Genomic DNA, 72089 nt, shown 5'->3' on the forward strand with positions numbered 1-72089 from the left:
TAAATGGATCCTAGTAACTATTGCCTTTGCTTATATTAACTACTTATTTAATTCTCATATTTGTTTCTAAGGCTCATTAGGTTATAGTACTGACCCTAGCTCCTACTTGATCCACCCCTTAATCTCTTGACTATGTAGACTGCTATACAAATAATACTTCACTTTGTGTAAAAGAGGTCTAAGGATGTGAGCTACACTTTCCAACTGCAGCTTCGAAGATTCAGCTAGGAGAAGACACAATTGTATCTCTGTGCAGCTGGGTATCTGGGCTGTTCAGGAGCATGGTGAGGACATGGCAAGTGACTGGCTGGCCTCCCAGGGATTCTGAGGCTATGGATACCATGATTAGGTGGGCTGGCTGCTGCCTGGCTTCCCCGTTACCTCATCCCACCACAGAGTGAAGGCACTGTGGGATCATACACAGTACAGAATAAACATACATGTGGTTCAGCCACCAGCACAGAATATGCCAACCTCTCTCTGTCCCCTGCAAGAAAGAAAATTTTGGAAAGAGTTTGATATTTCAACCAAAGCATTGAAATAGTCATCATTGGAGGAAACTAACTCATGGGACTATCTTAAGCTTATTTTGTGATTTAGTAATTATTTTACTTAAAATTACTTGGAGCTTTAAGACCCTTACATATCTTTATTGGGACACACATGAAGGAAACACAGGGTTAAGACTAAAGTAGTCAACTGGTTAACCTATCAATAAGTTTTTAGTGTGTCCCATGATAGGTGTCATGATACAAAAAGAATGTAAACTCTGTCCCCAAGTACGTTACTAGTTGAGGTCTGTAGGTTATTTGGATGGGGGGAGGGGAGCTTTTGAAAACCTGGGCCGAGCCCGTGGCGCACTCGGTAGAGTGCTGCGCTGGGAGCGCGGCGACGCTCCCGCCGCGGGTTCGGATCCTATATAGGAATGACCGGTGCACTCACTGGCTGAGTGCCGGTCACGAAAAAAAGACAAAAAAAAAAGAAAACCTATACAAAGCATGAGAAATAATCTTGAGAAATGGATAATAAGAACAAAAGCAGGCATGAAAGAAACCAGAGAACATGGAAAAGCTGGACCAAAGTAAAGAGGGGCTCACTGTAGATGTCATCACCAACAAGATAACTCCAGGTATGTGCCAGACCCAAGTTCAATTGTGGACACACAGTGAAAAAACACCACAATCCTTCTGGGGTTTACATTCAATGGTTTGATGGTTAATTTTATGTGTCAGCCTGGCTAGGTTTTGGTGCCGAGTTGTTTGGTCAAAAACCAGTCTAGATATTGCTGTGAAGGTAATTTTCAGATGTAATTAACACTTAAATCAGTAGACTTCGAGTAAAGCAGATTACCCTTTATAATCGGCTTGGATGGTGGCCTTGTCCAATCATTTGAAAGCATTAAGAGAAAAGACTGATTTCCTGAGAAGAAAGGAATTCCACCTCCAGCCTGCCTTTGAACTCAGGGCGTAACATCGACTCTTCCCTGGGTCTCTGGCCTGCCCTGCAGGTTTGGACTTGCCAGTTCCCACAACTGCAGGAGCCAATTCCTTAAAATAAATCTTGTTCTCACTATATATTGGTTTTCTCTGGAGAGCCCTAACTAATAAAGTGGGGGAGGTGGGCATTGAACAAATGGGGTGGGATAATAATTCTGAAATATTTACCAATGTTTTAGTTTTCTGTTATCTCTTCTTTTTGCCCAGCACTCAAGCCAGTGCCCGTTGCTTTAAGGCAGATGTAACAGAAAGAAATGAATTTTTCTGGCTCTGTTTTCCAAAAGCCTAAAAATGCTTAGGGGACTGTAGAAGACTCTAGTCAGAGCCAAAGTATGTGGGAGATGTGGATATTGAGGAGAGCAGGATCTCCCTTGGAGTAGAAAACATACCCAAGGAAGGCCTGTGGAAGCGGGGGGTGGAGGGGCAGTGGTGAAAAGGACGTGAAGTGACCAGAGATGTTGTCAGTCCTCAAGATCCAGTGGGGGGGTGGAAGTGGAGGTCAAGAAGAAGCAAAGCCCTACCTAGGGAACGGCTGTGCAGGGAGTCTGGACAAACAGTTCTTACACAGCCAGGCAGAGAGCCCAGGCTCCCTAGTGAGGTGTGAAAGCCACAAGGAGACCAACCTCTGAAGGAGCAAAGAGACCAGGAACTCATCCTGGCAGAGATCTACGTGCCTCAGTGACCTACAATTAGAATCAAAAAGGATATCTCAGTGGACATCCTTGTGGACAGGTGACTCAAGACCAATCAGCCTTCACCAACCCAATGACCCGGTAAACTTAACTGTCCAGGAAGTTAGACAACACCAAAGAAGGAAGGAAATGCCAAGTTGGCTGAGACAAGTGTCCACCACTCCATGGAACGGGAAGTCAACACTTTAAGAGAAAAATATGAGGGTACTTCAAAACAATCATGGAAAGATTAGTATGATCTTTTAATTCCATTTTTCCATGAAGTTTTTGAAGGAGCCTCATATATGACTTACTCACCTGAATTGTAACAAGCAACATAAAAGAGTGGGATGCGGTGTGGAGCCCAGTGGGTGAGAGGAAGAGAGCCCAACGTGAGGCGAGGATGGGCAGGGGCAGGATCGCACAGGGCGTGCAGTGCAGGTCGGATGATTCGTATTTTATGGGAAGCTTTTGAAGGATTTTAATCAGTTCCCATTTTTCAGAGGTCACTTTATTTGTTGCATAGAGAATGGATGGGGGTTGACCTGTGTGGAGGTTAGGAGAGTTGAGAGGCTCTGCAGTCTTCCAGGTGAGACCAGGCTGGCGGCAGCGGAGCCCGTGGATGGATTCTTCATATATTTTAATCGTAAAATGAACAGGTCTTGGCATCGGGTTTGGATGTGGAGAGTGAAGGAAGGTGACGGATCAGCACGATCTCTCAGGTTTCTGTTTGAGCAACTGGTGGAAAAATGAAGCTATTTACTAAGTGGAAGGGAAGTCTGGGGAGGAAACAAGCACACGTGAGGAAATCCAAACTTTTTGAGATACTGAGTGATACCCAAATGGAAATGTTCGGGAGGTGGTTAGGGGTAAGTAGTCCAGAGCACAAGAAGAGGTCTGGGTTGAGGTGGGAACAGGCTGTCGTCAGCATCAGCCTTTACTGCTTTGTTTTGATTTCTTTGCTTTTATTTCTGCTCTTGTCGCTGCAACTGAGTAATTCCCCTCCCCTTCAGGTCTCAGTTTAAATGTCACTGCCTCAGCGAGGCCTCCCGCCCCTCCCCCAGTTTGCATTAGTACGAATTAGGTTCCCTCCAGTCTCTCTGTTTCGATTTTTCCTTCAAAGCACTCATCATGGTTTAAAATTAAAGATTTATGTTTGCTTGTTCTTTAGTGATAAGTCTCAGTCCACACTGAGACGTGCTAGAAAAAAATACTTCTTTTCTGTAATGAAATCATGTAGGACCTAAATTTTAGGAAAAGAAGGCAGGGAGAAAAGAAAAGAAAGCCCAGAGCTGAGTGCAGATAAATTACAACAGTTATGGATTGAACAGAACAGGAGCAGCTGCCAAAAGCAACCAAGAAGGAGCTAGGAAGAAAAGAGGGAGTCTGTGTATCTATGTGTGGATGGGACAGCGGATTGAGGAGGTGGGTCTGGGAGAAATGACAACAGAAGGAATGAGAGATGAACAAAGAAAGGAGAGGCTGGCAGAGAGCAGGTATGAAAGTGTTGACACACGATCGAGCAAAGGTGGCTTTGAAGCCCATCCGCAGAGCAGCCCCCAGCCATGCCCAGCTCACGATGAGCCAGGAGGCTCCTTTGCTGCCCAAGGGACAGGGCAGGGAATTCCAGCTGCTGCTCGTGGAGGGAGAAGCTATCTATGGTCGGCAGCCAGAGCCTGGCCCAGGCTGGCCACATACTGGGAGCAGAGTAGCGAGTCTTCTGGCAGCATTGCTGAAAAGGAAGGACAGTGTGGGTAGCCCTGAGCTGCGGGAAGGAAGCCAGGACCAACTTCAGAGCCGAGCAAACTCAGCGGGAGCCTGAAGGGAAAGGGCTAAGACATGCCACTCCCGCTTCCCCTTTGTTTCACTCGCCGGCATTGTCTGCAACTAAAGGGGTGCGGTGCAGTTAACTCATTTCTCTTACCGCCTCTCAGTTCTGCCACTCCGGGTGACCGCCCCTTGCAACCGCCTAGGAGAACCTGCCTTCCCCTCGATGGGCACAGCTGTGGGCTGCTCAGGAAGGAGAGCCAGGGACATGCTGCTGCTGAGGGACCTCTTCAGCCCACTGCTTCACACTGGCCTTGCCTCTGTGGTGCAGAGCCCCAAGCAAGGGGCAAGGGACAGCCCTGGCTGCCCTGTGGGAGGCCTGGGCAAGTTGGGCCACAGAGCCACACAGAGGGGCAGTCCTGGGCTTCTGGAGCTGTAAAAGCCCAGAGAGGGCCTCCCATTCATTTTCCTGCTGACACACACACAAACAATTATTCAGTGTCCTTAGCTGAATGGGGAATTGGTGAATTTGAACCTTTCCTTATCTATGCTTTTTTCTCCTCCAGGACCTTTTTTCCCTTTCTTCCCTCTGTCCTTATCTCCATCCCACTTCCCCTAGACCAGTGCTTTTCAAATTGTAATGTGCAAGAGAATCACTAGGAGATTGTGTTAAAATGAAAATTCTGAGTCAGGGGATCTGGGGTGGGGCCTGAGACTCAGCATTTCTAACAAGTTTCACTTCTAACCAATGATGCTGATACTGCTCTCGCTCTGACCGTGCTCTGAACAGCAGGGCTTTAGAGAACTCGGTGGAGGTTAAGACTTCTCTTCCCTGAAAAATACACATAAGCTCATACACACAAATCCCAGGGTAGCAAGCCCTGCCCCAGATGTCTATTGTCAAATTGTTGCCCTACCCCTAACCCCACTCCAGAGGTTCTCAGACTTCTGAGGATATCAGCATTACCTGGGACATGTGTTAAAACTACAGATACCCTACCCCTATCTCATTCCCACAGGATCTGATTCAATCGGCCTGGGAAAGGGTCCAGGAATACAAATTTTATCAAGTTCTGCAGGTGATCCTGGCTCAGGTATGTTCATTGAAAAACCTCAGAAACACTAAATAGAAACAGTAACTTAGGCTCATGGTTTCCCAGGAATATATGTATTGAAATCTGAAAAGCTGAAGACTTGGAAGACTAAAGCTGTGATGGAGGAGAGTTAGATACTGAGGCTGATATTTCTGGTCAGGGGACTCTACCAAGCATTCCTTTGAATCACCCTAGTGATTACTCTGACCATATGGTTGACTGATCCTACCTTTCAGCAGACCAGTGCTGCTCTCCAGGGAGGTGGCAGCTATCTTTCCAGCACTGGTGATGAATTGCAATAGCTGAGCAGGTCCTCCTGGAGACTGACATCCCCCTACTAGCTGCTCTGTTCTCTCCTTTGTGGGAGGTGGTTGGGTCTTTCTCGCATCTCCAAGAGGAACATCCAAACCTTTCTCCTGATAATGTAGAAGGTAGGAACCTTATCCCATTATCTTGGGTATGTGGGAAATGTCACATTAATTTGCTTTATTGACATCGATTCTAAGTCTCCAACCCAATAGGCTGGTGGGAAATTTGGGCGGTCATTACTGGGGATCTCAATGATCTCAATACCTCCAGGGTGGTGTGAAGGTCCCATGTATCATATGTAGAACAAAGACCCGCAGGTCTTTAGCTCACACTGGTCCCTTTTCAATTGGCCATTATCCAAGCTCACGTGGCCCCTTCAATCCAGTGACTCTAATCAGAGCTGCTGCTCTGCACTTCGATCTTTGTGGAAGCTGGGAACACCATGCTTTGGATACAGCCTCCAAGGTACCCCATTCAGCCATTCTTCTCTGGAAGTCCTGCTACTTTCTGAGGACTCTGTGGCCCCATCACCTTCCCAGGCCTGGGGAATCTCCCTCACTTTGTTTTCTACTTCTGCTTTCTTTTCCTCCCCACTTAGCATAAACCTGTCAGGAAGCTCAGCCTTTTGAAAAGCAAAAGCCAGAAAGAGAGATTGTCTGTAACATAAACCATTTTTGAAAGTTCAAAAGCATGACTCTCATGTAAATATAACATGAACAAACGTCAAAGATTGCATTCAACTCCAATGAATGAGGGAACCAGGAAGACATTAAAACTGATCCAAAGAGCATTTGAGAATCTAGTATATATACACAACTTAGTAGATTGTTGGGTTAGATACAAAACTGGTTAATGTCCAACAGGGCCATAAACTGTAACTTTTGGGGCTATCTATTATACTGGTTAGAAATTATTTGCATTTCTACCCCACAAAAATCCGTAAGTTAACCTCACCTATATAGAGCTGTAAAATAGCCTTAGAAAATAAAAGTCAACACTAGCACTGCACTAAAGTAACATCTAGTACTCATTTTCTTTTGCCTGTTTCCAAGTTTTGGATAATTTTTCTGGCAGAAGGAATCTCAAGGGGCCCAGCTGCCTTTTTGGAATGTAGAAAGAAAAAAATATATAGTAAAAACAAACCTCAAAATAATATCTCAATTATCCTATCTCAGGAACCCCTATCTCTATGACCCCCCTTAATGAGACCATTATTATGCTAAGAAAGTATCTAAATCTTTACTCTGCCTCACCAAAGGACCCCTCCTTCCTACTGGGGAGGGGAATGATAAGGACATAAAAGTTCTTTCTGTCCCATATAAAACATCCAAGAGCAGTCTCAGCTCTCTGAGAAGCCTGAAGCACATTCACAGATGCTTCTGAACACCACTTGAAAATCCAAAAAAAAAAAAAGAGGACAGAGGGAAAGCCCAGCCTTGATCTCATTTGTATGAGATGCTAGCCCCTCTTTCTATTGCCACAATATGCACCCTTATTACAGCTTGCCCAGTGCCAGGCTAAGTCACAAGCCGGAGGAAAAAAGAGTTGGGTACACTGGGGGCAAATCACAATGGTGGCTGCACTTTGTTACATAGAGGGGGCAGTCAGAGAAATGCACCCTGGGGAGAATTCTTCCTTAAGTCAACTGCAGCGGCCTCTCCTACTTCCCCAGGTCTTGCTCTGTGCTTCTGAGCCACCAAGACGCACTTCCTGTGAGCAGATAGTGTTCGCTGGCATCGTTCTCTTCAGGTTGCGCATCTGCAGCTGTGTGCTAACCCCCTTCCCTGCTCTTTCTGCCCATCTGCTCTCTATTTCATATGAAATGCATCTGGAAGTCAGGCTTTGGGCAGGAGTCAATGTATCCTCTGGCAGCAATCCCACCAGCGGGGGAGATCAGAGAGAACATCAGAAAAACGTCCAGTCTCTGCTCTGACCGGATGTGTCCCAAGATGGGAGGAAGGTGGGCCTCACAGCCGAGAAACTGTGTTTCATCCTCAATCTTTTTGACTGGAAGCCAGTTATACATGAGATTGGGGAAGTGCTTTAACCCCTGAGCTTCTAAAATACTCAGCCAGCCAGATTCCTTAGTGGATTCTCAATCAGAATTTGCTTTTTACCTCTGGAATTATGTTTCTGAAACTTTAGCATGCACCGGAATCACCTGGATGGTCCCATCCCCAAGAGTTTCTGATTCAGTGGCCCATAAATTTGCAATTCTAACAAGTTCCCAGGTGATGCTGCTGCTGCTGCTGCTGCTGCTGCTGCTAGTCCAGGGAACACACATTGAGAATCACTGCCCAAGAACAATGCTTCTCAAACTTTAATGTACATGGGAATCCTGTCAAAATTCTGATTCAGCAGGTCTAGCGTGGAGCTTGAGAGCCTGCATTTCTAACAAGTTCCCAGATGTTGTCTATATTGCTTGCTGGCCCACAGACCACACTCTGAGTAGCAAGTCTCCTTGAGTAGCTTTAGCAGTGGTTGTCAGCTCTGGCTGCACATTAGAAACATCTGGAAGAGCTCTGAAACATCCCCATGCACAGGCCACACTTGACCAGTTAAATCAGAATATCTGGGAGTGAAGTCCAGGCATTAATAGTTTTTAAAGCTCCCTAGGTGGATGCAACGTGTAGCCAGGATTAAAGACTATCATTTTAGAACAGTGGTTCCCAACCCTACTGCATATTTTAAATGCATGGGATGCTTTCGCAAAACACCCATTACTTTTTTTTTTTTTTTTTTTGAGAAAAAGTTGGCTATTGATTTTGGGGGCGGGGGGCTCAGGAGCTCTTGGTGGGGTGTTTTTACTTCCTATTCACCATCACAGACTTCTAGACGTGCAGGATGGCCCTGGCTCTGTGGATGGTGGCCATGTGCAGATCAGAGCGGTACTTCTTATGGATCATGTGCCTGATGCTGCCGAGGGTGGCCCAGGTGTTACTGTTGATGGTGGTCCGTACGTAGGAGGTAGCTGGCTTTTGCTGGTGGAGCCACACTTCATGACCACCACGATACCTCTGCAGTTGGCTGCTGGCTCCACGGCCACAGTCTTGCAGTGAATCAGCCCGTTGTAGTGGAAGGAGCTGCGGGCCCTTAGGTTATTGGACTCAGTGCTATACGTCTGCTTATTCCTCTTAATCAGGAAACTGGAGCAGTTCCACATGACCACCCATTGCAGATGTGTGGGCGTGGCGGCAGCACCTTTTGGAGATGGAAAGAACACAAAATACTCATTCTTAAGTCACATGCCTAACACTCTCCTAACTGACCTCCCCAATCTGTTGTCCACACAAACATCATCATCATCATCATCATCATACACACACACACACACATATGCACACCCTCCTTAAAACTGTCAATAGCTTCTCCTTGCCTTTAGAATAAAAACAGAAGTCAGAATTTCTGGACATGGCGCCCAGGTCCTTTGCATTTTAAAAAATTCCCACAGTGATTCAAATGTCCAGCCAGGATTAAGAACCACTGCTCTGGATGGTCTCAGAATCACACCTACCTGTTCTTTAATCTTAGTCCATTAAATGTGGTCTGCCTACAACAGGCATATAGAAACCTGCCTTGGCAGCAGCCTCTGGGGCCTGCCTGGGCACAGACCCCTCACACTTCCCTGCCAAGCCTGCCACTCCCCACTGTCATCTCTGTCATTTTTTGGCCCCCTGCAGTTGTTGTCTCCCCAGAGTTGCCTTGGAGCTCCTCCCTGTTAGACTAAATGTTGGCACCCTTCTCTGGGTGCTGACCCTGCCCCGCATTCTCCCACACCCTGACTTGACTTTTGGCTCTGCTCCCACTTTCAGCTTCAGCCTCTTCCCCACCCCTCAATACTGGCTGCCTGCTGAGGCATCCATCTTCCAGGTCACATGTGTAGACTTTCTGCAAATATTTTCTGAGGGCCTCCCAGGTGCCAGGCACTGTGCTGGTCATGGGAAGCCATGTGAGCCCAAATTGACATGGTCATTGCCCTTGGGGAATTTTATGGTCTGGGGTGGGGTACAGACAGTGATCAAACAAATGTAAAATTGCTACAGTGTGGTGTGCTGGGAAGGAGAGGGGTGCTGTGCCATGGTGTCTATCAGACAGAAGCCTTACCTGAGGAGAGATATTTAAGCTAAAATCTAAGAGATCAGTAGGAGTTACCCAGGTGAAGATAGGAAGAAAGGGGGAGCAAAGGATGTCATGTATGAAGGCTGGGTTGTGGGAGGGAACATGACATCTTGGGGACTAAAGGCCTGGGTGGCTGTAAGGGGGAGGGGATTTGAAATAGCATTAGACATTCTGTAGCTTATATGGCACCCGTTCCCTAGCCAAGGTTCAGCAGGCAGCAGCCACCTGTCCTGGCATGGCAGTCACTTGGTAACCAGCTCTGGTTTGCACATCTGAGCAGGTTGTATGCCCTGGTTTTGTGTGAGTGAAATAGAAGTTTTCTCTTCACTTTTCCTGGGACTTCACCCCCATCACCTAGAGAATGGGGCAAATCTACTGATTATTTAGAGGGAGTGATGGGTACCACAGTTTATTTTAGCCACACAGTTACATACAGAAATGCATATCCTCTTGGCATCCAGAAGAATGTTCAAGACAGTCCCTTATTTTAGATTCAAGTTGTGCATTTTCTAATCCATATGCTGTCTACAGGGGTCAGAGGTCTGGGAGGGACTTTTTTCGCCCCCATTCAATTGCCCTCCACATTCTCAATCAATGGTAGGAATGTTTCCCTCCAATCTTGGGCTAATCAGCTGACCTCAGTGAAAAAGAAAGGACTGTCCCAAGGGACTCTGTGATTCAGCAGGGAACCCCAGAGATTCTGAACTATGGGGTGTGCTCCCAACAGACACAGGGGAGGTCATCCAGTGACAAGAATGGATGGGACTGGCTTCTGCACTTAACCCAGTGAGAACAGTAAAGGGAGGGAAGATTCTAACAGAAATACCTGTAATTTTAGGTAGAAAAAAGTGATGCATCAAAAAAAAAAAACTATAAATAGTGTTCAATAGTCAACTTAGTATTTAATAAAATATTGTTTTCTATTATTTGTATTCATTACAGGTATCAAAGTCTTTCTTTCTTAACTTGATTATAGGCTCTTTGAAGGCAGGGTCTGTACCTTGCTAAACTCGATTCAACTAAAATGTGTTGAATACCTCTTTGTGTACCTATAGCACGTAACCTACTGCTACAGATGGAGTTCACCCCAATAAATTCTTGCACTAAATTGAATTCCCTTTAGCAAGCAACTATTCACAATGGAAGAGTCTAGTGGTGCCGAGGGAGGAAACAAGATGTCTCAGAAGTAGCCCTGCTCTGGAGAAGCCAGACTGATGTCCAAGGCCTTTGGCTAAGCATCCTTGGTGTTCTAGGCAAGCCTTGGCTTGGGAACCAGGAGACCTCAGATTTCGGGTTTATATCAGGCTCTACAACAAAGAAGCTGTAAAATTTGGGCAAGCCATCAAGGCTTCTAAGCCTCAGTCTCCTCTTGTTCAAGAGAGGAGATTGTGACTAGATGATCTCTACAGACTCTTTCTGTTTTAAAACTTGCATGGGTCTGCAAAGTCTGGATTGCCCAAGATTTTTTCAGATCTTAAAACTTTTGCTATATCTCTTCCAAACAGAGGAGTCAACACAAAGAAGGTACATTTAACTTTTTTCAGTCAATGCTGCCCTGCTACCCATATCTCACTAAGAGAATCCATACCCCACTCACAGTCCATCCTGAAGCAGTGAGTCTAGGCAGCCATATTTGTATCAGGTAACATTCTCCCAGCCACAGCTGATTGGATCAAGGGTGGAAGTTTGACTTAAGCTGGACCAATTAGATTCTCTTGAATACCTGAACTAAGAAACACTAAGCCTTGTGATTCTAGTGGGGTTGACCCTGACCTAATCTCAGAGTAGGCATGTGACACAGACCTGGTTAATTTATGGACTCCATTTTCCCAGCTTCAGTGATCGGTTCAATCATTGGCTCATGACCCAAATTAGGCCAATCACAGTCCCCCAGATCTTAGCCAGAACTACTGGGTGAAACGCTCCTCTTCCTCTGGGATTGTAAGCTGTAAGTAGGAGCAATATAAATCTAGAGCTGCTAGTTGCCATGTTGCCATCAAATTCCCTGAGATCAAAGTCAGTGTAGAGAAAAGTAGGATGATAGTGACAGACACAGAGAGAGATCTGGTATTATTTAAGTACCTGACTATCCAGTTGTGTCTAAAGCTAGATACCTTTAGACTTTTCAATTATGTGATTGAATTATTTTATTTTATTTTTGCTAATGTTAATTTAGTTCAGGTGTATATCAATTATATCCTAGAGAGTATTGACTAATCCAATTATGTGGAGTTGAAGCTAGAATTGGGGCCACGGCAAGCCAGAGCTTCATGCAAGCCCAAGTTTTGGGATAGCCAAAAACAAGAGCCTTGCAGAGAAGTCAGCCTGCAGAGAGAATGGGGAAGATAAGCAGAGAAAAGAGATGAGAAATGTTATGGTATGAGACAGACAGAGAGAGAGAGACAAAGAGAAACAATACCTCTATTTTCTAAACTGCTGCTATGAGATCCACTTTTCTTCCTTATAATTCCCACTTTTATGTGAGTTCCTTTAAGTGCATTTCAGTATCTTGTAACCAGAGTAGTCAACCAAGACAAGTAGGAAATCAAAGCTTCAGAGATCACCACAATGACATAAAGCCCAGAGGAAAACCTAAAGAAGGCTAGGAAGATGAACCATGGTAGAAATCACACTGCAGCAGATTTTGCCCCTCCTTATTGGTGAACTGTTTAAATTATTTGATTTCCAGGAAGTTTTTTTCAGTCCAAGAATTTCAGAGAGTAGCAAACAAGGTCTGGTGAGGAGATGCTGCTTGCCTGGGACTCTGTGTGCAATTCTTAATTACAGCTGAACTGCAGAGGGATTTGATAGACTGAGGTTACAACTGAAGTTAATGACCAAGGTGGGAAAGTTACTCAGGACTAATGGTTCTCAATCCTCACCACCTCTTATTCATGATGTGCCTTCAGATGATTCTTATGCTGTTCAATTATTCTTTCTTTCATGTAGTCATCCATCTACCCATTGATTCTACAAATATTTATTTAGCACCTGCTAAGTAACAGGAGTACCTTGGACTTACCAAGACAAATGAGACACACTCCCTGTCCTCAAAGGCCAGTGAATGCTTTTTATTCACAGAACATTTACAGCTTGTAATTACAGAGGTTCCCTGATTTATGATGATTTAACTTACGATTTTGCAAACATGATATACATTCATTAGAAACCATACTTGGAGTACCCATATGACCATTCTATTTTTCCTTTCAGTATAGAACTCAATAAATTAAATGAATTATTTAACACGTTATTATAAAGTAGGGCTGTGTTGGATGATTTAGCCCAACTGTAGGTTAATGTAAGTATTCTGAGAACATTTAAGATAGGTTAGGCTTATCTATGATGTTTGGTAGATTAGGTGTATTAAATGCACTTTTGACTTAATGATATTTTCAACTTATGATGGTTTTATCAGGACTTAACCCCATTGTAAGTCAAGGAGCATCTGTATATGTATATGTGTGATTCTTTGTTCAATCTCTCTCTCCCACCACATCAACTTTGTAAATGTAGGAACAATGTTGTTTTTTGCTCACTTTTGTGTTCTAGCACGTGGAAGGCTTCCTGGCATTCAACAGGCACTTAGTACATATTTAGTGAGCAAATGATGAATAAAGGGCTTCAGTCTATTCAAGACATAGTTTTTTTTTTCTTCTGTTTATATTCTACCCTCAAAAAGGAGATCCTGATAGGACAATCGGGCAATAATACATTTTTAAAGCTAGGTGACTATGTCCTCTAGAATGGTCCACAGTGCATAAAAATTGTAGGCTCCGTGGCAGGTGCCTGAGGTAACAGAACCCAGTAACCAAGGATCTTCCCTGTGATGTATATCACCAATGTCTAGGGACCCTTCTTTCCTGGTAGCTCTCAGATTAAAACTGCTCAGTAGAGAGAGAAAAGAAAATGCATCTGATTCATTGACCTTGAGGAAACTGAGCATGGAAAGCAGAAGGGGATGTGAAAAATGACCATCTCCACCTGGCAGGAGGAGGTAGACAGAGGACAGGGACTCCATGTACAGCTGTACAGGTTTGCCTTGCACAAGGGTGCCAGCCAGGGGGGCAACTGGGGGCTGAACTGTAGCCAGGCTTCGCTCCCAAGCCATGAACCCTGGCAAGAGGCTGTGTAAAAAATGCCCTAAGGACCAGAGTGGGGAGCCCCTGGGTTCCTAAGGAGACCGACAAAGTGATGAGGGAGAGTGTGGAGGGAACCTACATTTAGTATGATCAGAAGCAATGGGTTGGGGGTTGGCCCACTCTGATGGCCTCACTCTGTGAACCATTGATTGCCCCGCCATACCTCTAAACCCCCCTCAAGCAATTCAGTTCTCAGAGTGACGAGGGCTGTCTTCTAGTAGTATCAGGACAGATTTGTAAGAGGACGCCTAAGACCAAAGCTGCCAGCAAGAAGAAAAGAGTCACCCTGCTTCCCTGAAGATGAAGGGAGGTGGACAGCAGATAACCGGGCTGCTGACCTGCCTGCCCAGGTCTCTTTACTGGATGGCAGAATCAGCCTTCTTTTCCTGAATGTAGATAGCCTCTACTGACACTGGAGAGAGCCCATGCACACAGACTAATAGAAAAACAATTTAGTACCAAATAGCTTTTTTCAAAAAATTATCCACATCTACCCCTATTCTGCTCTTCACAGCACGTGGAGACTCCAGGGCTATTTCTAGCTCAAGATGCAGAGATGCTGATGAGCAGTGGGGTTTCTGCAGCTGATTGCTGATAGGACAGAACTGTTGCCACCCCACAGAGGTGCTAGGGACAGGCAGCTTAACTGCACATGGCCAGCACATGGCAGGTGGGCGGGAGGACATCTGGCTGGTTCAGGGGGAGGCAAGGGAGATGGAAATGGTTCTGAAACGGCATTTTGGAAGCAGTAAGCTGAAGACATCGTGCTCTGTGTGCCTCTAACACCACCGTTCTTCCACAGTTTTAGGCTTAAATGGGAGCAAAGAAAAAAAGGACAACTCTAGGGGGGTCTGTGCAGCTCCTGTACTTACTTCTCCTGCTTCAAATCTGGAATACCATTACAGGGGCCCAGATGCAGTTCTTTCTTGACTGAGAATATGATCAAGAGAATAAATAATCTTAAGAAAAATGACCATAGTATAAGGAAAGCTGTCAAAACATCATGGGGAGGTGGGGGTGGCAGAGGATAGACTTCAACAATAAAATTTTATAGACTTTGAAATCAGATTAATTCCTGCCTCTTTCATTGTCAGCAGCGTGATCTTAGGTATCTGCTTAATCTCTCTGTGCCTCATTTCCTTCATCTGTAAAGTGGGGGTAATCCTAGGGGTTGCATGACTGAAATGTCTTTGGGGTGGGGGCTACCCCCACTTGGTCATGCCTCTGTCCGTGGTTCTGAAGGCTCACTTCTTTTGAGTTGGTCAGTCATTCCAAAACCCAGGATAATGCTGACTCATGTTCAACCTCTTTTAGGAAAATATTAGTTGTTTGCCTTTGTTTTTATATTTTATTTTAATAGGAAGCTTGCAACTCTTACACACTCAAGGGTTGATAACAACATGACTTACATTACATTACTTACATAACAAAATCCATACACTGTATTGTTTCCAACAGTTTAAAACATTTTTGTCTTCTAGGATGTGGGATGTTGGATATTGCACCCTCACAAAGCTATGTCTAAAGCAATAGTAATACATACTTCAGTGGTTTTGGTAAGGATTAAGCATGTAAGTACTTAGATCCATGTCTGGCATATAAGTGCTGTGAAGAAAAAAAAAGTGACTATTGTGGCAGGTATGTGTTTGCAAACACCACACTTGAATACAAAAATTGCCCAATTACTTTCTAAATCAAATTACATCTTAACCTTAGCCTCTGTTTTCTACATATTATTCATTATTGGAGCATGAATATTCCTCTCAAGTTATGAGAAGGTCTTAGGGATCTTATACAGAGCAGAACCTTCCAGAAGTCTCCCTGGGCTTTGGCCCACATTGGTCACCTGCTAATGTGCTCATTGTCCAAGCACTCAGAGAGAAGCTTCTCTGCTGCTTCCACTTTTTGCTTAAGTTCACAGTGTTAGCAGTGGCTGGAAACCCCGGTTTCTTGCACCCAACCTCAACACCTCCCTCTACGCCAGTCTGCTGGTTTACCACTTAACTATTCTTCTCCAAGACTGAGACATCTGCCAAGGAGCAGGTACGCTACTATCTGAGGGTCCATGAGACTCCTGGAGCCCAAACCAACATTTTCTTCTCAGGCTCAAGACTATTTCCTTTTCCTGAGAGGGAGGAAAGGGTGGAGAAGACTGCCTAACCCTCTACCTCTCCAAACAGCAAGTGATCTCCCTTCAATGAGGCCATTTCTCTTATTAATTCACCTTTTTAATCTATAATGGTTACTATTTTTGAACAGGACATGTCATCTTATCACAGGAATTTAGGACCCTTTCTGAGAATCATGAATATTCTCAGTCTCATTCAATCTGACACCAAAAGAAAATCTAAACCTATAGAGCAGAAATTAGCTCAGGTTCATTGAGAAACAGAGCTCCATCTTTTAATTTTTTGTTTTAATTTATTGGCTTCCCACTCCCTTGAAGACAGCACAGTTCTTCAGTTCTCAACTTCACTGCCATTCTCTGTGAAATATTCTCTGCTTACCCTTCTCTGTTAGAGAAGTTTCCTAACTCACCCACAAGCTATTTCACCTGGCCGCACTGTGAACTGGAGAGGAAGTGAACATGGAGGAGTTTGATCCTCTCAAGAAAGGAAATATGTTTGCCTAGGATTTTTCTGCAGAAGGCAGCCAGCAACCCAACCCTGTGGCCTATGTGTAAATCATCTGACTTTCTCACCAATGTGGTTAAATCTTCTGTTTTCTTGCTCAGAAAGAGGTTGCTGTAAACTAACATTGTAGTTGCTGGCTGGGATCACAGCTCTTTAAATTATTTCTAACAGTTATGCAGTTTTTCTAAAAGGAGCCAAGCAAGGTCAGCACAATGGGCATTTGTCTGTAGCCTCTGGGGTTAGCAGGCATTTTTATTTACTTTAAGGAGGAAAAAGAGAGGAAGGGATGAAAGCCATGATCTACAGCCCAGAAAAGTTCTGCTATTGGCTATCACCATAGATGTTTCTGAATTTTTCCATCCATGAAGGAAATGACTAATAAAATGTATGCAAACTTAGTAGTCAAACATTAATAGATTTATTTCTGCTATTATTAAACGTCTCTTGAAAGTCATCAGAGTGTTGATCCATTTAAGAGGTAGTGGTAGCCCTTACTGACAATCTAAATAAATAAGCAAGCTCAAAAGAAGAAGAAAGGAGTTACTCAGGCAGACATGGTTAACTACAGGGAGGAAAATCAAAACATCTTTTCTACCACAAACTTTCTGATGCTCTGGTTAATTTGTAAAATTGGGTTAGATGTTCTACAGAAAGTTAGAGAGGATTTTGGTCAAAAATAAACATGCAAGTGGAAGCTCTGTGCTCACTTCAAACATTTAAGGACTTCTGGATAAAATCTGACAAACACAGTTTTAATATGTAACTAAGCATGAAGTCAAGAAGTAAAATTGTCAAGTTCCAGAAACAAAAAGAGAACTCAAAGTCAGAGGTGAATAAGAGTTGTGCTGAGCATAAGAGAAGATCTAAATTCACATTATCTCTGGAGTTTGATCCCTGTATCAGCCAGAAAAAAAAAAATTACATTATCTGTAGAATGTGGATTCCCAAGCTGTGACACTAATGTTAAAAATTTGTCTCGGCCTTGTTGTAAAAAGTTACTTTATAAGTTCATTGAAAGGTTAAAAAAAAAAGACCCCAAAATGGAAAAAAAAAAAAAAAAAAGTCATGTTCAAGGATAAGAAGACTCAGTATCCTGAAGATCAATTTGCCCCAAGGTTATCTGTAGTTTCAATCAAAATCTCAATAGGAATATTTTGTGGATCTTCTGCAGAAAAATCCCAGCTGCTTATGAAATGTATATATAGAAGAAAAAAGGGCCAGAAAGAGGAGTGATGATCCTGAAGAAGAAGGAGGGAAGGAACTTGCCTTTCCAGATATGAAGAACTTACTGTAAAATCCTAGCAATTATGACATGAGGGAGGGCGGATCGATTAGGGATAAACAGAGAGACTGATGAAATGGAAGAGAGCTTAGGAAAAAACTCACTGTATAAGAAAAGTTTGATTCACAACAGAGCAAGCATTACAGACCAGTAGAAAAGGAATGGGCTACTCAAAAATGGAGCTGGGACCTTTAGTTAATCATGCAGAAAAAAAAAAAGGAGAAATTGGGTTTCTGCCTCATACCATACACAAGAATTAATGCTAAGTAGATTAAACATTCAAATGTTAAAAATGTCAAAACTTTAACATTTTATAAAAAATATAGAATATATTTTTATGACCACTGAATAAGGAAAGTTTTCATAAATACATCACAAAATGTTCAAAGCACATAAAATGAAATGTTTATATATTTGAATACATGAAACTTAAAACTTTTGTTCATCATAACATATCATTCAAAGAGTAAAAACCAGAAGCTATTTGAAACAAACATAATTAACAAAGGATTAGTATTTTGAATATATAAAGAATCTCTCTGAATTGGTAAGAAAAAGACAACACAATAAAGAAAGGGCAAAAAGTCATAGGTATCATTTCATAGCAGGAAAAAATAAATGGCTGATAAGCACATACAAAGAGGATTAGCATTGGAGTCATGAAGGCCATTGGCAAATACTCCAGTCCTTCCTCTGGGCGCATGGTAGGGATTAAACTTCTCTGAGTAAACATGTGACTTGCTTTGACCAATGACATGTGCTGTGGCTTCAATGTGCCCCCTAAACTCACATTGGAACTTAATCCCTGATATGGTATTTGAAAGGTGGGGCCTTTAAGAGGTGATTGGATCATGAGGCCTATGCTTCATGAATGGATTAAGCCATTCATGCAATAATAGGTTAATGGCTTAATAGGTTATCAGGGAGTAGACTGGGGGCTTTATAAGAAGTGTAAGTGAGCACATAAAAACACACTCTTACCCAGCCCTCATTGTGTGATACTCTGCATCACCACAGGACTCTAGAGAGTTCCCACCAAGAAGAATCCCCTCACCAGATGCACCCCCTGAACCTCGACTTTCCAGCCTCCCAAACTGTAAGAAATAAATTTCATTTCCCTAGAATTTACCCAGTTTCAGATATTTTGTATAAGCAACAGATAAAGGACAAATACAACATGTGAGTGGAAGCCTGACATTATCTAAGCAGTTGCTGCCACTCAACCCTCTTCTCTTTTTGACATTTAGACAGAATTTAATTCCCACCCAATGATACAGCAACTAGTGATGTTCCAGACGGCAGAGACTTGTCCTGTCAGTCTCCATGCCTGAATGAAAAGACACAGAACAGAGTCATCAACCAACTTCTGATGAATTAATGAGTCAAGAATATACTTTTCTTGTTGAAAATCACTATTATTTGAGAGTTGTTTTTCCCACAATATAACCTAGACCAATAGTTCTCAAAATTTGTTGCATATTTGAATCATATGGAACACTTAAAAAACAAAACCCCATGGCAAGATTGGATTCTGGACCAATTAATCTCTGGGGTCAGAAACCATCAGTAAATTTTAAAGCTCCCCAGATGGTTCTGATGTGCAGCCAAGGCTGAAAATCAAGGACCTGACCAGCCTGAAGGAGGCTCTAAAAACAGAACATTTAGACAACAAAAAAGAACTCTTAATAGAACAGTAACAAAAGGAAAAACTCAGTTGAAGGGCTGAAAGATAAAGTTGAGCAAAGTTTCCAAAGAGTAGAACAAGAAGACAAAAAGTCTGAAAATGGAAGAGATAAAATAAGAAATTTAGAGGATTAGTCCAGACGGTCCTAAATCTGAAAAAGAAAAAGAAAAAGAAAAAAAGTCCCAGAGAAAGAAAACAGAGAAATTGGATGTGGAAGAAATAGTCAAAGAAATTACATCAAATTATTTCCCCATGCTGAAGGACGTGAGTTACCAGTATGAATAGGCCCACTGAGTGCCCACAAGACAGAAGAAACTAGATCTGCAGAATGCAGACAGAGATCTTGCAAGCTTCTAGAGAGAGGGGGAAGAAGCTACACACAAAGGAAAAGGAATTGGAATCTCTTTAGGCTTCTGGAAGCTAAAAGCACTGAAGCAATGCTTTCATCATTGTGGGACAAAACTGTACTCAGCCTAGAATTCTCCCTCCAGCTAAATTATCAATCAAACTGATGGTAAAATAAAAATATTTTCATACATACGTGGTATCAAAAATTTATCTTCCAAGGGCCCTTTCTCAAGAAGCTACTAGATGTCATGGTGACTATAATAAATAACAATATACTGTGTACTTCAAAATTGCCTGAAGAGTAGGTTTTAGGTGTTCTCATCACACACACAAAATAGTAAGTGTGTGAGGTAATGCATATGTTAAATAGCTTTATTTAGACATTCTATGATATACACCTACATCAAAACATCGTGTCGTACTCCATAATGTTTACTTGTCGATTAAAAAATAAATTAAAAAAAAGAAACTGCTGGAGGATATGCTCCATCAAAACAAGGGAATAAACAAAGAGAAAAGACATTGAAGAATACAAGTCCAGAGACAAGGAGAGGCATCCCCTGGGTGAGGGGGGAGGAGGAGCCCAGGCTAAGGTGGGTTAGAAAGGCCCAGGCAAGTCCTCCAGGGAGGTGAAGGTCGATGCAATACGTGAAGTGTCTGAACAGACTGAGAGGCGGTTTCAACAACTGTCAGAGGGTTGGGATAAAATTCGTGTTAAATTCATAGAAAACTAAGCAACTGAGAAAAATAATGATTGATTCCATGGAAAATAAAAACTGCTGCAGAAAAGGGAAAGTGTTCTTAGCATACTACATGGCTTGGCAATCCAAGGTGTTTACAGAATCACGACAACCTACACACTGAATACTGATCCAATCCATTAGACCATAACTATTGGAAGGATAGAGGACTGGGGAGGACAGTGACTGTGCTAGGGCATGGGAATGAAAGAGAGCTACACCCTTATTTTCCATAATGGGATAGCAGTATAAGGCCAAGCACCGAAACAAACTAATCAACAGACAAGAAACTGCAATACAAATGCATTATTTAGAGAAATAGCAGTAAATCCCAAATAACCAGCTGAAAGAGCTGAAAGTGACTTCTCGGGGGAAGGGAATAGAGGATTGCCTGTTAGGGCTATTTGTCTCTTTTAATGATAAGCCTATATAACTTTACAAAAGTAAAGATGATTAAGTGGCTGACTAACAATAACAAAGAACCAAATAGAAAGTCTAAAAATAAAAAACAAAGTCATTGGAATTAAAAGCTCAAGAGACAGATTCAAGAGAGAAATAGACACAGCTCCCTCTGGAGTTTCTTGGACCAAACAGTAAATCAGGGAAAATGAGAAAGACACTGTGTAGAGCAAGCATCTGGACCAGGAAACAGGACTACTAGGCCGAGCAGGGGAATTTCTAAACCAGTTACCACTGCCCAGCCCCCTCTCTCTTCTCTATAGTTTGGCTAAAGTACCAAGAGGGAGGAGGGCAGCTAGTGATGCCACCTCCTTCCCTCTTTTGGAGAGACTTGATTTTCCACATCACCTTCCTGCCCTGCCCCATGCCAACAATAACCAATAGTATTAATATTCTAAGCACCTTACATGTATTAGGGTATTAACATTTCATCCTTACAATCATATTATGAGGTATTATTACTCTCATAATTTAAACTGAGGCACAAAGAATTAAGGACATTACTTAAGAACATCCTGCTGGTAAGTGATAGATTTGGGATTTGAACCCAGGCAGTCTGTCTTCACAACTCACATTCTCAACTGTTGTGCTATACTGCACCTTGCTACACACACACACACACACACACACACACACCTGAAGTCTTCAGTAAAATAACAAAGAGTTTACCTTTGAAAACAAGAATCCCTTCTATCTCTTCTATACTCTATACAAACGAGAGTAAGCTGAAAACAGAATAAACTTATCAAACAGAGGGATACATAATTCTTTATTGATTTTATTTATTCCCTCTCTCATTTTCAAAAAAATATGTAAAGCAGCTTCCAAAAATATCATATAGAGTAAGTAAACAAAATATGAGCAAAATTTTTAAAAATCCAAAAATAAAGTGAATAAATGAATATGCCAACTGAAAATTTCAAGAAGGTTGCTGTATCTGAAAATAAAATCTGAAGATGAGTTCCCTGGCAGCCAAGACAAAGAAATGCAAATAACTGTAAAACTCTCACTATAAAATAGGAGAGAGTTGATTGAATGCTTATGTGATGTACAAGTTAATTGCATGAGAGAGGAAGACGAATAGGCAGAATGTTATGTAATTTATATTGAGTCACTGTGATTTTTGGAGAAAGTTATCACTTTTCTTTCCTTAAATAAGGAAGCAAATTTGAAAAAGCCTCATGTGGCCCCTATGTCTGTCTTGAGGCCATTTGGCTCCTTTCTTAGCCTCATAACATTAAAACCACAATGCAGATTGCTTTCTCAAGTCACTGAACTATCCTTGAGATAAATCAAGCTAATGTGGGGTAAATAAGGAAAGCAGCCAACACAGGTCCAGGGTGGGACTTGAACTCAGGCCTGGAAAAATGGAATGTGATGTGTTTCCCATGCTCACAGGGCTTGTTGGCCAGCCCCCCTCTCTCTGCTGTGCAGAGGAATTGATCAGGCAGATTTGTAAAGCTGTGGTGTTCTTCAGTCAAGCTGGGAGGGAGGCCAGCTGTGGCTGGCAGCCAAGTGTGCCACATATCTGAGTTGAGAATACAGTTCCTAGGGCACTCCTGGGATCTTGGGTGCCCCTGGAAGTTAGCAGCCAGAGCCACAGTGATATTTTAGAGAATAGAAGACAGCCAAGCAGCTAGCAGTGAAAGTGTCTGCACCCTTCTTCTCTCCTTGACCTGATAGTCCAGGCATTCCAGGACCCTCTCTTTCCAGGGAAATTAGTATTGAGTCTAAGCACAAGAAGACTTGGAAATTGATGGAATTCCAAATAATCATTTGAAGTTACCAAGATGGTAACTGATGGGCACCTGATGGGGCTGAGTCATCACAGGTCTTCACACCCTCCCCAGCAGCCACCCAGCTGTCTCTGCCACAGCCTAACTTTTTGAAGGAGTTTTTTACATTTGCTGCTCCTACTTCTTTGTCTTCCATTCAATATTTCAGTGAAATTCTCTTGGCGGGGTTGCTAATGACCTTGTTGCTGAATGAGCACATCTCAGTTCTTGTCTTACCTGGTCTCTTTGCAGCAGGGGATTTATCCTTCCTTTGGAAACACTGGCTTCTCTTGGCTGCTGTAACTCCACAGTCTTGTGACTTTCCTTCTCAGCCTCTTCCCCAGGTGCCCTGTGAGCTCTACAAGGGCAGGGAAGGTCTCTTTGCCCACCATTGTTTCTCCCCGTACCTAGCAAAATGCCTGGCATATAGGAAGTGACCAATAAATATTTTTGAAGGAATGAACAAATACAAGTTTTCTTCATATTTATCTAGGCTTTATATCCTGATGACCACAAAGAAAAAGAATTGGAGATGGTTTACAATGTTAGAATATATCTAAAAATATAACATAACTTTTAAAAAAGAGAAAGAAATAACAGAAACCAAATAAAAGTGAAATGAGATAAACACATCACCTTCCTGGAATAAATTAATTATTATGATCAAACACTAAATTTAGTGTTCTGCTTCCTGGCAGGTAAAGCAAAATGAGAAATACATCGTTACGTAGTTCTCATCGGCAAATAAAAGGAAGCATACAAGTTTGACGATGGATAGAAATATTTTCTGGTACTAAATGTCAGTAGGTGGTGTGTTCTATTATATGGTTACCTTTATACAGAAAGAACATTAGGTAACATATTGGGCAGTGTCTTTGACTATCATTTTTCAAAATATTTGGATGGCCTTCCAAATTATTCCTTTAGACAACTGGATGATAAAAATAGAAGGGGTAGGTATTCCAAAACACACCATAGCTGTCTTATTGGAGAAATGGATTGAGACTGGGTGGAATGAACTTCTGTGTACCAGGCACCCAAAGGTGCATTCATAATGTGAACCCAAGCCTCATGGCTCTCTTGCTCTGGCTGGAAAGCCTAAGTAAATTTTAGTAGAGGTCAAGGAGAACTATCCTGATTTTCACAGGGAAATACACACAGACATCCCAATTTGATTTTCTTTCAGGATTTAACCCTATGGTTCATAAAAGCTCCAATTCGGAAGTGGGGAAAATCTGTATTCTGATAATTATGGCCCTCGGGACCATGTGATAGTAAAGTCCCAGGGAGGCCAGGCAGGATCTCTGCCCATGCTTCTCTCCCTTCAGACTCGGGTTACATCCAAAGAACCAAGACCATAAGTTCAAGAGTGAGGTCCAAAGAGGTAGAAAATAAAACCAGTTAGATTGTTCGTACCATCTTCTTCAACATCCAAGTTAAAAACGGACTTCAAAATAGGGGTTGAGAAGCAAGATTTTCAGCGAGGATTTTTGGAGAAGGCTGATGGTATGCTGAGGACCCCCCATCACCCTTGCACACAAGGGGGGGAAGGGGAGGGTCTGTCTCTTTCCCCTCGCAATAGAGAGTCTTAAGGAGAACTTAATGTGCATCACTTCAGTTTGGGGGGCACAGTGAGTTGGATCCACCTGGAAAACCCAAAAGGGCTGGCTAGGAGCCTTTTTGGCAGAGCGAGGCGAGAGGGCTGGGCTGGGTGAGTGGGCGAAGGGTGGAGGATCAGGGAGCGGACCATGTATGTATGCCAGGTGGGAACTTGGATGCTGCCCCTTTGAGTCACCTGGGAGGTAAAGGAACCTCAGCTGAGAGAAGCAAAGGTGTCACAGATTTCCAGGAACCGAGGAAGTATAAGCAACTGCTAGGATTTAGACTCATCGACCCTTGTCCTGGGACCCACAAGTGAGAGGACCCGGTGCTGATGAGGGGCAGGGAGTCTCTGAAGAAGACTGAACTGCAATGCCACCCAAGTCCTGAGAAGGCCCACCCTGGACCTTTCCTGCACCCTTCTCCAGTTCTCCCTCCTCCCCCACCTCCCCCCCCTCCTCCTCCAGTGCTGAAGGCTGGAAGGGGCATATGTGTGTCACAAACTGTAGTTAGCAGTTGAAGGGAGAAGGAGGAAAGGAGAGACAGCCCCGTCCCACCCCCATAGCTGGCCTGAGCCAAGAGCAAGGAGAAGCCTTGCCTTTAAATCCAGTTCAGAGTTTTTATTATTCCATAGGGTTGAACATTTAATTGCTGGGTTGGGACTATTATTTCATGACTTCAATGACCATAGGACCATTTTTAGCTCAGAGGGACCAGAAAAGTCAGAGGAACTGCCAGAGTTTCCTCTGGAGCCAGGGAAGAGCCAGGACATTCAAAGGGATCCTGGAAGACCAAACAAAGCTTCTGTGTGATTCCTGCTTTGCTTAACGGGGACATGAGCAAGTCCACATCTGCCCCTGCCCTGGAGCTGGGGCAACCAGGGCGGAGAGTCCATCTAGGGCAGGCTTGGGTGTGGAGCAACTTCAGAGAAGGGTCCCTTCCTTGATGACAGAGGCAGGAAGCTCAGTCTCTGGCACCTGGGAGTCTGGGGAGTGGGGATGACGAGGGTGGAGAGGCTCCCGGAAGGGGCCGGGCAGAGCCAGCACAATGCAGAGGCCTGGGGGTCAGGTTCTGCCAGCAGGGCCTGCCGAGGTGAATTCTGTTATCCATCAGATAACACAGAGGGAAGGCAGGACAGACACCAAGAAAAGTTAGCTCAACGAAGTGGCCCCTGTGCCCCAGGCTCCGAGAAGGGAGGTGAGTTCAGAACCATGATCAAAAGAAAGTGTAATTAGAATCTGCGAGTAGATACAAACGAACGTGTAATACCTGCCGTCATGCAGCTGAGAGTACTCAGAGCCCTTTGGAAGAAAGGCACAGAGCAAATACAAAGTAATATTATTATCATCTTAATTATAATTAGAACCTACAAGTCAAGTCTTGAAAGACATTTATAGTACATCCTTACTTGTTTAGGTCAGCTTCCCAGAAAGAGGGGAAAAAATAGACTTGGACATTTTTAATTTAGGCAAGAAATAGGTCCATGTGTCAGGGCTACCATCTAGAGCTCCCCTATTTTAAGGATGTCCTTTGGGGTTCAGGTATATTAAAGTGCTGGCGAGAGAGCCCAAAGGCTCAACGTGGTAGAAAATAAGCTTATTTTTTAGTTTTGGAGGGCTACAGGCCAGTTGGAAGCTTCTACACACTGTGAAGTAATGCAATGGGTAAACGAGCTGGTGCATTATCCATGACTCAGGCCTGTTGAGTGATGGGTCTGCAGAGCAGAGTCTGAGGATACAATGCTGCACAGATATCTAGGAGTACCCTGATGGTCTTGATTATCTCAGGGCTTAATGTCTGCATTAGGGATGACTCAGACTCACCTTTACCTCTCACCTCCTAGAGGGCGGGAGGCATCAGAGTGGGGCCTGAGGCAGAGATGCTACCCACTCACTTAGCTGCTGTGGGCAGCTCTGGCGAGAACTCTGTGAGAGCAGGTCAATGCTGATAGTTGCAGAGAGGTCCCCGTACTGCTCCTGTGCCTGGTTCCTGGGAACAATCCAGAAATTCTGTGATTGGTGAGCCACTGAAACCAGGCTTAGCAGAGAGGACGGAAGAGTCAGACCACTGCGGAATGCAACTAGGTTTGCAGGCTTCGTGGTGGATAAAGACAAGTGTTGCGTAATGCTTATGAAAAACTGTTTGTTTAAAAAAGTCTGTGTACCTGTGTCATAACTGATGAGGACTCATGTAGATGCAGCCAGGGATTATTTTGCTTCTATCCCACCTCCTATTCCCAAAACGTAGGCACGCAGGCTCCCTTGTCTTCCCAGGGCCCCTTTCGGGTCTGGCACTGTCCCATCTCATACTCGAAACCCATTTCTTGACCCCTTTTCCCTTCTCCACTCAATTCCTATGTTCCAAATTTACCCATCCTTTGTCTCATTCCTTAGGAACTCTGATAGTTTAGTTTGAAAATCGGCAATGTCAGATTAATGTCTCCTCTCTTCCAGATAACATTTTATCCCACCAGGAGCTTCACAGAGATGTGCCTTCATCTAAAGGAGACTTGGGAGCATTTGAGGCATTGCCCAGCCCAGTGTGAGAGACAGTTCCGTGCAGGGCATCTCTCAACAGTACCGAATACATACAAGTCTGACAAGTCTCAAAGCAACAGGATTTTTTTCCCCAATATTGCTCTGGGTTTTTCTGCTACTATCCTTGCTCAGATATGTTTTTCTCTTTCTGAGTTTCTAATCCCAAGGTTTGTCATGACTCACATTTAAAACAAACAAATTTTAATCCCCCCCCCCCCCCGCCACTTGCAGCAGTTTTTCCCTGGGTGGGAAGAAACCTGGAGTCTGTTCCAAAGACTTTGGAAAAGGAAACTCTGATCTCTCCAACCATCACTATGTATTGTTCACTCACAGGAGTGGTTTACTGAAGTAAAGAGCATTTTTGTTATGCCTTCTGGGTGATTTTGTGCAAAAATTTACAATGTCAAGAGAACATGGTTATTATAAGCAAACTGTACAACCCCTTATCTGTTTCTCCACAGGCGCCAACCACAGGGTTCAGAGCTAAGCGCCAGCTCTTCCTGCTAAAAATGTTCTCAATTTGGTGTCCGCCAGCAGCATGAATGTGTGAAATCTTGCTTCAAACTGGCTAGACCCACATTTTGTAAATGTCATTTCTTGGGATCCTGTTTTATCTGAGAAACCACATTTCACCAGTGGCACTGAGAGTAGCTGATGATGCTGTACGAGTCTGAATCCTGCAGGGAGAAGCTCTTTTGAGGCCTTTTTCAATATGACTGACATACTTCTCATTGAAGAGCCTTTCTAGGACAAGGTTAAATCCTCACATCGCTCTATAAATCTTACAAAATGAAAATCAAATTCAGTACTTTTACAAGACACTCAATTCCAACTTCTTTATAACATTTAATGTGACTACTGAATAACAGAGAGTTTTAAAACTCTATTGCTTTCTACCAATGGAGCAATATGGGTTTGATGTACACCAAAGTATAGAACTGAAAATGCATTAAATGTTTAAAATACAGATTTTTATATAGCAAGTTGGCAATCCTGGACCTCCCCCCTTAAAATTAATGTCATAATCTCCATTTAGTCAGGCCAAGTCAGTATCAGATAAACCTCAAATTCATAATCCTAAGAGATGCTACCTCAAAATGGAAGAAATTGTCTTCTTCCAGAATCATTAGGTATGTTATTTACTTGGTAGGGTTTGCTATAAGAGTTAAGCTGTCAGGTAAGCTGGTCCTTAGGTATTTATTAACCTAAGAAAGGACACAGAGAAATATACTTCATACCATCTTCAGTCAGAAACTCTACTATGTTTTAAAACGAGTTTCATTAAGGTTTATACTCAATACAACTACTATACATGTGTATTTAAATAATCAATAGTTTTCCCATTAAATGCAAGATTTAGTGACAGTGTGTGGCATTAGTATGGCATGCAATGAACAACAAAATGAGTGAGCTACATGGTCAGTAAAGTTGGGGTTAAAAATGACCATTGATCTTTCAAATTATACTAAATTCTTGTTTATTTGGAATCCAAACTTCTAGAAAGATCAAATAAGAGAAATGCTTTGGGAACATTCTGCTTTTATGGTTCTTATAATGTGACTAGTACATAAGTTGATAAAGAGGTGTAAGTAACTAACAAAAGCTTCTAGGCTGCACCTTAATAGCCATGCAGCTCCACCCCAGGATGTTCGCCATCTGGTTATAGTTCTCTGTGCAAGGTTTCATGCTCATGAGGTGACCATGGGTCGTCCTTTCAAGTTGTGTGTACCCATGGCCACAATAAGGTAGAGAATGATAGTGGCTAACAGCTGGCCTAGGGTCAAATCCCAACCACACCATTTACTTGCTGTATGACTTTAGAACAATCATCAACCTCCTTTATCTTCAGTTTCCACATCTGTTAATATGCAGATAAAGTCACATCAAAGAATTGTTGTGGAGAATACATGAATGTAGACTGCCTAGCATAACACAGGCACAAAGCAGAAGGCACTCAATAAACGTCAATGATTATTATTCCTGAATGTTCTTTTTCCAATGGATCCCAAACTTCAGTTTATGCTTAACATGACTAAAGATGTGATAGGACCACATTCAGGAGGGTTACCATAGAAACACCTGTCACCTTTCCATTATCCCAGGTACATCTCCTAAAATTCCATCACTTGAGTAAGTATAAACAGAGAATATATTTGGATGTTGAGCACAAGTGTTACTATTAGCAGTAACAACAGCAAACACCTTTCTGCGTGTGTTACATGTTCTGCCTCAGGAGCCAGTTAGGATATGGAGTTCTGGCCCATCTCAATCCCAGAAATCCCAAGCTCCCTCCCTATGTCTCCAACCACCAGACTCACCAATTCATCTTTGTCCTCTGACCAATTACAGATTTTCTCCTCCTAGTGATTTCTCTAGATTTAAGAGGAAAAATTCTCCTTCAGTCCAGGCCAAGTTAGTGGAAGCATTGAAGGAAACATTCATTTCTCTTCCCAGCTTGGCTGTCTGATTTTGGGAAGTTCGCCAGGACGAAAGGCGGTATCACAGGAACCGCAAAGCTGAGTGTCAGCTGCCTGTTTGTTGCAGGCCGTGCAGACTTCCAGGGTGATGTTCTTCTCTAACATTCAAGAGGAGTGGCAGGAACCCACATACCACATGTGGTGGAAGCCAGCATGTCCCTCCCCACAATGTTTCAGGGACTGTCAAGGAGCTTGCTGATCTCCTTGTTACCTCTTGCTCGGATTTCTTGCTTCCTCTGTACTCTTGAGCTCACCTTTTGTCTTGCTGCAAGAACTGTGCTATTCCCCACACTGCTTTGTCCCATGTTGGACGTTGCCCTAATTCCTTCGTTGTCTCCAAAGCAGCATCCTCACAAGGCTGGGGTCTGTAGCAGTGTCTGGAGCAAGGGAGGGGTTACTGCACAGCTCAGCACAGGGATGACAGAAGTCATTGTTGAGAAAGCCCAGCAGTCATTGCTGCCGTGGGAAATTTCCTGCTGGCCGTGTCATCCCGCAGGCCCATCATGATGTTGTTTTCTCAGGTCCCCTCTTCTTCCCTCTCTGGGTTCTTCTTTTCCCTTCTCTAGGGCCCAGTCTTCTGCAAATCCTGATTTCTTTCTCACGCATAGCATCTAGCTTTCCACCCCTTACTCCCCACTATACACAGGTCTACCTTCACGGACCAGCCAGCCCACCGAGGTGCTTTGCTGAGCAGAGGCCCTTTACTCTGGGCCTCTGCCCACAAGCTGCATAAACACCTAACAGAAGCTTTGAAATCAAATGATCAACATCATAAATAAAACCTTCTTTTCTCCCATCTTCGTAACAGGGAGGAGGGCAGTACATGGGTTAGGATAGAAGATACGTGCGACTCAGAGTCACAGAGATCCAAAATAATGGAGGTTTATAATGGAATGAAATTTTAGTTTCTCTCACATGTAGATGTCTGAATTGGAATTAGGGCGCTGCTACATGAAGTCATCCACAGGCACCCAGGCTCCTTTGACCTTATTGTCTGCTTTCCCAAAGATCTTGTCTTCATCACCTGATTCCAGATGCCACACGGTCACAACCTTGTCCAGCCAGCAGGAAGGGGTAAAAGGCGATGGGTAGGGCATGCCCCTTCCCTTTAGGGCATAACCTGGAAGTCGCCTACATCACTTCCCTTCACATCTGGTGGCCAAGACTTAACCACATGCCTGCAAGAGAGGCTGTGAAATATATTTCAGGTGACCATCTGTCCAGCTAGAAATTGAACAACTGTACTATCCAATATCTTAGTCACTAGCCATATGTGGCTGTTTAAATTTAAATGCATTAAAATTATATAAAATTAAAAATTCAATTCTTCAATGGCCTAGCCACATTTCATGTGCTCAATAGCCACATGTGGTTCATGGAGACGACATCAGACAGTGCAGTTATAGAACATTTTTATCATTGCAGAAAGTTCTACCAGACAGTGCTGCTATGGATGAGTGAACTACTGGGGTACAATCGGCAGTCATTGTCACAGGCAATATAAAGATTTACTTTTTCCCTTTTAGGAGTAAGTCTCTAGAGTTGGGGGCTTTTTCCAGCCCTACAGTGTGACTCTGTGCTGTAGCTGCTCCAGCATTGAGTGTGCCCTGCAGCTGTTCACCAGGCACTTATCCCGAGTGAAGGATCTAACAGTCAATAAATGGTGGTTCCCTCTCCCTATGCCCCACCCCCCATGTCCCCATGCACACTCATAGTCTCCCTTCCCTTTTTTTTTTTTTTTTTTTTTTTCTTTTTCGTGACCGGCACTCAGCCAGTGAGTGCACCGGCCATTCCTATATAGGATCCGAACCCGCGGCCGCTGGGAGCATCGCCGCGCTCCCAGCGCCGCACCCTCCCGAGTGCGCCACAGGCTCGGCCCTCCCTTCCCTTTATAGGACTTGGTTACAGAGTCCTGTGTCACCTCCTTGAGGGTGAGACATTAGTAATGGCCCCACACCATTGAAGAGGAACTGAGGAGATTCAGCCTTTGCAAGGTGAAGGAGCAAGGTGTATGCCAGGGTGGGGATCCCAGTTCTTGCTCCCTCAGCTTAAGCGCATGCTTTGACATAGTGGAAAGCCTGACAGTGACATATGACAACCTCTCCTGTCTTTTTAAGAATTCAGGGAAAGAAAATGATCGCATACACTTGCAGTAGAGAAGAAGGCTTTCCTCTCCAGCTAACCCAGCTCTCAGCCTGCAGGTACGTTTGTCTTGGACAGTATTTGCTTGGGACCTTGAGGGCTACCCAAGAACACATATACACCAGATCATTACCCTAAAGAACTGCTGGACCTTGAGAGCCAGACCACCTTGTCTACTTGACCCTTGGCTTTTGGATACCCTGTGGCCTTAGAACCCCTCTCTAGTGACCAGGAATCTACATCCTGTAACTTTCTAGAATCCCTCAATGGTAAGGGATGGAGGGGGTAAGAGAAAGAAACTGAGGGACAACAAAAGTTCAGCATTAGTCCTTGTAGTGGATTGAATTATATCCCCCCAAAATTCACTGAAGCATAATTGTGTCCCCCAAATTTTATGTATTAGAAACTATGATTGTTAAGAAGGTGGGAAATCCTACTATGGTAATTAAAAGGCGGAGCCTTGAAGAGGTGATCGGATTTTAGGACCTTGCAGTAGTGAATGAATTAAAAATGGTGATCGGGGTGTGGTTCTGAGAGCTTTAAAAAAAGAGGAGAGCCTGTCTCTTTCTCTCTGCCTCCTCTGCTTCCACCATTTTGCAATGTGAGACAACTGGGTCATTGTCACCACCACCAGATGGACTTTGGACTTCCTAGCCTCAGAAACTGTAAGCAATAAATTTTCTTTTCTTTATAAATCACCCAGTTGCAGGTATTCTGTTATAGAAACACAAAATGGACTAATACAGTCCCTCAGTCAGGACATCCATGTTTGGGCTCTGGGGCAAGAGGAGAAAAGCATAGAGTTGCTAAGTCTTAAACTGGGAAGTCACACATCCATTTGAAAAGTTGAGAAAAGCTACAGACAAGACTGTCTCCTCCCCTCAAAAAGTGCATGTACACACCAAAACAAACATCTTAGAGGGGTAATAGGCCTACTTAATGAAATTGTGTTACCATTTAACTTGGAGTCCCAAATGATCAGTTTCTCAAAGTTTTAAAAACTTTGAGAAGAGAACGTCATCAGGCTTAAGGAAATTCTCCAATGCCTTAAGCCATTAAGGGGCAGCCCATAACAGAAGCCAGTCATAAATAGATGTCACAGATGGAGGTTCCATTTTGATTCCTTTGTGTCTGGGAATATGAAGAATCTTCTCTAGGGTTCCATTCCAGGAACGAAGGCAGCCACATTCAACAAGGCTGAGATAATACTGGAAGGTTCAAAAATCACCCTGAGGCAAAAATTACCCAGCTTTGAAGACAGGGAAATTAAAATGCATGAGAAATGAGACTACGTGAGGCTCAACTACCCAAACTTTCAAATGAGAAAATGGAATTCCTCATTGGAAATCTCCTTGGGGAGGAGAGGTCTTTGCTATGTTGTGAGAGAAAAAGATTATTGCATGCTTATCAGGGGCTTCCTGAGGTCTCCTGGCTCAAAGGCAGGGGGTGATGCATAAGTAACAGGAGAAGAGAAGCATGGGGCAGGCCACAAATGCGTCACTATATTCTTATGACATGTGCTGTGTCACCTGGACTGCCATCAGTGACAGTTTTAGCTCTTTCTGCTTTGTCCAGAGCTTAGCTACTGGAGTGGCTGGTGTTCACAGTCTCGTAGAAATTTTGCCCTCTTGAGTCAGCAGCTGTCATCCCTGGCTGTGCATTGGAACCACCTAGAGACTTAAAGAATATGGCTGCCTGGACACCGCCATTTGACTGGTCTGGAGTGGGTCCCAGGGATCCCTCACAGTAAAAGCTGCCAGGTGATTCTAATGCACAGCTGGGGCTGAGAGCCACACCTTCAAAGTGTTGCTAGGAACTACTGCAGGTATTCTGAGGATCTACAGAGAATTTAGATATGTAATAATCAGAGAAAAGCTAAAAGAACTGTTCTTTTAGCAAACATGACAGCCTCTGAGTTAGGGAAACTGTTGTCAGAAATTGTCCAGGAAAATGGGTTTTGGGGACTGACATTCGTCCTCCTTTCAGTCATTGAATAACAGCCTGATCAGCTTTGGTAATGAAACTGAACTTCTGTTAAATACTTAATAAGATGAGAGTTTCCAGAGAGAATTAATCAAGAATGAGTTTAACGCTATTCCAATTGGGTGTGGGTTAAATAATGCACCACATAAAAATTCAAACCAGAGATGAAGAAGACTGCAGGAGTTCCTCGTGGTCAGAACAGGGGCTGCTGATGGCATAAAGGTTGGCATTGTCAGCTGCACTCTTTCCTTGTTAATAAAACCTAGCAATTATGCCCTTGCACAGGACTTCCTACTATTCCAGCAAGGTATAAGTTATATTTCACCTTTCTTCCAAATTGCGTGTTCTTACTTTAAGGAGGCGGACAGGGGTTAAGTGTGACCCTGGGGACTGTTTGGTCACATGCACAGAGCAGTCAGTAAGATGGATGTCTTCATCTGGGTTTCCTAGAAGCATGCTCTACAACAAGGATATAAGTACATTGGGAAGGGAATGGAGAAGGGACACAGGGAAGAAAAGAGAGGCAATAAAGGGCTGTATTATAAATCAGTTACCACAGAGGGCAATGGGGGCTTAGACTCACTGTGCAGACATACCTCAGAGTCACTCCAGTGGAGAAATATGGAGCTGGGATATTTACCCACCAAGTCCCCACCCACCATGGGTCAAGCGCTGCTTGCAGCCATTAACTCTTCGTTTCTGGTTCCCAGGCCTAATGTGCACCCCCAGCCAGGAAAAGGCTTGAAGAGACAGAGCATCAGGTGTGTGAAATAAGCAGCCTTTGGCATGAAGTGAAAGTAGAGAGAGCAGGGGCAGGGCACTGACAGTGTCTGCCAGAGTGGATGAATGCAAGCATCTGTCTCTCCATCCACGCATCCATCCATGCATCCATGCATCTATCCATGCATCCATCCATGCATCCGTCCCTCCATCCATGCATCCATCCCTATATCCATGCATCTGTCCCTGCATCCATGCATCCATCCATGTATCAGAGTAATTATTAAGTGGCTGACACATATTTGTGGAAAAATGGAATTAAGAGATAATATAGATGTTTCCATGAACTTTTTGAAGTACCCACCTACAATTCGAAATAAGGGTTTGTTACAGGCTTGCAGAAACTCTTACGGATTTCCATACAAGTGGCCTTACAGAGAAGAACCAGGGGCATACCAGCCCACCACATTTCTTTTTATCTGCCTGCCAGTCTCCCAGCCCACCAAATCTTTGAATCCAGGAGAGAACATTTTCTCTGACTCTCCAAAATTTGTCTTGCTTAAAACTGCTTCCTTCCATCCCTCACCCCAACTCCAATACTCAAAGCAGAATTACAGTTGGAAAGTAGGTTCCCATTGGGTCTGGCCTACTAGAGGTGAAGGAAGAAAAATCACTTGACTGTGATAAGATTTGCTGACACTAAAGAACGTGAGAATCACGTCACCCAGTCGGGCTGGGTATCCTGACATCTTTGCCATTATTAACTGCTCATCTCCTATCACCACAACCCTTTTCTGTGTTCCTGAGACTCAGCCAATAGCAGCTATCTGATGCTTATTTCTAGTAACCAAGAGATTCTCACCAGTGAGAGCCAGAGTTGAACCAGAATCTAGGGTGCTATGGTTTGAATGTTTGTCCCCTCACAAACTCATGTTGAAATTTAATTGCCAGTGTAACAACGTTAAGAGGTGGGACCTTTAATAGGTGATTAGGCCATCACGGCTCAGCCCTCATGAATGGATTAATACTGGTCTTTCGGGAGTGGGTTCCTTATAAAAGGATGAGTTTGGCTCGTTCTGTCCCTCTCTCACCTTCTGTTTGCCCTTCGGCTGCGGGATGATGCAGCAAGAACGCCCTCATCAGATGCTGGGCACTTGATCTTGGACTTCCCAGCCTCCAGAATTGTGAGAAATAACTTTCTGCTCATTATAAATAATCCAGCCTGCAGTATTCTGTTATAGCAGCAGAAAATGGACCAAGACACAGGGTCACGGCAGGGAGAGGGAGGAGTTGTCTCAGACAGGTAAGTGAAATTCCAATACAATCATTGCACGTGGGAGTTCTCTGACACTGCCAAAACAAACAAACAAACAAACAAACCTACTAAATCTTCAGTTCTAAAAAGTAATGTGGTGCAAAACCAATCTCACTTCATCCCTGGCCTTTCTTTATGCGGGGCAGTGCTTGGGGAGCAGCAGGAGTCAGGGAGGGGTGTGGTGGGAGAAGGGCAGGACTCCTGAGTTTGCCGCATGTGTTTATCTCACGAAGTGACATCCTCCAGACAAGCCAGGCATTTGTCCCTTCTCTCAGAACTCACTTGTATCTCTCTGCCTCTGAAATTCTCTGCCAGATCCTTTAAAGTTAACAACACATTATGGTGTCGGGGGAAAAAAAGACATTTGAACCATAACATTATCTCTTTTTCTTAACTTCCGAATGCCCAGAAAAAGTTCAATTAAATTTCTAATGCTTCTTTATATATTTTCAATAAAGCCATACATTCAATGCTTTAAACTTCCTTCTGAATTATGATTTTTAGAGGCAGAACTAATGTAGCCTTAGAGTCTTACCCAGTTCTGGCAGACTTTAAAAATTCTTTTTAGGGCTCGCCTGTGGCTCACTTGGGAGAGTGTGGTGCTGATAACACCATGTCAAGGGTTAAGATCCCCTTACTGGTCATCTTTAAAGAAAAAAAAAAATCTTTTTATGGCCTTTTTTGATTACAGAAATAATTCACCTCATGAAAATTCAAACCCAAATAGAGATAAAGAAGACTGTGGGAATCCCTCATGGTCAGAGTGGGGATTACAAACACCCAAAGTTGATGTCAGTTGCGCATGTCACTTGGTAATAAAACTTGGTGATTTTGCACCTTGACAGGGGCACTAATGTCAAAATGGCCTCCTACAAACATCCTGCCTCCTGAGAATCAAGAAGTGGCAGCAGCAGGGCTCCTGGACTGTCCCATTATACACAACATGTAACATGGCCTGTCCCATTATACACATCACTCAGCAAATGTTGATTGCCAACACTGAGAAGACATGGGTAAGCAGGGCAGACATGCAGCCTGCTCTCCAGAAGCCCACTTCTGGTGTTGAGGGGAGATTGACCTAAATAAAATAACTGCACTCTTCAATGCAAAGTTATAATCAGTGATGAGAACCACCATGGAAAGGAGCCTGGTTCTAAAAGAACATGTAACAAAGGACTCTGCTCCAGGCTGAGTGTTGAAGACTTCCCTGAGGAAACAACGCTGACATCAGAAGGAGGAGGTGTTAACTAGAGGAGGGGTGGGCAGTGGAGTGGGGAGCCACGGACATTCCAGAGACCAGGAGTGGCATGTGCAAAAGCTCTGTGGTAAGAGGGAATCTCTGCACATTTAGTGACTGAAGGAAGACTTGGGGGGCTGGGGAGAAGTGAAGTGGCAGGATTGTCAGCCAGGCTAAGGGTCTTAAAAGCTGAGGAGGATGTTAAGCAGGGTTGTACCCACGTGAGCAAGGTAAGGGGTAGTTGCAGTCAGAGGGCGGACTGGGCAGGGGAGGAGGGGAGGCAGCATTGTTGATGGGCATAACTGTAGTTGGTGGGCTAGAGCAGTTGTCCTGGCAAGAGTGGGCAGAGGCTGGCCTGAGGCTGGCAGGGGTCCAAGAGTGTTTGCCTCTGAGCTGTCTCACAGTCACTCAGAGCATTACTGTTGCTGTACAGTCCACTGTGCCCACCCAACTGCAGCAGTTCCCCTGGCACACACAGATTCTCATTTAGTAGGTCTCTGGAGGGCCTAGGAATCAGGAGTTTTAAAGCTTCTCCAGGTGATTCAGATGACCATCTGCCTTTTTTCCATTTTCTCCACAATCCCACCACCTGAATCAGATGACATCATCTCATGGGTCTCAATTTCACCATCTGTAAAATGGGGGTGATCATTGTCTTTTTATGTGCTTCATGGGGTTGTTTGGAGGATCTGATGACGTAATGAATTTTAAAGTATAACACAATACCCAATATTCTTTATCTGCAAACTATCAGTAGTTTTCAATGTGGAAAAGGCATTCGGATTTTATTATTTGGTATTTTGGTCCTTTTTTTCTCTTGGCTATGTTGGATAAATGAGGGCTTTTAAAAACGCACTAGTGCTTGGCTCCAGATGGCCCCTCCTGTTTCACTGGGGAGGGGACGGTGCGCCTCCGTCCCCTGGGTCCCGAGTGGTTCTCCCTCATCCCAGGCAATGGCTACTGCTTGCTCTGTCCCTTGCTCCTAAGGCCATCACTGCTGCAGCCTGCACTGCTGGCTCTCGCTGCCTTTGGGCATTCATCAGCTAACATTTGCACTGAGCCAAGCACTGAACTAGACTCTTTACACATAATGCACTGTCACAATTATCCCTATCACCTCCTCTTAAAAGATGAGGGACCTGAGCTTTAAAGAGGGTAAGTAATTCTCACGGGTCACATGGCCAGGAAAGCAGGGGGCTGCTATTTGAACTCTTTGTTTGTAGGAAAGAGGGGGTGCCTTCCTCCCAGGAGTGTGGCCCCAAAGCTAGGGCAGCCTTTATTTCCACTTTTTACCTGCCATCTTCCTCTGTGTCCCAGAGGTGTGGCCATTAGGCTTAAACTTCCACTTCACTCTTTCTTCCAGAGAAACAAGGCACCATCGAGAAAAAGTGACTCCTGGGTGAGTGTGTGGGCTCAGCCTTGAGTACTGGAGATGCTCATAAGGCTGTGCATGTCTTGAGGGCAGGACACCCTTTATTCATCTTTGTGTGAAGGCACAAAGTGGCTGTTTGGTAAAGTCTGTGGATGAGTGAAGCATCGGCAAAATGATGAAGGGAAAGAAGAGGCTGCTGGCTTCCAACACACTGCTTTGAGTTGGGGGCAATAACAATGTTTACTTAAGAGGCGTGGCATGCTTTCCAGTTTATACTATGCATCAACATGCAATGTTCATCCCATGAGATGATTTTTGTCCCCATCAGAGGGAAGTCAAACTGAGGTGTGGGGAAGTCAAGTGACTAGCAATGCTGCAGAGTGACTTAAGAGGGCTGGTTTTGGAGTCAGACGAATGGGTTTGAGCCCTGACTCTGTCTTGAACTAACTAGTTACCATGTGGCATTGAGCTTGGTACTTACACTTTAGAAGCCCTACTTTCCTCTTTGGTAAAATGTTTTTGATGAGAGCGCCATTTACGTATGATTGTCCTGAGGATTAAATGAGATTGTGCATATAAAGTGTCAGGCACATAATAAGTGCTCAGAAAATACCGATTCTTGCTAATGGTCATCTAGCTGGTGAACTCTGGTCGTCTGACTTCAGCTATATGTTCTTTGCTCCACATTTGAAGTCTGTGGTCAGCACATTTATACTGAACAAATTCAGGCAGAATATTGTGGATTAATGTATGACAATATTTACCTAAAGAGTTGGCATTTGCATTGATGAAACCAAAAGTACAACCCTCAGGAATGACTAGGGAGGAAAAACTGTAGGTGTCTTTGACAAATGGGTTCTTATTTCGGACCTGGGAAAAGATGGTCCCTGCTGTCTATAATTACAATGCTCAGCACAGTGACCCTGGCTCAGTGTCACCAATTGATTTCAATAGTGACTTAAGGCATCACTTGAGAATGGAATATCATTCATTTATTTAGCAAACATTTATTGGGCACCTACTGTGTGCCAGCCACTGTGCTGGGAGTTGGGATGTAATGGTGAGAAGAAGAGGCGGAGTCTGTGACTGCATGAAGTTCACAGCCTAGTGGGAACACTGGAGGGGCTGCTTTTAGCCCTGTAGAATCTTGGCACCCAAGGAGCCACACCCCTGGTGGGATAGGGAACCACTTGGGCAGGCAGTGGCCAGCTCTGTTATGATTCATGTTCTCTTAGAGGTAAAGTTCTGAGCAAATCTCAAAGCCCATTTTTTCTTAGAGAAAATACGGGCATGAACTGGTCATAGAAATAAGGCCAGATAAGAGGGGGCCTTCTTTGGGTGGGATCCCAGGATCCACAAAAACATCTCTAGATGGCAGATATCCCTTGGTCTGGAGTGAAAATCCCATGCCTCATCGTCATCTAATCTGATAGATATCCTTCCTTTTCAATGCTATCCCAAAGGATGGGTATTCTTGGCTGGATGGAACAGGGGAGGAAGCCCCTTTGATTTTCCATGATGAGACTTAACTTCCTTCGATGTAGATTCACAGAGAGATGGTCGCTTAATAGAGGTCTAAATTATCCAGAATTAACTGGACATTTATGATTCTACCCTCATAACTACTGATAACAGAGAAAACCAGAGTTAAAGCATTGGCTTTTAGGCCCTCTTCCTAAGAAAATGCATTTTCAGATTCAGGTTGTATTTTCTGAGTGTCCCAAACCCAGCATTGGAGCTGGTAGAAAGGACCTAGGTATAATTTACATCATACGTTTTCATTTGTAAGACAGGCAAATATCTTATATAAGACCCAACTCACAGAGTCAGCTTGGGGATCAAATGAGATCATCTGCGTAAAACACTTAGCACAGTGCCTGACACATTACAATGTAGTGGTCATCTGGTTTTGGTCTGCCTGGCACCCCATCTCCTTTGGGGAATAGTCCCTCTTCTGTTCCACATGGCCTTGGTGGGCATGGAACCCGGACTGGGCTGATCATGGCTCCCTTTCTCCCAAATGCAGTGAGAGTTAGCCAGCATGCAAAGATGTACGGAGATGAGAGTGGGACGGACAGAGAGGGGTTCCTGGCATACTTGGGACCAGCTGCGGTACCTACATCCCAGGTTCCTATTGTTCTTTTTTCAATTCTGTGAGTCATGCTGGACTGAGCTGCAAAGGTGAGCAAAAAGTTCCCTTTTTGCTTAAATAGTTTGATTTGAGTTTCTATAACTTACTGTTGGGACTATGAAGATGTGAGGACATGATGCTATAAGCCCACATGGCAGGAAGATGTGGTGAGACCAGCCCTTTCAGGTGCCCACAACTGAGAAGTGGGAACGGTCTCAGTGCACCCCTGGGACTTAGTCACTGACCTTTAAACAGGCTGCAGAACCTCTTTCATCCGCCTCTCACATGCCCTCTATGAGTTACACCATGTGGCTTACCACCGAAAGTAACACCTCCCTTCCGAGTCTCAGAGACAAGTCAAACTGAGAACTTGGAGGTGTGCTTTAATGATAGGAACATCTCACTTGTTTACATGAAGAAGGACATCAGTTGTCCGCATGGGTCAGTCACGACTCATGCAGGCCCAGCAACTGAGAGGACAGAAGAGTGGGCATAATGAGTTTCTGTCTTTTATGCATCAGTGTACCTCCAGGGCTGAGTGCAGCATCACGGACTCTGAAGTTCTTTATGAAGGTCTCAGTGGATGGGATGGAATCTGCCCAGGCAAGCAGCATGTCGTTAGTTCCCTCAGGTTACAAAGCTGCACTGAAAAAAATCCAGTGTGTTCAGGAAAAGTTGCAAGATCTGGCTGCTGCCTACAAGGAGTTCCACCAGTGAGAGGAAGGTGAGAAAGTTCATGCGCTGGAGGAATTCACAGTAGAAGAAGCACTGACATGTCACAGACGAGGACTCTACTGTGAGAGGTCCACAGGTCTGCCTTTGGGCTGGGAGACCCTGGCAGAGAGAATGGGGTTTCTGCTAGCCTTGGAGCATGGATCGTGTTCCAAAAAGTGAAGAGTGGAAGACTGGGCAGTGTGGGTAAAGACAAGCAGGAGCTTAGGCCTGCCAGCTCAGGGAGATAGAGCCAAGGAGATCAAACAAGAAATCCTTGGCACGCACAGAGAGAGAGCTGTCGCAGCTGGGAGGTGAGTGAGAGTGGGGTGCATTTTTTGCTAGTGTGTTCAGTTTTGTTGACAAGGTAGCATCTGAGCTGGACCTTGACCAATTGGTGCGATGCAGGGTGAGGGACACCTTTTGTGGAAATGGAGTGAGATGGGCAAAGTGCAGCCCTGGACCAGCAGCATCAGCACCATCTGGAACCTTGTTAGAAAGGCAAATTCTCGAGCCCACCCTTCGTCTATTGATTTGTGACAAGCCCTCCAGCTGGTTCTCATGACTGGCCTGGTGTAGTCAGTATGCAGAGAGTGGCAGTGGGACCAGGCAGGCAAGGCAGCCTGGCATCTGTCTGCAGGGTCCTCAATACCAGAATTTAGAATCGAGGCAAATGTCCATACTGTTGAGAAGCTCCTGAAAGCTTTGGAACAAGAATGAATCATTCATTCATTCAACTCATATTACTAAGCACCTACCTTGTGCCAGGTCCCACTCTGGGCACCAGGATCCAACAGTAAACATGCCCACGTTAGTTCAGGGCAGCTTTTAAACAAGGGCTTATCTAGAGACAAGATTGCTATTGTCTATCATTTTTATCTGATTTACTAATGGAACATAGACCTATTATGCTCTCCAGAAACAACTCTGCTGCTTGTCTGTGACATCAGAAGTTTTTCAATTAATCGTTTGTTCAAGTTTCAAACACCAGCAATGTGAATGAATGAAGGGAACACAGGCGCACATGCACCCAGTTTTTTTTTTTTTTTTTTTTTTTGTCTTTTTGTGACCGGCCCTTGGCTTGGTGTCGTTTGCACCGCGCTCAGCCAGTGAGCACACCGGTCATTCCTATATAGGATCCGAACCCGTGGAGGGAGCGCCGCTGCGCTCCCAAGCGCTGCACTCTCCCGAGTGCGCCACGGGGCCGGCCCATGCACCCAGTTTTAAAGGAGTGGGGTCGGGGCTGGAGGAAGGCATTTGCTTTCAGCTCTGTGCCTGACCTCACAGTCTTTGGCTTTTGCTATGGGAGGGTCAGTCAGCTGCAGGTGTTTCTGTGTTTACCTAACAGTTTCAGGAAGCGGTGGCCAGGAGGATTGGGATGAGTGAGGGAGAAGAGAAGGGAAGGGGAGGCTATGGCAGGCTCTCTTCTATTCTCACGTAGCAGCTCTGATGACATCAGAGTGTGATTTCAAAGACAAGCAGGGTTTTTCATCTGAATTAAATGAAACAGGCCATTGTGCTCTTCTGGGAGGGCAGACATACTCTGGACAACATTCAGCGCTCTTCCAGGGTTGGGCAAGGGCCAAACTGGGGGTCAGGATGGGGAGGCTGCAGCATCTTGTTGGCCCCTGTCTCTGGCCCCACAGCTCCTCCCTGGTAGGCTGAGGTGCGTGGGCATTGCTCTCTGCTGGGGCAGCTCAGGAGAAACACATTGGGCCAGGGATGGTTGTATCAGGTGGCAGAGGATTTGGAGGAGTCCCAGGGCTATTCAGGGTTAGCTCCCTGGCCTGGCTTCTGATCTGGCCCAACCCGTCTCCCACTCCAATAGAGCAACTACTCGCTTCTTCCTCTGACCCATCCATCGATTGTACCAGATCTGAGGACAGAGGAAAGCAACAAAGAGAGAAGCTGAGAAATCTCTCTCTGTCCAGCATCGTCAAGGCCACAAGCTCCATGTCCAGTTTCCTTGTCCATATCTGGCAACACAACAGCAGCCTTTCCCACTACGGCAAGACCCTCACCTCGCCACTTCCCAGGGATTTGTTCAGAGACCAGCATTTCAGAGAGCAAGCTCCACTTTAACACCTCCGTGGGCAGCATCCCATCAACTGCACCACGGATCTTATTTTAAACTAATTATATTACCAAGGGGTGTGTGAGAGGGAGGAGAGGAGAGCGGGTAATTATAATCGGGTGATTTTTTTTTTAAAAGACCTAGTTTCAAAAATCTCAGACTTAATTTAGTAAATTTCAATTACAGAGAGAGTGACTAAGCTGAGGATCGTTTGCATTACATCCTTAATTACCACTTCATTTGTATCTGAGATCATCAATAGAGATTCTTGGGAATGTGTACTCAGAATAAGTGATTGATCCTAATGAGGTCTTTGTTCTTCCCAGCCTCACTTACGAAGCTGTTTCCTCCCTGGTGGAGAGGCACAGAGTTTGCCGAGCCGGTGGAGACACCTTAAATTAGAAATGGAGCCTGTGAAGAAATCAAAAGGTTTTCAAACTGTCATCGCTACCAGGGAGAGAAGATGTCCAACTCAACCTCTGTCCTCCTGAGCGATCCTCATCAGGCTTAAATGATGCTCCTCTTGAATGCATTAGCTTTGCAGAGCTCTTAAGGGTGATTACCCTACATACCCAGCCACAAATGTCCATCTTGCTTAGCTGACAACAGAGGAAATAGCCTTTCGGGGCCTTCCCCTTGCAGGTAATGGATGCTGCCATTGCCCGTCCTGCTTCTTTTCCTGCCTCCTCTAAAGAAAGTGTATCTGGCAGTCCTGGCCACTGGGTCTTTATGGGAAAAGCTGTTTTCAAAGATCATTTAAATTTAAAAAAAAAATGATGAGCCCACATGAACTGGAGACTCTGTGTGTGTGTGTGTGTTAAGGTCCATTTTGTAGAGGAAGGAGGCAGACTTCTTCTGGGGAGGAGGAGAGGTTGGAACAAGGCAAAGTGAATAAGGAATCTCCTATCTAAATCCTGCAATGCCTGTGGTTCCTTCCTCGTTTGACACTTCACACCTGTCAAAGGACCAATTACAACAAATTTAAAGATCTTAATTGGCTTTATTCTGATTCTAGAATCAGGCAACACTTCATTCCATAAAAGAGAGTAAGTGTTCCAGTGAGCTGAACAAGAGGTTGGTTGGCTTTATAGATAGAAAAAGGGCTGAAGAAAGCAGAAACAAAGAACAAAAAAGCCAATTGGTCATTTCAAAGTTATTTTCCTTGTAAGGTGGGGCCAGGGAGACAGAACAATAGAAAAATAACTGATTAGTTAACATCAGGTTACTTCAGCCTGTCCCTTTCTTGTAAGGATTAAAGCAGAGGGAACTTCATTATCATGCCCGTTGAAGATTTAAACCGGTCTGTTAGGGAAATAGGTTATTTCCCTCTGCTGGTTTCTCAGACGGTCAGACCACAACTTAGTTTGGGTTTGGTGACATGGAACATAGCAGGGGTAACTCCATTTTGATTTTCAGTCTGGTCTGTTGGAGCCTAGTACAGCAGTTTAGTCCAAAACAGTGGCCTCCTGTCATTTTTATTCAACACACTCTACAGGGCTTTGCAAAGCACTTGCTCACCTATTGGCTTGTAGGTAAGAAGAGAATTGCCCTCATTCCACAAGTGAGGAAACTGAGGCTCAGAGAGGTTAAGTGACTTGCCCATAGTTACTGAGCTGGGGAGTGACAGAGTGAGGACTTAAGTCTATATCTCTTAATCCTGTGCTCCTTCCATTCAAAACCATCGCCCACGGTCTGCCAGCTGCCCAAGCATTTACCCCATTTATGGAGATCGGGGTTTGGATTTCACTGCAGCGTGTTACCCCATTTAAACTTTATTTCTGAATCCGTATATTTAAGCAACAATTTCATTTCAGAGGAATCCAGAGAGTGACCTTACTTAACCTTCTTCTGGAGGTGTGTCTATTTGGTGGAGAACGGAGGAGGGGGCTGGGTGGGAAGAGAAGAGAAGGGAGGAGCCAGCAGTGAATTTTCCCAGTTTTCCACGGGTGAGGCCAAGGTCCAGGGAGTCAAAGACAAATCCACGATTCTCCGGCCATTCTGTGTGTTTGCCAGATCCCTGCTCTTTGCTCTCATTATTCCTCTGGGGCGGATTCCAAGTGTGGAGGCGTGGAGGCTGAGCAAGTGTCTGTGTTGAGGAAGGGCGGCAGGACAGATGCTGTGAGGAAAGGGGTGTTTACACCAAGAGTCCAGCCAAGTCTCGGAGTCACAGGGACTGGCCCAGAGCAGGAAGTGCCCTCTGAGCTAGAGCCATGTTGGTCTCCACGAGCACCTCCTACATGCTGTAGCTTCCCCTGCAATAGCCAGCTACCCCAGCAGTGCAGATGGAATACTGTGATGAAATGAGCATTTTGGAGCTGAGTAACTCTGGGTTCAAGTCCCACCTCTGCTTATTAGCTGAAGGATCTTGAGAAAGTCATGCAAACTCCCTAAGGATCAGTTTTCTCATGTATAAAATGAGAATACTAACATCCATTCTTGGGGCTGTTTAAGAATGATGTAAAGCAAATAGCAAAGGGAGGGTTTAATTGGAAGAGGGGCAGCTGGGAAGTGAGGACAGGAAGGAGTGCCGCTTGTCCCACAAAGACAACAGCAAGAAGCAGGAGGGTGTTCAGTGGTGACACAGCCTGCGAGGACTTCTGTAAATAGCCCATATGCTGGTTTGGGGAGGAGCTCTGAGAAACTCGTCTGAAAAGCATAAAAGTCATAAAATAGTACCAGTATTTTTTTTCCCTAGTGTGAGCAAAAATATTCACATAGACAAACCCAAGCCAATCCTCTGGGAGTAAGACTCTAAATATTACTTGTGAGTCACCCCAGTTTCCTTCCAAGAGAGAGACTCCCCCAAACCTTCACCCAACACCCCCATCTGCAACACATTAGGATGGTAGCTTTTCAGCTTCTCCCACCAAGCTCCTAGTCCCTCATGGTGGGCATAAGGGCAGCCCTGTGTGCAGAGAATGTGTCTCCATTTCAGTCTCTCTCGTGGTTAGAGCCAATTTCCAAAGAACCCCATCATGAGAGCAGGACCCACGCCAAGCTCCACAGTGGACACAAGGTGGTGCTAGATCCCATGTTATTCAGGCAACCTGAGCACTGCACCCTTTTCTGGAAAAATGTTCCTGCAGTGAGGTCCTCTGCTTCCTTGAGACCTGGGGGGCTACTTTTCAGTTTATAGTACAAGTGTAAAGCACCACCAGAAGACCACATGCTATCTCAGGAGACCCTGGATTTACTGCTGACTGGGATCCTTCCTGGGTGTGGCTGCAGAAGGCAGTTTTCAGACCCGAGGCTGGAGAGCCAGCAGTCCTTTGCTGAGCTATAAATAATGTTAGGAACAAGTAGCCCTTTTCAACTTCTGCTCTGCCCTGAGGGGCGGGAAGGAAAAGAACTCTCACCCTTAGGAAGAGGTGGAAATAAAAGAAAAAGGGGTAGATCCTAGAGGCGCCCTTGTGAGAGCAGCCAAGCACCTCCCCTTCCCTCCAGGGCAGAGCTGAGGCTCACCCTGACCTCAGGCCATTTCATTCCAGGCCCAGCCCCCTCCAAGTGTAAAACAAGACCCTCAGTGCCCCTAGGGAGGTGAATTATAGGTTCTTTTTGTCCAAGGATCTGGGCTAAGGTTGTCATTAAATACCCAGTTAATTTCATTGCACTGAGAGCACATCCTCACATACGCCGAGAGCTCCCTGTGACTGTGGTCCCAAAGCTCTTACAAACAATAACAATAATGTGCAGTTATAAAGCAGTTTCCAATTTTCTAAGCATTATGAGTACTCTTTATACCTGAGGAGGCAGGTGAGTTGCATTTTCTGTTTACAGATAAGGTGACTGACAGCCCAGGGCCTCCCTGGAACTGCTGGCACTGATGTTGTCTCTTTGAAATGATGATGATCATTGCTGCTTGTTATAATTTTCACTGTTATGTTCCCTTTGATGTGTGAGAGGCCAAACAGAACAGATGCTTAAGGACAGCCTTTGGCTAATGAGTATCCGGTGGGCTGATACTACCTGGACAAAGAAAAGCTGAATGTGACAAACCACTGAAAGCAGTAAATGCCAGAGCAGATCCTTACCTTCTTAGCTGTGCAGGGAGTTTCTTGCTGTGGGAGGGTGGGCTCTGCAGAGCTGGAGGTCAGATGTGCTGGGAACGCTTCCTCATTCCTTCCTCCATGTGAGGACACAGCCAGAAGACGGCTGTCTATCAACCAGGAAGCATACCCTCACAAGACAGTGCATCTGCCGACACCTCGCTCTCAGACTTCTCATTCCCAAAACTGTGGGGAAATTAATGCGTGTCATTTGACCTATCCAGTCTACGGTGTTATTGTAGAGCAGCACACACAGACTAAAGCGGAATTGGCATGCTTCTGTGAGGTAGCAAAGACCTTTAAGCCCCCAAGAGCTTATGGTGCAATGTAGTTGAGGCAGGTAATACATACAAATAAAAAGAAAAATTGGTGGCTCAAAGAAGTCCTAGCAAGAGCCCAGAAACCCAATATCCTAGCTTGGCTGTGCGAAGGGTCCCTTTAGGGCAAAGAGGAGGGGAAGGAATTGGTGGGGGCTGGGAAGAGGTGGGAGGAAGGGACTGGGTAGAGATCCCTGGTGACCTTGGCTGGACCTTACTGTCTGCAAAAGGTGGAGTTCCCTCTAGGTCACATCCAGGCTCTAGATGTCCTGCTGGGGTCAAAGTGTAATCAAGGGCCGTGGGTGATGTTTGCACCCACAGGATGCTCTTAAGTCAAATGTTGCCAGGGACTTGCCTTGAGCATTGGTGACAACGCTGCAGGGACAGCCCTTACTGTGGCCTGTGAAGTCAAAGAGAAATCACCTGGGGGCACCCTCTAGCCTGCATCCCCATAAGGTTTTCTTCCCAGGTTCTCCGAGGCTCGAGGACAGTTCCAGGCCCATCACCCCCACTGCCAGAGAGCATCGGGTCCTGGCAACTCTGCTCCAAACCATCTTCCTTCCACCCCCCCACCCCCCCACCCCCACCACTGCTGTCAGGCCCTCATCACACCTTGCTTAAGAGCTTTTCTTTTATAAACAAAACCAGGGCCAGCCTGTGGCTCACTTGGGAGAGTGTGGTGCTGATAACACCAAGGCCATGGGTTCGGGTCCCTATATAGGGATGGCCGGTTAGCTCACTTGGGAGAGCGTGGTGCTGACAACACCAAGTCAAGGGTTAAGATCCCCTTACCTGTTGTCTTTAAAAAAAAAAAAATCAATTATTTTTACAGGAAATAAATGCATGGAAATGAATGCACTCCAGAAATCTGACAAAAGGATTTGTGGTAAAAAGAATGTCTCCTTCCCATCCCTGTTCCCAGCCACCCAGCTTCTCGCCCCAGATGCAACTGCTGATACCCACCCGCCCGGCTGTCCTCTTCTCTCCCTACCCACCTAAGCCTCTGCCATCCACCCTTTTCTTGTTTTTAGAACTTTGTTTTTGAAAGAATAAGTTGATCCTGTTGCTCCTTACTGTCCTTGAGACATGCAAAATGCAAACCCATTGCCCAGTCCATAGGCCCTTTCTGATCAGTCCCCACAGACATCTCCAGCCTCTTTACTCCTAGTCCCAAACGCTTGCAGCTACCTGAATCTGTGCTCTCACCTAACACAGTGTATTTTTAAAAATAATTTTTAATTTACTTCTTTGAGTAGGTAGCACACTACACACACACACACACACACACACACACACACACACACACACACACACACACACACACACACACACAGTCTCCTTCCTCCTCTGTTCCACGTTCACCAATCTCATTCCTCCACAGATAACCACTGCTTACTAATTTCTTGTATTTCCTTCAAAAATTTTTTTATGTATATTAAATAAAATACAAATATATTTCCCCTTTTTACCCATACGGTAACACGCAATTTGCAGTTTTTATATCTACTTTTTGTTTGTTTGTTTGTTTCTGTATCCTTTTTTATTTAGGAATTTTTTTTGGAAAATTTTTGTTTAGCAAAATTGACAAAGATATGTTCAAATTAAATAAAACATTTTGTAAACATGAACTGAATAAGTGTTTTAAAAACATGGTCTATAATATTTAAATTTAGTGACATAAGTAAAAACATAGTTCAAATATTTTTTGATCCTTAATATGAAATTGTATTTTTGAATAATGGTTATCGCTGTGATTTTTGTTACCTTTTCAAGACTGTAGCTATAAAGTTCACTTTCTAAAACCACCGCTCCCTCCTTCACTGCCTCCTACCAATCTCCAGCCAAGGAGTTGTCTATATCTACTTTTAAAAAATTTAGTGATATATCCTAGAAAGCTTTCCATAGCAATATGTAAAGAGTTTTTCATTTATTTTTTGTAGCTGTGTATTTAGTTACATGGATATACTCTAATCTGGCAAGCCTTTTCTGTAAAGGGCTACGTAGTAAATGTTTTAGAATTTGTGGGACATTAAGTCTCTGTGGAAACTGCTCAAGTCTCTGATGTTGTACAAAAGAAGCCAGAGACAATGTGTAAACAGAGACATGGCTGTGTTCCAATAAAACTTTATTTGTGGGCACAGATATTAAAATTTTATGCAATGTTCACATGTCACAAAATATAATTCTCCTTTTGATTTTTTTCAAATATATAAAAATGTTTAAACTATTCTTGGCTTGAAGGCTCTACGAAAATAGGCAGAGAGCCAGATCTGGCCCCCTGGTGGTAGTTTGCAAACCTTAATTTATTTAACCAGTTCTCTATTAATGAGCATTTAAATTGTTTTTAATCTTTTGCTGCAATTGATAATCTTGTGTATATGTCACTTCATGTGCACTCAAACACGTCTATCTGTGGGGTAAGCTCTAAGAAATGGGATTGCTGGGTCAGAAGATATATGCATTTATTATTTTGATAAGTATTGCTAAATTGCCTTCCCAGGGGCTGTACTAACTGACACGCTCACCAGCAACGTGTGGGAATGTCTGTCCTCACAGCCAACTTTGTATTTTCAAACACACATTGATTGGGTTTTTGCCAGTCTGAGAGATAAAAATCACAAAGCATCTCAGTATTTTTAATTTGCATTTTTCTATCATGAGGATATTGAACATCTTTTCATATTTTTAACAGCTATTTGTATTTCTTTTTTGTTGTTGTTGCTGTTCTGTGAACTGTGTTCTCATATCCTGTGCTTATTTTTTTTTATAAATCTTTTCTTTAGAGATTTGTTTATGTTTCTTTATAATTTAGGGAGATTAGCCCTTTGTCTGCTGAGTTGTGTGTATTTTTTCCAGGTCTGCTTTGTTTTTGTCTTTGCTTATGCAGGTTTGCTTGTTTGTTTGTTTGTTCGAGATACACAAGCTTAAACATTTTTTAAAACTTTTATTAGCTGAATTTATCAATTTATTATTTTATAGCTTGTGGTTTTTGAATCATAATTAGAAAGATCTTTCCCACTCTAAGATTATAAAAGAATTCTCCCACATTTTCTCTTAGTATTTTGTGGTTTTATTGTTTACATTTAAATTTTTAATCCATTTGGAATTTATTCCGGTACATGGTATGAGAAATAGCTCCAACTTAAATTTTTTCTAGGTGGCTATCCAGGCATCTCAATGCCATTTATTGAATAGGCACTGGATTTGGAATGCCACCTTTATTATATACTACATTCCTGTATGTATTTATATTCTTTCTAAAGGGTTCCATTGGTGTCTCTATTCATGTGCTAGTACTATGAAGTTTTTAATTATCAAAGTGCTATAGTATGTTTTTATATTTGTTGATCTAGTTCATAGTTTCTCAACATCTTGGCCACATATGATTCTTTGTTGTGGGTGGGCTGTCCTTTGCATTGTAGGATGTTTAACAGCATCTCTGGCCTCTACCCACTAGATGCCAGTAGCCGGTGTGTGCATGAGTTGTGATAAGAAAAAAAAGTCTCCAGATGTTGCCAAATGCCCCCTGGGGGTCAGAATCGCCCTGTTGGTCTAGTCATTCATCACTGCTCTTCTTTTTCACAGTTTCTTGTTTCTTTTATCCCTGTGTGTTTGCACACGCGATTCCCTGTACCTGGATGCCCTCCTCTTATTTTTCCATCAGAGATCAGCTCAGGCACTGTCTCCCAGGAAGCCTTCTCGAACCACCCTGCTCCATCCTGTGGCCCCCCAACCCAGGTGTTGACCCCAATCATTCTCTATGGAAATGAGCCCTTTGCTTGTTTCCATCTCCAGTCTCTGGTACTGAGCCTAGTGCTTTATCTGTATTGCTGCATGGATAGGTAAGTGGATACCTCTCTGACCCATCTCTCTCCAACAGCCAGAAGTTCAGTCAAAGAAGACATGTGTAAAGACTGAGATGTTAACTGTTATCCAGAGTGAAGCCCTGATGCTGAGAAGTAACAGGGGGTGCGGAGAGTCTAGCACGTGTTGAGTGTCTATTACGCACCAGGCATGGTAGTAGACGAGATGTCTGTCATCTCCTGTTTACTCTGCTGTCCACAGCTACTGGGATGCACTCAGCTGCTTAGGAACAGGAAAAGGAGGAGAGCTAGGAAGAACCGAAGGGCCTCAGTGGTTTCTTGGGAAAGCAGGATAAACAGTGTTAAGAGGATGAGCCCTGGAGCCCAGTCAGCTTATGTCAAATTTGTACTTACTCCCAAGGCACTTAACCTCTTTAAGCCTCAGAATCTTCATTAGTAAAATGAGAATAACAAGAGTACCCACCTCGGTGGGCTCCTGTAAGAATGTAAAGTGTTTAAACTGTTCTGAGACAGTAAACATTCAATATATAGCAGGCTCTTAATATTATTTCATCTTCTAACCTTGGACTGCCTGTGATTTTTTTCCAGTTGGAGTTGATTTAGAAGTCTCTGAGGCTAGTGTAGACCCAGGATGGGGTTGTTTAGGGGAGGGCTTCTTGCAATGAGCTAGGAGAACCCTGGCAAGAGCCTCCTCCAAGAGCAGTGACACCTCCTTGGGCTGGGAGTATGCAGCCAGACCGGTTCCCACAGTTCCCTCCATCCTGAGAGCTTTGGAGAAAGGACAGCAAAACGAAATGATTGCCCTGGGGTATTAGGGGGAACCCCATGTTTGCAATAGAATCATCATTTTGTTTGGGGGACTGTCTGGCACCGACTGACATTTTCGAAGCTAAGGAGACCCCAGGATCACTGTGGACCTCAGGGGCCAGGAAAGCACCAGCCGCTAGGTAAGAAATATCCCTCAAAACAGTAAGCACTAGAAGAATTTACTGAAGATCTTAAAGGAAGTGAAAATGTTCAGTTATATGCATAGGAGAAAATATTAGTAAAGAGTAACATCTATTGAGCACTTAAAGGGCAGACACGTGAGCTAACTGGTTTACATGCAGTTCTATGAGCCGCCCACGTGTCTCCTCTCTCAGACCAGGTCTTCAACTGGTGACAGGGCGGGGTGGAGTTGCTCTACCAGCAGCCATTCCCTTATTAATGCTGGCCGTGTTTATCTCTAACCTGAAGGCTGTGCTGAGCAAGCGCCTTCCTGTCTGCTGTGTGCTGGTCTGGGTAGGGTTAGCTGGGAGCTGCAAGCAGACAGAAATGAATCAGATGTGAGTGCAGACTCTATCTAGTCTTGGTTTTTAAGGGTGTTTCAGCTCGCTCCTGGCTGGAGGTGGTGCAACTCTCTAGCAGGGCATTCGCAGCCCGCCTGCAGCCTCACCCCTGCAGCTTGCAGCACCTTAAGGAGCACATCTGCTCCAAGAGGAGAAACAGACTACAGCCAAAGAACATGTGCTTCTTTTGTGCATGTCCTCTGATGCCTGCTGGGAACCCTATGGGTGCTAAGCAGATGTTGTTGATGGTTTGCCCTGGTCTGAGCTGCTTTTCTAGGATGGCCCAAGTCAGGCAGTAGGGTAAATAGAGCTTCTCTTTTCAGAGGTTCTACCAGGAAGGGAAAATGGGGTGCCCCATAGATTTTGTTTCCACCACAGTCTTTGTCCAGGCCATCTGTGACCTTTTCCCCAGAATCTACAAGGGTATCTCTGCCCCCAGCCTTTTCCTGCACTGAATGGCCCAGAATGTCCTTCCTCTGTTTTCATCAAGTCGCTATAACCACAGTGTTCACCTGCAGCATATCAGGTGAAATTCAAGCTCCTCCTGCCTCCTTTCCTGAAATACTCTCCGTACCATTGGATGTTGTTTTTTCTAGTATGTGTTGTGGAAGGAGGTGTTAATGAATATTAAGCAAAAAATCATTTTTGCTTATTCAGCTTTATGGAATAAGTTTAGGAAACACTGAGTTAAAAGAGTTAAAGCGTTTGTTTTTCAACTACAGGACTTCTCAGATTCTTCAAAATGCCACTGTGCACAGGGAAGTATGGGCTGCATGTCCTACCAGCTGATTGACACAGAGCCTTAGATAGAGCATCTCACAAGACCAGTGGTCCACGGAACCCAGTTTGGGGAACACTGCCCCAAAGAAATCCCCTGAGCAAAATGTACTGGTGTTTATCTTTCAGCCTTTGTCATCACTGTCCTTCCACCTGAAGGGCTTTCCCTTAGCTTCTCTTCCTGTCCTGGATCTCCCTGTGCTTTGGAACCAGAACAGACAGACACCTCTCCTAGCAAACATTTCATAGTCAGTCCCAGCCCAGACTATGCCTTATCATTCATTCATTCATCAAATGTTTTTTGAGCAATAACTTTATTCCAGGCACTGTGCTAGGGGATATGGTAGTGACCAGGGAACATCACAGTGGGGGGAAGAGAGTAGATGGGTTTAAGTGCAACACCAACACATGAGGACAGGTCCCAGATTGTGTCCTGGACAGTCAGAAAGATTTCCATAAAAAAATAACATTTTTCTTCATTTTCCCTGTACTTAGTAATTTTTCTGTATTGGTTTGCCATTCATCCATTGAGTTATTAAGCATTTATTGAGGGGTGGGCAATGTGCAGACATACTAATCAGGACTTAATTTGAAGGAGTCCCTGAAGGGGTTTTAAGAAGAGAAGGGTCATGATCTATCTGCATTGATAGACGTCACTTTAGTTGCAGGAAGAGTGGACTGGCAAGGGTAAGGCTTGAGGCAGAAAGCCAGCTAGAAGACTGTTGCGTGAACCCAGCCAAAAATGAGGACCCAGACCAAGGGAGTAGGAGGAAAAGCGATTTGAGTTTGACAGCTGTCTAGGAGCAGAGTCAACAGGACTTAGTCAGCTGTGGGACGTGTAGAGTGAGAGAGAGGAGTTTGGGATGACTCTCTCCTCCTGCCTCCCCACCCCCTATTTCTGGTGAACTGCTGGGCTGTGGGTGGATGCCGGAGGAAGGGCAGGTTGTGTGTGTGGTGGGGGTAGACAATGTGTTCTGTTTTAAACATGTTGAGATTATAATTCCAATTCCCTTCGACATTCAAGTGGAGATATCAGCAGACAGATTTTTCTTATGAGAGCAATCAAGTCTGGAAATGCAGTAGCAGCCACACATAGGTGGTCATTCAAGCTGTGGTCTTGGTGGGTGCCATCCAGCCAGTGTGCTGAGTGACAGGCACCCCTTCACAGGGTGGTAGAAAAAAGAAGGAAGGGCTTCCTGGAGAAACAGGGAGTCAAGCAGGAGAGGATTTAGAAGAGGATGCTGGGCAATGAGAACCTAGCGGTCTTCTCCAGCACCAGGCCAGGGGTGGCTTTGAGTGGCAGATACACACATCTCATCCATTCAGAGGGAATGAAAACCTGAGGGTGAGAGGTGGGCAGCAGGCCTCATGCATCCTGGAGACCCCTTTTCTGTAAAGAGGATTCCACCAAGACATGGCCTTCGGACTGATCTTCCCCCACCACTGCTGCTGTGCTCAATCCATTCTCAACTCAGCAGCCAGAGGGATATTTTCAAAACACCTCTCTGATTGTGTCACCTCCTCCACCCCCGCCCTCATCCTACTGAAAATCCTGAATACCCCTATGGCTCTTAGCATACAGACCAAATCCCACGTGGACTGGCCTCCACCGTCTTCTCCTCGCCCTCTCACTGCAGCTCTGGGCTCGCTGTGCGGGGGTCTCATGGTTCCTCTCAGAGCCACTCACTCCCCAGCCTTCCCCTGATCTGCTCTGTATCCCCGGGAGCTGCTCTGGGCTCCCTTGCCAACTGCCTTCTGGTAAGTTTCCAGTAGGGACTAGTGGAGGTGAGAAGAAGGGAGAAGCCAGCGTATTTCTCCCCTTTTCCTCTCTCAGGAGTCTCTTCTGTGGCTCCAGTTCCTGCAACACCATCCTCTCTCCGTGATCTTTGCTCCTGGCAGGTTCTTTTTATTTTGCTTTCAGCTTATTTTGTCTTGGGCGGGCTCCAGCAACATTGTTTCTTACCCTTGTCCCTCCAGCTCCCAGGATAGTGTTATGGGTTGAATTGTGTCCCCCTCCCCACCCCAATTCATATGTTGAAGTCCTAACTCCCAGTACTTCAGAGTGTACCTTATTTGGAGAGAGGGTCTTTACAGAGGTAATCAAATTGAACCAAAGTCATTAGGGTAGATCCTAATCCTATATGACTGGTGTCCTCATAAAAAGGGGAAATTTGGGCACAGAGTCAGACACACATAGAGGCAAGACAATATGAAGACACATAGAGAAGAGAACCATCTACAAGCCAAGAGAGAGGCCAGGAACAGATCCTTCCCTCACAGCCCTCAGAAGGAACCAGCACCTTGACTTTGGGCTTCTAGCCTTCAGAACTCTGACACAATACATTTCTGTTGTCTAAGCCACCCAGTCTGTGTTACTTTGTTAGGGGAGCCCTAGCAAATGAATACATGTAGGTACAACAGCTCTCCTAACAACCCATATGAGATTCTTTCTGTTGAATTACCCAGACTGGATTTTTCTTTCCTGCCTGGGTCCTGATTGAAATACTTGCCATGATCCCTCTGCCTCAGGGAACACGGTGTTTCTTCTGCCTGGTACTTTTTCTCCCTCCCATCTTTACCTGGTGAACTTTACCCAGCCACAAGTAGATGTCACTTTCTCAAGAAGGCCTACCCCTGAGTAGTCATTACCAGCTCTCATGGCTCCAAGTACCACTATTCATGACAGTTTCAATTTTATATCACTGTGTGTGATTATTAATTAATGTTTTTCCCTAGTCCATGAAGGCAGGTGGTGTCTTTTTTTTCTTATCACTTATTCCGGGAGCCTAGCACAATGCCCATCGTAGGCACTCAACACATATTTATTGAGTGAATAGTGAACAGGCAGTACTGTAATCTTGTAGATAACGCTAATATTTATGTGCCAGTAAAATTCTAAGCATGTTACAAATATTACATTTAATCCTTTAATCCTCATAATAATCTATGGGGTAGGTAATATTCTAAACATAAGGAAATTCACTTATGCCCCCATAGCTAGAAAGAGTGAGCTATGTTATTCTGGCCTATGCTATTCTCTCATGTTTTAGTAAATCCACAAATTTCATTTGATGCTAGCCTGCAATTTTATCATGCCTTGTACCTCTTACTTGCAATAAATTCAGTTTAACTTTATTTCCTTGAAAACATGTTTTATCTGTCAAATAGTACACTAATAATATGCACCCTAATAATTTGCTTAGCAAGAAAAAATTGTACATATTAAGCAAAATTTGGTGGCAAAACCTATGAATACACATCACAGCACATGGGTTGAAAACCACTGGTCTACTGGCTGATAACACACCCATAATATACTTAATTGTTTCATACTCTTTTATGGGTTATTGATAAAATTTTGCCCACCATTCCCCCTAGAAAAATATGACTTGCTGGAGTTGGCAGTATGTTTCATCTTTCTTCTTGGCAAACCTTTGATCCTAGGGAGAAGCCAGACCTCCTTCTGTCCCTAATGACAAAAATATCCCTTCTCTGGCATTTGCAGTGGTCAAAGTAATGTGGGCCTCCACCTCAGAACGGCAAGGCCAAGCCTGTATTGAGAGGTTTGAATTCCTTTACAGCTGAGTTCCTGGTTCCTCCATACTTTACAAAATTATTCTCAGCCCCTTGTAGGAAAGTTCTGGAGACATTAGTCCAGAGCTATCTTGGGTCACCTGCATTTTTTTCAGTTTTCTAAATGGAATTGGAAGTGGTCTACCATCCCTGGAAACAATTTTAGGGCCTGTATCATGGAAATTTATTTGGTCCCTTTGCTGAGGTTATTCTACCTAAACCAGTGGTCGTCGGGGAGCTGGCAGTGTAGATGGGAATTCAGGGACTCACTTGGGATGACTCAACCATGCCCTGCCTGAGCTCAGGCAGCTGCCTTTCACTCCTGCCTCTGGAACCCCAAGCTTACTGGGCATGGTTAGTCTTTTCCATTGTTCTCATGCTTACCCCCCACCCCACCCCACTTCAGATCTATCTGCTTCCAGGTGGATTTGGCCATTGGGCTTCACTGCAGTCTGCAGGGGATCATAGGATGGGAAGGAGGGGAGAAATGTCTAAATATTTATTTCCCCTTTTCTCTTTAATTGGCCAAGTGGCTGGGGTCCTCTGTGACCACAGTTCCCATGAGGTTGCCCCTCGTCTGTAGCTCTCACTGAGCTCCAGTAAAACCATTTCTTCCCCTCACTCCTTTAGGCTTACACGTGATATAGGCTTTCCACTGTTGCTAGCTCCTGGGTGCCTCACATCTTTTGTGGTTCCTTTAACTCTGCCCACTTCTCTATAAACAATCTCTTAGTTAAAGTGCCTCCAGCTAAGCCCTTTTGGGTATGCCATCTTTAATCTGGGACTCTGGCTGGCATCCTGGAACTTCCTAGGGGCAACCCATGGCTTTCTCAATGTGTTTATGGTACTTGACATTTCCATTTCCATATGGCTGCAGTAGCCTGGGATGCCCTTCCTGTGTCCAGCAGCTCTTGGCATGTCCTTGCATGTAGAGAATGCCCTGTGTGCTCAGACCACACCAGATCCTGTGGGAAGACACCCTAGACTGAGACTCTTCATATTCCATGAACACTACAGCTCAGAGAAAATCAACTTGCACTGGTTTATTTGTGGTTTGGGAAAGATCCTAAATCTTCCTGTCTCAGATAAAATATACATTCCCTGAGGGCATAGCCAGGTCCCTGTTATGGGTCATACAGAGGACTACGGTGGCTTTTGTTTTCACCTGCTTAGCTCACTTTCCCATCCTCCTTTTCATGGTAACAGCTCCCTGCTGTTCCACTGAGGGCTTTCCCCTCCTGCTTTCCGTCCTCGTGGCCAGTCCTAATACCCCATCCTTGTGGCCACGGTGATTGGTTCAGGGATAGGACCTGCTAGATCTAATGGAAAGACTCTCTTCCTGGTGAGGTTGGCCTGCTGGGAAGACGAGAGTCTGCCTGTAGCCATATCATCTGTCTGAAGCATGAAGTCAGCAAGATGTGCAAAGATGAGGAACGGAGGAGACGGAGCCCTGACAACATCACTCACGACTCTGGATCCAGCTGTCCCTGAAGCCAGTGAATGCCCTGTATTCCCCAGTCACATGAACCAACAAAGTCCCTTTCTCCTGCTTTAACTTATTTGAGGTTGGTTTCTTCACTCACATCTAAAACATTGACTGGTCAATTTGGGGAAACTTCTTGCTGTCTCCAGCACACCTTGCACTCTTCTCTCTACAACTTCTTTTACACCAACTGTGATTCGTGGTCACTGCCTTATTAGGCGTTGTCTTGTCTGATCACCTACCTCACCACATTTAAAACCTGGGGTGGTTATTAGCCTGTGGTCTCTCAGCCCCACATGCATCCCTCTTACTCTGCTCTGTGAGGGGTGGGCTGGGAGTCTAAAACTTTATTGCCCAGGCTCCCTTGCCACCTGGCTTTCCAGTGGCAGAGAACAATAGTTAGGAGAGGAGGAGGAGCTGCTGCTCTCTCTGTCCTTGCTTCTGGTGGCATCTCTGGCAATTGCTGGATCCCCTTGATAACCCCAGCTTCAGCCTCAGTAGCTCTGCTGAGTGGTCACAGCTCCATATATATGGGACAACCGCTGTCTCAGAGGCTTCTACAAACTTAATGGTACAAGAACATAGAAACACTCCCAAAGCAATCGTAGAATTATATTCAGATGAACCCAATTATGACAACAAGCAGTCTTCAAAAAGTTCATAGAGAGATTTATATTGTCTTTTAATTTTATTTTCCTTGAACTTTTTGAAGTACCCTCATGTTTGCATAAAACCTATGCATCATTCCAACTTGGGAGCATATAGAATGACAGTGTCCTTTAGTGATATTGATCTAGGCCGGCTTTATGGAAGAGGAAGAATCTCAGACTGGAATGTATATGAGACATTTTCTTATCACTTCTCTGTTTCTGGGAAAGAGTGATGTTGTAAACTTACAAGGAAAACCAAGGTGAAAGTAAAATGTAGGTGGCTCCATGTCAGACAAATGCATTAATTCATTCAACAGGTCTTTATGGAGGCCCTACCATATGCAGACCCATGCAGATCCACAGCTTCTACCATCAGCTGTCATTTCACTGAAGTCATTTTTCTGGTGTGTTTTATAGTGTGTGCACCTGGGCTGTGATTGACACTTAAGATCTACATTTGCTCATATTGAAAACCTTCAAATACCTGAGAAATACAAATTGTCTATCATTTACAATTCCTTGGCCAGTCTTTCCAAAGAAGCAAACCCAGCTGGAGGGCACCCTCCCCGACGCATCCTTCCTCTTTCTGCTTTCTGATTGTGAAGCATTTAGATTGCCTGGGCTCCAGTCCTTCCATCTGGTGTCAGAGGAGCTGGACCTTGACGATGGCCATGAACATGGCTTTAGGTGTGGTGCAAAGATCCTTGCGACATTGATCTTACAAAGGTCCTTACTCAGACCCAGAAAAGTGCTTCCCTGACAGTATAGCCTGGTGATCAGCTCCAGATTGCATAGAGACAGCTGTCAGGATGGATGACAGCAAAGACATTACTTAGCCTTCAGTCTGCAGAGGTTGAAAGAATCTATTTATAAAATAGTGAAAAACTGGAAGTAACCTAAATGTCTAGCAATAGGAGTAAATAAATTGGAGTACAAATCTTACTACAGAATACTATGTTGCCATTAAAAATAATGTGATGGATCTATGTGTACTGGCATGGGAAGATGTCTAAAATGTATGGTTAAATGAGAAAAAACTGTTTCAGAGGGGCAAATACAGTTTAATTCCAAAATGTAAAAAGATTTTTTTAAAGACGTATTTTTAAAATATATATTTTTAAAATGTATAAGTATTTGTGTGTGTTTATATATATATAACATATACATATAACATATATATATATATAACATATTATATATATAGTGTGTGAGTAAATGAATAAAGCAGAGATGAGAAGAATCTCTATCCAAATTCTCCATAGCACTCACCTCCAGAGGTAGGAGTGGAAGGACTGGTGAAGGGGAACTTTTTCTAATTTTGGGGGGTGGTATGCTTCTGAACACTTACATCTTTACAGTAAGAATATCTTCACATATCAGATAACTAGCTCCTTTCCTCCCAAAATGAGAGAGAGAAATAAAGAAAGAACTATTATTAATGCTGGGGAAGTGAGGGAGATGGGAGGGGCAGTCAATGAAAGAGCTCTTTCATTTTTTGCTGTATATACTTTCGTATTATTTGAATTTGTGGACAAGAATGCACTCATGAATTTCTTGTATAGTTATTTTTTATGATGCAAAGTTTCATTTACGCATCCAGCAACTAATATTTTTTTAACTCTTTGCTCAATGCTGAACACTAGGCTCCTCACTTGATCTCCTGCAATCTTCACAATATTCTGTGAGTCACATATTAACATTCCATTTTACAAAGGAGGACTCTGGGACCCAAAGACTGGTTAGTTAATCTGCCCAATTGCCCATCTAGCTAGCAAATAGCAGGGTTGAGATTCAACCAGGTCTACCTAATTGGGAAGCCCATGCCCTCACCTGCCACACTCCACATGTTGGGCATGGTGGCAGGGACCAACAAGAATGTGGCCTCCCCACCTTCGTGGAGGTGGAACTTTGTCAAGATGAAAAACATGAGAGAAAGGCTAAAAAATGAACAGACTGAGGAAAATAGGCAGAAATACTTAACAGAAAGAAATGCTCGTGGAAATAGCTCCAATAAAGTTGAGCAGCACTGAAGAGAGAGTCAGAGACGGTTTGGTAAGCTGAACTCCCATAAGCATGTTCATTTGGTTCTGCACACCCAGAAGCGTCATGTCACACTGCAGCTCTGTCCAGATGGTTCTAATAATAGCCTGAAGGAGTCCTGTGGTTGGAGGAGACTGTGAGAGGTCACTGAGTCTTTCCTCTGTCTGCAGAAGGGAATAAGTATTTTCCTTATGGGAAAAATGAGGCACGGAGTAGCTTAAATTAGTAGATCAAAGTCATTTCTCCACCCCCCCCAGCTCCCAAGTCAGCAAAGAAGTTGGACCATGTGCTGAAGTCCAGGGACAACCAGTCACATGAGTCAGCATGTGGAAAATTACATTCATACTGCAGCTCTTTGCAAAGGAAACAACTGCCCACCCTTCTTTTCCAGCTGTAAAACATCTGGTTGGGGGAGAGGAGGTCAGCCGGGGAAATGAAAAGGAGCCACTATAATGCCCCTTCTTCCATGGTGGGCTCTGGGGGAGGAATGGGGACAGGTCAGGAGGGGCTTGGAAGGAGTCGAGTGTAAGTTGTTCTTGCATTGTTGGCGTCGCTCTCTGTTCTCGTCACCCACCTCATCAGGACATGGCTCCACTAGCACGTCCGATCAAGCAGAGTGCATTATGAATGATTAAGGGCTTTGCAAGAGATTAAGAGAATCACATTTGTATGCTCCATCTAGCCAAAGGCTGACGGACAACTGCTGGCAATTCTCTGAACAGCTTTGCACATGAAAAATAGAGAATTACTGCAGCTGGATCCAGGGATTAGAGCTTTAAATAATGAGAGTGTAAGGCAGAAACAAGTTCTCTGAGGGAAAGCAGCTCCTCAGTCATGGGCATTGAGGGGACTGTCCCTAGGATCTGGGAAGGATTTGAGTGAAGGTACAAGTCTGACAACAGTGATCCAGTAAGCAATCCACAGGGCAAGTTCAGCCTTGGGACACCATGGCAAACCCGTACAAAATTTAGGAAACACCAAAAACTCAGTCATCAAGATAAATAATATTTAATGCCATATTTTATTAAAAATCAAAATTAATGCAAAAAACATCTGTGATGAACAAAATATCAAAATTTAAAATAAAGACCAGTGCTGGGCTGAGCCATATTGGAGCTTGAGGCAAAAGGAAAAATGTGTATCCTGCCTTTAGTGGAAGCAAACTTATCCATCATATTTTCCAAATCTACTTCTTTCTTTATCTCCTTTTCCACTGAGAGAATTGCCATGTTTGACAATTTGTCTTTACTAAGTGACAGTCTTAAATAATTTTTAATTAGCTGAAGCTCAACTGAAGTTATAATAAATCCAGTTTTGATACAAATCAAGTATTTAAAGCTAAAATAATGTGGTAAGTGTTAATAGACCTACTTTTCAATTTTTCAATATTTTTCAACGACTTTAATATTCTGGGAAAACATAATTGGCACAGCTGTCTTTTTTCTTCAGGCTCCAGCACAGCCCTGCGGGCTCTGGGGGTAGATGAGCCACATGAGATGGTCTCCAGAGGGAAGTGGGGTGTCTGTTTCAAAGGTGCTGGTGGTTCTTGCTAATTCCTCCTCCCCTTCTGCCTCTCTGGAGTCCCCTTCAAGAACAGGGATGCAAGGAGTCATCCCACCCCATTTCACATCTTTCTCAGAGGCCAGAGATTACTGGAGACCGAGGATAACATTATCCCCGCTTGTTGCATGGTGTGTGGGAGTCCCTGACCTTTGGGGAGAGGTCTCCCTGAGCCTAAGGCCAAGGGCACATAGAAGTTCCTGACACAGAATCTATCACTGTACTCCAAGCGACTTAAAGAAGCACTCTTTGGAAGTTTCTGGCTAGAAGAAACTTTCTGAGACCCTTAGGTCTGGAATTACTTCAAACAAAAATTTAGCCAAGAACCAGCCTTGGTGTGCACAAGAAAATTCATTGAAGGAATAGTCTGTAAAACGCGAAATAAGACAAGAAAGTCTTTACTTGGAGTGTGAAACTGCTTGATGAATAACAAATAATTCTAAGGAAGAAGTTATTCCATGAAAAATTGTGAGAAATTATTTATTTATGGAGCACCAATTACAGCACATGTCAGGACTCATACTGGACAAAACCATCTCAGTGTCAAGAATAAAGGGAAGTCTTTACTAATTACTTATTTTTAGTCAAACTTAAGGTTCTTAAACTGAGGAAATACCAATCCTAAAATAAATATGCAGAAACCTTCTACAAGATTTTACACCAGAAAAATAATGATAGAAAAATCAAAACAAAACAAAATGAAACAAAAAATCTAAAAACCTCTCATGTTGTGTCTTTAACATCCTTCCCCCAAATATATGTATAATCACCACAAAAGAACACAAGGAGGTTTTTGGAAGTGATAATATGCTTAGTGCATCGCTTGTGCACTGGCAGCATCGTGGATGTATGCATATGCTCACACTCATCAAGATGTGGTATACATTAAATGTGTGCGATTTTTGAATATCAATTATATTTCGATAAAGGTTAAAAACATTGATGGTAAAAAAAATAAAATTAAAATACACACATACATACACATGAGGGGTCTTCGAAAGTTCATAGAAAGATGCGTATCACCTTTTAATTCCATTTTTCCACGAAATTTTTGAAGTTTATAACAGGCTCACATGGTTTAAAATTCAAAATGATATAAAAAGGTAAATATCGAGAAGCCTTTTCCCACCCCTGTTACCCGCCCTTCCTCCCCACCCCCCACCAATAGGTAACAACGTTTAGTAGTTTCTTGGCAATGGGGCTTTTTAAAAAATAGTATTAAAATAGGTTTTATGAGTCAGACTGGAACCCATCCAACCCCTTCTGGAAGAAACTATCCAGCTGGTGCTGAGCATTGAGCAGAGTTGTCATATTTTGCGTGAGGGTGATGCTGGCAACTTCGAGCTGACGTCACGCTCAGGCACCACCGGAGCCCACAGGCAGAGGCGGCCAGGCCTGTCTTGTGGACTGCCACAGCGTCTAGTGCAGGCGCTAGGCACTGCTGGATACCCCAGAGCCGAGCCGATGGGAATGGATCTGAGGCTGCCAGTGTGGTTGAGGTTTTCCTCCTGTGCCTTCTTTGGTCTAAGAATAATCCTCCAAGGCCAGGGTATCAGTGTTTCCTAGAAACACATGACAAAATTTGTACTCTGTCCCACATTCGACTGTGAGCAAACTTCTGCATACTCGGGATTACACACATCCTTGCAGCTGACATGATGTTCCAAACCACAAGCCTGACCCTTTGTTTTTGTGGTCCCCGTGACCTTCAAGATATCAGCTGATTTCCTTTGCTCTCTAGGTCATGGTAGAAGAGATCAGTGGGAGAGTGGGAGGGACGAGCCCCCTTACAAGGGAGGGTTCCACAGGGCTCGGAGCTGGAGTGTGAGCAGAAGATGGGCTGGTGGATTGGGGAGAAGTGCTGACTGAGCCACCGTGCCAGGTTAGCTGTGTAATCTGTCAAAGGCGTTTTCTCCTCACACCTCTCCTAGCCACATCCCTGCTCATCAGCCTTGTCTATAAAGTTGTTTCCCACTGAGTCACCCTCTAGGGCTTGCTGGCAAACTCTCAACTCCTGGCTGTCAGCCTTGGGCCCCTCCCACAGTTTCTTACTCATTCCCACCCACCGCGAGGCCCTGGAAATGTCGCTTGAACACTCATGTGAACTCCCTAGTGCCACAGCACGTTCTGAGCAAAGTGGTCGAGGGAAGCAGACCACTCGCCCATTGCTCTCTGGGCGTCTGTCTAATTTGAATGTAGAAGGAAATGGAGACTACAGGCAAAGACACACCAAAGAGAGCTCGTGGCTTCCTGCAGGGCAGCGTGTCACTGCTCACCTAGCTTAGAGTGGATGCTTTTTTTTGTTCTGTTCCACTGGCATTAATTAATGTGTTCAGGAAAGTGATGATTGCTGGGGGGGCTGGGAGAAAGTTTGAGAGTAAGAACCCTCTGTTGAGAAGGAGGGGCAAGGGTGGTAGCCAATGTTCAGAGAACAGGAAATGTCTAGAAAGCTCTGGGAAAACAGCCTGTGAAATGATAACAAGGGTCGAGTGTGCGAAAGCTGAAGGAAATCCACGTGGAGAAAGAGGAGTAGCAGGTCGGACTCTGAACCAACCCCAAGCACTTTCCTTATCTTCCCCAAACCCACGGAAGCCTTCCCCTCTTCATCTGTTCAATGCATGTTTGCACCTAACTCATCTATGGGCAATCAAGAATGAACTAAAATAATGTCTTCCTTTGCATGTTTTTCTGTCTCCTTGGAAATTTCTTCCTAAATTTTTGAGAGGAGATATAAGGTTATAAAAATCCAAGTTACATAAGTTCTCTGGAAAACCGATTTCACCACTAGTAGTAGTTCATTTCCAGAGATTTAATACAGTAACACACGTGGGCTACATCTAAGGAACACTATATGTTACAAATTTTCCCAAATAATAATCACTTACATTCTTGAGGGTGACTAGCTCTTCCTCAGTGGGGTAAAGACTAGATCATTACCTTATGAGTTAGACAAAAATAGAGTAGAGGAGTGTTGCTTTGGCTTTCTTGATACTGTCTGGGACACTTGCTGTACTTTTTCTAAAACTATGTTTTTGAGGCCACGCTGACAGAATGTTCCTTTGTACTTTTGCTGCTGTCTGGTAATATTTGCTTTCATCTTATGGATTAAAGAGAGCTCAGGTTTCTATATTTTAATAAATGTGACCTAGAAGTGGTAAACGGCCCACACTTCATTCATACTGGTTCAATGCAGTACATGTAAATAGACCTTTTGAAATTCTGATCAGCTCAGAGTGAGGGAGTTTGAATCGCTTACATTCCACTCCCAGGAATCTTGCTGTTAAGGGCGACTTCTCCAGCACGTCCCCTCTCCCTCCCCCAAATATGAACCACCTGGGGGGAAAGAACCAAGAAGTATTTTCTCTCCCAGCTAAGTTGAGTAAACTTTAACTTCCTTCCTTCAGCACATGAAGTGTAATTAAATATCTCTGTCTTACCAAAGCCAGTTGCTCCCACCTATGGGAAGATCCCCCCATATTCCCGAGGACTTCACTCCTTGGGGTATCCCCTCTTTTCCTTTTCTTCTGCTGTGTTACCTCTCCCTGTCTCCTGAATCAATCCCCATCTGCATGAAAACTAAACATTAAAAATTCCCCTTTTCTCATATCACTGCCCTACAGCTGCACCTGTGGGCTCCGCAGCATACCCAAACTTCATTGCCCACTGCCATAGCCTCTGCCTTCATACACTACTGAAATGGCCCTTGTAAAGACCCCCAGTGACTGCCCTGTTGCCAAATCCTGGGGTCGTGTTTTTGTCCCAATCTTTTCCACCCAGCCACTCACTCCTCCTTGCTTGGCTTCTGGGCCAGCCTCTGTCCTGGTGTTTCTCTGTCCTTGCCACCCATGTCTGCTTGATCTCCTCTACCCAACTTTAAATAGTGGGTGCCACTCAGGATTTGGTCCCAGCCTCTGCTCTGTGCCTCACCCTCTACCTGGGTCATCTCTCAGTGCCCATGGATCAAAATGCCCTCTTTATGCTGTTGACTCCCAAAGTCTCTTGCCAACCCAGAACTCTCCAGCCCAAGACTGGCTCACAGTACTATCTGCCTATGTGGCATCTCTCTATTCAATGTCTCATGGACTTCCCAAGCCTAACCTATCCAAACCAAGGAATAATACACAGTTCTGAGCCTTTGGTAATTTAAGGAATTTATTCTGGCTGCCTCCATCCTGGGTGATGCTGGTAAAACCTGTGTGTGTGAGAGAGTGTGTGTGGCACCCAGAATCCTATTGCCACTCCATGTGTACAGTGTGATGATAGGCAGCTGCATGTCATTTTCCCAGGGCGTATTACTATTAGACTGCCTTTTACGACTGGTTCCATGGCATTTTGAATCATTATCTCCCACCCTAATACCAGCAAAAATTCACATCCCACACATTTTCTGGAATGTTGGGAAATGCTTTATTAACTATGATGATTGCCTTGCTGCGGTCACAAGGCCAGGTCATACCCTTTCATGTGGGGGTAGAAGGAGGGTTCCCTTTAAGGAAAGAGGTGTCCTCACTGTCATTTTGTCCCAGAACAGCTGATTCTGCTCCTTAGATGTAAGTGAGGGAAACCATGACCCCTCTCTATGTTCATGGCAGCAACTAAGGCCTGCAGATATTGAAGATGCTGATAGTGGACTGGTCCCTGCGTTACATGAACATCAAACAACAGTTGAAAGCTTTTTGTGTTTGAGTTAATTTACTTTCTAGTCCATCCGGGCTGTCCCCTAAGGTCCTGGACTACTCAATCATGAAGTATGCATCAGGAGGACATCTCTGGAGCAGGACCACATGAGAGAGGGGCTGTGAAGCTCTGGCCAATTGTTCTCGAGTGTGCTACACATTGGAACCACCTGGGTAGTTTTTTTAAATGACCGGGACCTTCCCCAGAGATTCTGACTTACTTGGTCTAGGGTATGGCTTGGTTGTCGGTAGTTCTCAAATCTTCCCAAGTGATCCTAACATGCAGCCAAAGTTGACAGCCCTACTGCAGGCCATGCTGGCACCAACTTCAGAAGCTGATTTCCAAGGGGATGATTTCCATTCTAGACAGCCCGTGGGCTTGCACCTATCACATAGCACTGCCCCATAATGTTCAATGTAGGGCTCTGTTTCCCCAGCAGACTGTGAGTTCTTTCAGAACTGGTGCTGTGTCACTGCATCTGTTTCTCCAGGGCCTAGAACATCACAGTAACTCAATAAATGAAAGCTCAGTGAATGGATGTATGTCCCAAGCAAGGTGAGGGAGACAGTTGCCACCAATCCCTGTGCCCTCAAGTTCACCTTCTGAGACTGCACTTTGCGTCACAATACACTCTGGGCTTGAGTCTAGGAGGTTCCCATGCAGGGCACTCATGTGGGATTGTTCTGCTCCAGCTTCCATTGTTCTGCTGCTGCCTCCTCCACCAGGGTGGGGACAATCATCACAATAGGTTGTTTCCCCTTGCTGTGAGTGGGGACTGAACCCCGCAATGGTTCATCTAGCCACTCCAAGCCCACTGACCCAGGAACGTGCTACCCTTAATACTGGGAGGTCTGGAACCTAATGAATGATCCTGAGAAAGCTCCTGGAGGCCTTGGAAGCATGTGCCATGAGGGATACTTTCTCTTGGGGATGTGTCACTGGTTTGACACTGTCACCTGTCATTCTCCGAGTCTCGGGATGACATCATCTAGCCTGGGACTCTGGGTGTGGTAGCTGGTGCCAGCGTTGTTTGTGCTTTGCCTTTGTGCAGCTCTACTCCCTGGGACTGAGTCCTCAGAATGGGGCGTCTTAACCAGAGCTGATAGACGGCTCTCGGGGAGGGGGTAGAGTATGTACAGCGTGGCATCAATATGCTTTGAGCACATTTCTCTAAAGAGAGAGCCTCTTAATTTCCATCAGATTCTTAAAGTTGCCCATGACCACAAACGGTTTGGTTCATCTACCTCCTGTCTTCCCCACAGTTGTAACTCCCCATGTTTCAACAAGGCCTGGAGAAGGTGAGTTCTACCATCACTCTGGCAGGCAAATCTGGAATGAGGTTATCTAGGTTACAGCAGCCTGTGGTCATAGAAAGAGACTGCAGGTGATTTGGTTGTCTGAGAACTTGGAAAGTACAGGAGAGTATGAGCAGCATCCTTCACCCCCCACCTGGACTTTGATGCTGCATGCGTGTGTATGAGTGTGTGCATGTGTAAATGAGTGTGTGTCACTTGTAGTTCTCTTCACACTGGCAGAAATGCAGCTGTGTCTCATTTTTTCTGGGCTTATCCCTGGTGGCAGGTCCTTGTTACTCTGGGTTTTGTGATGATTATTCGGAATGGCCAGAATGGCTTCAGAGAGCTCAACCTCCTGCCACCAACACTCCCCCTCCCTGCCCACCTTGAACTACCCACTCAACCCCCGTATCAGCCCTTTCTCCAGGATGGGTTCTGTTTATTTTCAGCAAGATGCATGCAGTATTGCATCCTCCTTCTCCTTTGGTCCAAGTACCCAGAGAGCACCCTCTGCACTGGGTGCTGCCCTGCCCACATGTTCCTCCCTGGGCAGTGGCTGCGGATGAAAGGAAGCCTTGTCTTCCCATCCGGGAGAGGCAGTGGCCCCTGGAGCAGGCAGCCCCAGTGCATGCTCAACCCCATTCTCCTCAGCAGTGGGATAGTGACAAGCAAGGGCTGCCTTAAGCCTCTAATAAGACCGACTCAGAGGGAAGCTGGAGTGACCACGCCCAGCACTGAGTAATGTCCAAGTCAGTGAGGGCTGGCCTGGAAAGGCAGGCTTGCTCTCTGACTAGCCCAGGCTCGGCCCACAGCTGTCCTGGGGAGAGCAGGATGCGGGGGCCTTGCTCACTGCCCTCCCTGATGGAGTGATTGCCAGCCTTCTTTTCCACCTCCCTTTCCTGCATAGCCTTGTATTTCCTCCTGGAGAAAATTTCTTTCCTCTGGCAGCCTCCCGCCTCCCCAAATCAGGCTCTTGGAGCTGGTGTAGTAAAAAGGCAGGATGGAGCCAGGGAGCACTTGTCCCTGCAGGGGCTCTGCTTGGAAATCGGGGAAGTAGCTCCAGTGTGAAGAACATAGATATCCTGGGCTTTACTGTTAAGCTGAAATGGGGATCCCCGACCCATTGTCTTCTCTCCTTGCCCAGATTTTTCTATGTGCAAACCCCACACATATGCATATATAAGCATTTACTTAAGTGCATAAGGTACAAGGGTTGGTGCCTACCCTCATGGAGACTGCAGTATAGTGTGGAAACCATACGTGCTCGTAAGAATAATGACAATCATCTCAAAACAATAGCTGGCATTCATTAAGCACATGCTATGCCAGATGCATTACTAAGCACTTCTCATGAATTATCCATTTTAATCCTCACAATACAACTGAAGTAGGTACTGCTATTGTGATATTTTACAGAGGAAAATAAGGCTCAGGGGAGAAGTTAAGTAACTTGCTCAAGGTCACACAGTAGGTAAGTGGCTTATAGGATATGCCTGTAGTAATCTCAACACTCTACGCAGTCTATCCACTCCGAAGGACCCTCCCTGCCACCAGTGTCAGAGCCCTTGTCTTCTGCAGCCAGCCCCCGCCCACATCAGCTGTTTCCGAAGGGCTCTGGCTACTCCTTCGCCTCCACATATTCAGATGGTGCTCCAGCCAGATCCTCTCAAATCCCTCCTCCTGGTTGTGCGAGCTTTGCTTTGAACAACCTGTACCTCTGGCTTCATAAGAGGCCTGTCCTAGGGCTACTTGTACCACTTTTACCCTTCAGGAACAGGAAGTGCTGGAATACACAAACCTCCCGGGTCACCTGTCACCAATGATTAATGGCAGTATGGAAACTCAGCTCCCTTGCCTCAAAGTGGTGCAAACTCTAAGGTGTCTTTTCTACTCCAGAGCTCCTCAGGGGCCAGGCCGGGATACTGGACTTCACCTGAGGTCGCACCCCTGCTTGGCCCTGCCCCTCCCGTCCCACTCCCCTCGTGCCCCACATTACCGTGTGATTTCCCATGGGAGTGCTGCCTTCCTAACGGCTTGTGCACAAACCCTCATCTCAGGGTCAGCTCCTGGATCCAGACTTTAAGACAGTGCGGCTGTGAAGTTCCATCCACATCTCTGCGACACCGAGTTGACTTGAGCTGACCAGACACAAAGCCAGCCTGAGACTCTGGGGGCCTTTGCTGGTCAAAGAAGCCTGAAGGAAATGGGAGAGATTCCAGAGGGCAGGGAAGTGCTGGCACTCACCCTGCCAGGGGATGGCCTGCCGCACACGGTGACTTGGAAGGCAGTCTGCCCGAAAGGTGAGCAGTGGTCCACCTCCTAGAGCTGGGACCCCCCGCCTTCCACCCCTGCTCATTCCCACACCACAGGAATGTGAGGGGCTAGTGTCATCGAGGAACAGAGGAGGGGAATGAGTTGGCTCTTCAAGGACAGGTGAGTGAGTGAGGGAGAACATTCTGGGGGGAGGAGCAAGAAGAGCAATGAGGAGGAGCCTGAGGGGCCTTCTGTCCCTCCCTGAAGGTCAGACCCCTCTAGTCCACCTGCATAGCCCTCGCCCCACAGCTGGGGCAGCCGCTGAACGTGAGCCCTTTCTTCCTTCCATAGCTGCTCCTCCTACAAACCACAGCAGGCTAAGGCGAGAGAGAATGGCTGGTGATTCCCACGGGGTCGCCTCATCTGAGGAGCCGCGCTCCCCAGAGTTTCAAGTGAGGATGCTCTAGTGAGACGTGCTCTGTGGGGTTCCACATCACCCCCTCCCCACGTGTGCATGGGCGTGCACACACACGCACACGCCGGCGTCCTGTGTTCTCTTATCCATGCATTCACCTCAGTCTAGGCCTGCTGGGTCAAGGTGGGTGTTGGAATGCCAGACTCTGCAGCTCATGAATTTTCCTGCTTGAGTAAGTCCTGGCTGGCAGCCTGACAGAGATAACAACCAGCCAAGGTCACAGGAAAAGTGGTGGGGTTGCAAGAAGGAAAGTGAGGCACCCCAGGGCCTTGGCCCTGCCTGATAGCAACGGGCCACTCCCCTGCTCAAGAGTCATCTCTGTCTCCATACCTGCTCAGAGAACCTGTGACCTGCCACCTGGGGAATGCAGGTGCCTCCCTCCACAGCCCTGTCCCAGGAGGACAACAGCTGTTCCACCTCTGGGGTGAAGGCGTCTCTCCCGCGGCCTCACAGGGATGCCGTCTCCTGCCTTCTCCCTCACTCCTGAAGCTGTGGCAGTCCTCCCTCCCTGTGTGATGCCAGGCGTGGCCTTGGCTGGAGCTCATCCTCCACCTGTGGGTGTTCATCCATCATGAACCAGGAATGTGCTTCGTGCTGTCAGTATGAAGGTCCTGACATAGCACATAGTTCATCCTCCCCCTACCAGAATTTCCACTGATACTTCTTCCTACAGCCAAGCTCAGGCCTCAAGTAAACCAGGAAAATCCTCAGCAGGGAAGGTAAACTTCCTAGGGAATATTTTCCCCCACTCTGGAAAAGCAGCAAATTCAGATTCTCTCAGTAACAACTCAATCAATCCTTAGGGCCACTGTGAACAGTTGTATAGGTTGTATATGCACAAATATGCCCTGCTGACGGGAGGAGTGGAGGCTGAAATTCAGGCAGAGCTCTAATTGGCAAGCTATGTACTATGGTGTGGGATTGCACCCATTTTAAATTTGCACAAAAGCACCCCTTGCTCACTGGGCTGTGTC

The 72089-nt window shown here is 44.8% G+C and overlaps 1 pseudogene; it reads right to left on the minus strand.

Moving 5' to 3' along the window:
• Positions 1 to 8117: 8117 nt before the first annotated feature.
• On the minus strand, positions 8118 to 30229 carry LOC134362534 (large ribosomal subunit protein eL28-like; annotated as a pseudogene).
• Positions 30230 to 72089: the final 41860 nt, after the last annotated feature.

This window comes from Cynocephalus volans, chromosome 14, assembly GCF_027409185.1.
Source record: "Cynocephalus volans isolate mCynVol1 chromosome 14, mCynVol1.pri, whole genome shotgun sequence".
NCBI classification, from domain to species: Eukaryota; Metazoa; Chordata; class Mammalia; order Dermoptera; family Cynocephalidae; genus Cynocephalus; species Cynocephalus volans.